This window comes from Stegostoma tigrinum, chromosome 2, assembly GCF_030684315.1.
Source record: "Stegostoma tigrinum isolate sSteTig4 chromosome 2, sSteTig4.hap1, whole genome shotgun sequence".
Taxonomy (NCBI): Eukaryota; Metazoa; Chordata; class Chondrichthyes; order Orectolobiformes; family Stegostomatidae; genus Stegostoma; species Stegostoma tigrinum.
Window position 1 is genome coordinate 157,595,908 of NC_081355.1, and position 69,542 is coordinate 157,665,449.

Genomic DNA, 69,542 nt, shown 5'->3' on the forward strand with positions numbered 1-69,542 from the left:
CAATCTCATTGAATGGCAGAGCTGAACAGCCTACTTCTGCTCAATGTTTCATGGCCTTATGAATTCATTTCCTGTAACGGCAGTTTCAGAATGAGCGATCCACTCATTGCGGGAAATATTCCCTGTTGCCCACTTCCTGTGGGTGTGCCAAATCTCCAGGAAATCAAGATTAATTTCCAGCAAGCAACTCAACGGAAAAAGTAATTGGACTCTTTAGTAATGAAGGGATTTGGAGATGGGAGGACTGAGAATGTGGTGAAAATTCAGCCCACAGCTGACTTATGTCGGAAACCCTGACGGCTGAAAACAAAATTCACTGTGGTAAAGTGGAGGTGTGAATCAAGATGGAAAGTTTCAAGAAAGACAGTGTTAGGATCTACAGGAGTGCAGACATTGAATGATTTATGACACCAAGTTTTCATGTTACAGTCTCAGGTCTGCAAGGGACAAGTAAATAGAGAGAAAACAACGAAAAACAGAAAGACTGGAGAAACTCAGCAGGTCTAGCAGTATCAATGGAGAGAGAAAATTAGACTGAATATTTCAAGTCCAGTGGCAGTGGAAATGCGTAACTATCAGCCCAAACAAAATAATGCAGTTATTATTTATACTCTTGGGCAGCTTGTGTTTGTGTGTGCTTTTGTTTTGTTCTTTCAGCAAGGATTTGTGTTCACAAGAATTTAAAATGAAAATTAGAATACAAAAATTGATATTTTACTAAATTTGACAATTTTGTTTTCACGCAGCAGTAGAGATGCAACAGCCTAGTCGTATTATTAGACTATTAATACAGAGACCCAGTCAACGTTCTGGGCACCTGGGTTCGACACTGTAGCAGATGGTGGAATTTCAGTAAAATAAAATCTAGAATTAAGTCAAATGACGATCATGAAACCGTTGTCGACTGTTGGAAAAACCCATCTGGTTCACGAATGTCCTTTAGGGAAGGAAACTGCCATTTTTACCTGGTCTGGCCTACATGTGACTCCAGACCCACAGCAATGTGGTTGACTCTTAACTGCCCTCTGGGTAATTAGGGATGGGCAATAACTGCTGCCTGGCCAGTGACGCCCTCATCCTGTGAATGAATAAAAAAGGTTGCATCATTGCAGAAATACTTGAATGTCGCAATGGAACTGAGGGGTTTTTTTTAAAAAATTGACGAAATGTGTCCCTTGTTTCCGAACCGAAAACTGTTTTCCCTTTTAACACTTTGTGTACCGGGACGAGTACACGTCGCCGTGACTCTGCCGCCCCTTGCATTCAGCAGCAGAGTGCAGTTTCCAAAACACAGAATGCTGAGTCATCGCCCGCTGCCTTCCTGGGAAGGGGAATTATTCATTCATTTTAAACGCTGCCTCTGCACACCATGCCGCTGGGATTGGCGCTCCGTGAGTGTTTTACCTTCCGTCTCAATGATATTGCCTTACAGTGAATATTTGTGGAGGCTGTACTGTCCCACGGTGGGTCGGGGACTCAGGGGGTGGGGTGGAAATGTGTTTAAAGAGCTGTCCCCATGGTTACAATGGCCTGGAGTGAAGCCGCTTCTGCAGCTCCTGAACTGTCCCAATGTCACCCTGAAACCGGGCTAAAACCCTCATCTCAACATCGTAATATCTAATTCCTGGTTTGAACTGAGCGGGAGACGATGTTATTAGAGTCTGGTTGTACCAGAGGGAGATTAGAGAGGGCGAGGTCTATTTATTATTTAAATTGGACTTTTTCCTCCAATTCAAGTTTGTAGAGATAGTGTGGTATCAGATTAATTTAATATATGTAATACTTTAAACCGAGTCAGTGTTACTTCTCCAAAATAAATTAGCTAGAAGTTTGTCAGAGTGTACACTTCCGATTGATAGGAAGTGAAGGAGAATGAACCTTCAATTTAATCGGATTTGGTGGGGGCTGGTCCCTCTATGCTGTGGCTACAGCCCCTTCGGAAGATGCAGTACACTACTCGCCACAAAATAACGACTTCGCATCTGTTCAGTTCATTTCTGAGGAAGGTGCTCTCTTGTTATTTCTGAGCAGGAGAGATGGGGGTGGGGCAGGGAGACAGGATAATGACTGGCGTCCCCACTGCCCAACCACCAACCTGGCAGGGAGAGGCGAGGAAATCAGCATCACCAGGTTATATCAGCCCTGACTCATGGATGTGATGACAAATGGGAGGGTTTGTGAATAACGTTGGAAATGCAGTCAAATGATAAACTAATATAAGTCAATCCCTGTTCCGTACCTACACCGGCCCTAAACCCCCACCTCTTCCTCCGTTACATTGATGACTGGATCAGCGCCGCCTCGTGCTCCCAAGAGGAGCTTGAACAATTCATCCACTTCAGCAACACCTTCCACCCTGACCTCAAGTTCACCTGGACCATCTCCAACACATGCCTCACCCTCCTGGACCTCTCTGTCTCCATCTCAGGCAACCACCTAGAAACTGATGTCCATTTCAAGCCCACCTCCTCCCACCCACTCTCCTGCAAAAATTCCATCCCCTAACCCCAATTCCTTCGCCTCCGCCGCATCTGCTCCCACGATGAGGCATTCCGCTCCCGTACATCTCAGACCATCAAGAACCGCAACTTCCCCCCTGCAGTGGTCGAGGACAACCTCGATGGTGTCTCCCGCACCTCATCCCTCACACCCCACCCCTGCAATAACCGCCAAAAGAGAATCCCCCTCGTCCTCACATACCACCCCATCAACCTCCGGATCCAACGCATCATCCTCCGACACTTCCGCCATCTGCAATCCAACCCCACCACCAAAGACGTTTTTCCATCCCCACCCCTGTCTGCTTTCTGGAGGGACCACTCTCTCCGGGACTCCCTTGTCCGCTCCACACTCCCCTCCAACCCCACCACACCCGGCACCTTCCCCTGCAACTGCGGGAAGTGTTACACTTGCCCTCATACCTCACCCCTCACCCCTATCCCAGGCCCCAAGATGACTTTCTATATTAAGCAGATGTTCACCTGCACGTCTGCCAATGTGGTATACTGCATCCACTGTACCCGGTGTGGCTTCCTCTACATTGGGGAAACCAAGCGGAGGCTTGGAGACCGCTTTGCAGAGCATCTATGCTCGGTTCGCAATAAACGACTGCACCTCCCAGTCGCGAACCATTTCAACTCCCCTTCGTATTCCTTAGACATGACCATCCTGGGCCTCCTGCAGTGCCACAACAATGCCACCCGAAGGCTGCATGAACAGCAACTCATATTCCGCTTGGGAACCCTGCAGCCCACTGGTATCAATGTGGATTTCACAAGCTTCAAAATCTCCCCTCCCCCCACTGCATCCCAAAACCAGCCCAGCACGTCCCCGCATCCCTAACCTGTTCTTCCTCTCACCTATCCCCTCCTCCCATCTCAAGTCACACCCCCATTTCCTACCTCCTAGCCTCATCCTGCCCCCTTGACCTGTCTGTCCTCCCCAGACTGATCTATCCCCTCTCTACCTCCCCACCTACATTCACATCTACTGGCTCCATCACCGCCTCTTTAACTTGTTTGCCTCCTCTCCACCTATCTTCTCCTCTATCCATCTTAGATCCGCCTCCCCCTCTCTCCCGATTTATTTCAGGACCCTCTCCCCCTCCCCCGTTTCTGATGAAGGCTCTAGGCCCGAAATGTCAGCTTTTGTGCTCCTAAGATGCTGCTTGGCCTGCTGTGTTCATCCAGCTCCACACCTTGCTGTCTCAGATTCTCCAGCATCTGCAGTTCCCATTACCTCTGATAAAGTTTTCTTAGTAGTTTTATTTTAAGAAACGCTGTGCTCCAATTCTAGTCAACATGCAGTGTAACAAATTGTCAGCTCAAACTTCCAGAATCATGTATCTTTGGAAATCGCTACCTCAGGACTGTAAAAGCTCAGTTTTTGAGCATGAGAGAGAGATTTCTAAATACAAGGAAGTCTGCTATAACCTGATAGTTGCGTTCCTGTGCAACAAAAATAAATCACTCAAAAACTTAACACAGAGGATAGCACAGTTTGAATAAAAGTTTGATTCACATCTAATAATTAGATAAAAATAAATTTAACTCCTTATCTTTGAAGAAATGTCAAGATGACTTGATGGGGACGGAGGTTTTGAGGTTACTCTGTTGGTAATGCAGGGGCTAAGGAACATCATCACCATCACTATCGCCTTCAAGTGCAGTTGTGTTTGCCGTGCTGGGGTGAAAAACAGTTAATCCAGAAGTGAGTGGCTGTGGCTCATTGTCTTCTGGCTGGTTCTTGGGGGTTGACTTAAAAAATATGTTCAGTTTTTGCTGCTTTTGCCTTTTTTCTTCTTTCATGAAGAAGCTATTCACAGGGGGCCAAATAAGACCTTATTCCATGAACTGCTACCTTGCAGCATTCTGCATGATAGAAGATAAAACAGAAGTGGAAATCTCTTATGGTGCTGCATCCCGGACTTTTTCGTCTTCATCTCCAGTTTCCACTTCTCCCTCAGCGACAATTTGTTGTAGATCATCCTCACTCTTCTTCAAATCCAACTTGCTTTGTAAGAACAACACAACGTTCTTTGATTCTTGGGAGCTCCTCTGATGAAGAAAATGTTTTAAAATCTTGAAAAAAATCTGGGAGAAGCTTCTGCCAAACTACATACAAACAGTCCTTATGCCTTCACGATAATGTCAATTGCATTCATGATGTTAAAGTTCTTCCAAAATTGAAGAACACTGTCTTTATCCCCCTCAGTGGCTGCAATCAGTCTCTCAAACGTGCGCCATAAATAATAAACTTTAAAAGCTGCTATTGCACCCTGGTCCACGGGCGATGGAGAGAGTTTGGGGTAGAAGTAGCACGTTGATGTTTTCAGAAAACTCACCAATGGTGGGAGCATAGCTTGGTACCGTATCCAGGATGAGCGGAATCCTGAAAAACATTTTTTTTCCTGCAATACTTCTAAAAACATCAACAATAGGGTCACCAATGGAATAGCATTACAGTTGACACAAGTTCACATTTTAGGAATAGTGTAGCCCTATTTGTCAGTTGCGTTATAGCCAATTTGCATTGCCAGAACATGAGTTATAGCAAAACACCCCTTTCCAGTCTCATTAAGGAATATGGACATAGTGTTGGATAAGAACCGTGAATTCAATTATTGTATTATTGTTATTTGTACTGTATTAATTATAGCATAACTGTTAGTGTATAGAATGATGGGGAAGGCTTGATGCATGGACTCCTGCTTATATATTCCTACATTCCTGATTGTTGCACTTGTAAGTGTTTGTTAAACATTAGATTAGTGTATTATAGATTCTTCAGAGGAAAGAGGTGGATTCATAGATGCCTGTATTGACTAATCAATTCCCCTGTGCTTCAAGAAAATGAGGGGGGTGAACAGTTTTGAAAAGCAATTTTTTTTTATTCATAGGATGAGGACATCGCTGGGTGGGCAGTATTTAATTTTCCATCCCTAATCGTCCAGAGGGCAGTTAAGAGTGAATCACATTGCTGTGGGTCTGGAGTCACACATAGGCCAAACCAGGTAAGGAGGGCAGTTTCCTTCACTAAAGGGCATTTGTGAACCAGAGGGATACTTTTTTTAACCCGACAATTGACAATGAATTCATGGTTCCAGATGTTTATTGAATTCAAATTCCACCATCTGCTGTGGCAAGGTTTGAACGCGGGTCCCCAGAGCATTTTCTGGGTCTCTGGATTAACAGTCCAGCAATAATACCACTAGGCTATTGCCTCCCCCTTTTTTGGGCGCGGCCTACTCCAGGTTCCATGGTAAATTGAGATAAGTAAGTGGTTAGGTCAGTTTAAAGTTGGTGTGAACTGGAGTCACTCATCGCCCAGATTTGAGTAAGGACTTTAATGAACCAAAACAGATCAGACAGCAGATTTGGAGAGAGAAGTAAAGTGAATAGCTTTCATCAGAGCTGAAAAAAGTTGGAGTTGTGATAGAGTTTAGATAGTAAGGAGATGGTAAGTTAAAGTCTAAAAATATTGGTGCCAGGTAGTTTAAATATCTGTTGCTTTCCAATGACAAAGGGTTGATGGTTGAGGCTGAGGGTTATGGGAACAGCAAAGGAGCAAGTTTGGAATTTAGAGCAAAGGTTTTCGAACTTTCGCAAGAAAGAAGAAGGATTCTAGGATGAAGCTGAGCCAACCATGATTAAAAAGGGAAGTTAAGAATCAGACTGAAAGAAATAAATGTACAATGTAGCAAAGTGTAGTAGTAAGCTGTTACAGAGACAGTAGGAACTGCCGATGCTGGAGAATCTGAGATAACACGGTGTGAAGCTGGATGAACACAGCAGATTTCTGAAGAAGAGTCTCGACACGAAACATCAAACTTTCCTGCTCCTCTGATGCTGTTTGGCCTGCTGTGTTCATCCAGCTTCACACCACGTTATCTGTAGTAGTAAGCTTAACGTTTGTCACTGGGAAAATGTGAATCTATTATAAAGGATGCAATAGCACAGCATTTAGAAAAATGATAGAATTAAGCAGAGTCAGCATGGCTTCATGAAGAGGAAGGCTGACAAATTTATTAGAATTCTTTGAGGATCTGTGATGCAAGATAGGTAACAGGAATCAGTAAATGTAATATTAGGATTTCTAGGAGGCATTTGATAAGGTACCGTACATTAGGCTACTTAATACAGTTAAGAGCTCATGGCCTTGGCAGTGTACTAGCATAGGTAGGGGATTAGTTAATTAATAGAAAACAGAGTTAGAATAAAGGTGTGTGTTCAGGGTGGTAACCTATGACTAATGCAGTGTTACAGGGATCAATGCTGCAGCCACAATTATTTACGATATAAATGACTTGAATGAGGGAAGTGGATGTACCATAGCCAAGTTTGTGGATGACAGAAATGTAGGTGAGTAGAGAAGTGGTGAAGACGACACAAATGCAGAAAGATATACACTGGTTAAGTGAGTGGGCAAAAACTTACTAGAATATAATATTGGAAAATGAGAGCTTATGCCCTTTGGCAGAGAAAACAAAGTTGAATACTATTTAAATGGAGAAAGACTGGAAAGCTGCAGCACAGTGGAATTCAGGAGTCCCTGTGCATAAGTTGCAAAAAGCCAGCATCCAAGTTCAACAGGTAATAGGGAAGGCAATTGAAGTGGAATATAAGAATGAAGAATGTTAAAATATAGGAAGGAGTAGGCCATTTGGTGCTCAAGTCTCCTCCTCCATTCAATATGATCGTGGGTGCTCATTCAACTCAGTTCCCTGCTTCATTTCCTGCTCCTAACCTTTGATCCCTTTAGCTCTAAAAGCTAAGACAACCATTCAATGTTTTGGCCTCAACCGCTTTCTATGGCAAAGAATACCCCAGACTCACCACTCTCTGCGTGAAGAAATTTCTCCTCATCTCAGTCCTAAAATGGGCAAAGAAACAGATGGCCTGTAAAAAATGGCTTTGGATTAGGGAATAAAGCAGGATCTGGCCACAGTAGACTGGGCACAGTTCCTTCGGGTAAGTCTAAAGGAAAGCAAATGGGGGGGCACTCAGAAAGGAGCTGGGGAGAATACAATCCAACATTGAGAGGGAAATGTAGAAGCAATAAATTCAGAGAACCCTGATGTCTAGGACGGTTCAGCTCTGCACAAAGAAGATTAGAGCTTTTAACAAGTCCAAAGCAAAGAATTCAGATGCGGTGCTGGAGAAATGCAGGAAGGAACTTAAGGTAGGAACTTAAGATAAGGAACTTAGCAATTAGAAGAGCAAAAAGAGGGCAGAAGAAAGGCCTTGTGAACAGAATTAGGGAGAGTGTTAACGTATTTTGTAAATACATTAAAGGGAAGAGGGTAACCAGAAGTAGGGTCTATTAGTGGTTCAAGGGACAACCAGCATGTGAAGCTGCAGGATATTGGAAGAATGTTGAATGAATACTTATATTCAGTTGTCACTCGGAAAAGGAGAATGTAAATGTGGAAATTAGGAAAAGGGGCTGTGTGGAAATTACACAGCCTGCAATAGGAAATGGGAAGGTACGAATCCTGTATTCTTAAACTGTGACCCCCTGGTTCTTCACCCCCTCGTCACTGGGAATGGCCCGCACCTTAGCCGGTTATATTTTCTTTATTCTTTATTCAGTAAGGGCGTCGCTGGCTAGGCGGCACTAATTGCCCATCCCGCAGTTAAGAGTTAACCACATTGCTGTGTGTCTGGAGTCACGTGTAGGCCAGACCAGGGAAGGAGGGCAGTTTCCTTCCCTAAAGGAAGGGAATTAGTAAACCGATGGGTTTTTCCCCAACAAGCAGCCAGGGATTCACAGTCCTCATTACATTCTTCTAACCAGATAATTATTGAATTCAAATTCCACCTTCTGCCATGGTGGGATTTGAACTCGGGTCCCCAGAACATTATCAGGTCTCTGAATTAATAGTCCAGCGATAATACTTCTGGGCCATTGCCTCCCCTGTACGTGCTATCACCCAGCTCAGCAAGTTCACTTTTCTTACTACTTTAGTTAAAGAAAGAAAGAATACCTTCAAATGGCCTGGCAGCTTCTGGTTCATGTGGGAAAGCTCCAACCAAAGATAAAGGAGAGAATTGAAAAGGAAGTTTCTGCTACTTCTTTGTATCCAAAGCCTGGCTCAAACAAAGATTTTCCTGTCCCAACTCTGGAATTTTAGCCCCCAGACACCCATGCGAGAAATAACAACTCCTGCATTTTTACTTAAGAGTTTTATACAATTGTGGATTTTGAACATAGAAGCAAATAGCGCTGGGTTTTAAAGAAAAAATCTTACCAAAATAAACACTGCTGTAAAAATTCAGCCTCACAAAGGGACTTTGTTTCACTGCTTACAAACAGAGTACAATAGTAAGAACCTGAATTGATTGTGTATACACAGTCTTTGTGAGACCACGTCTAGAATACTGCTTAATATTTTGCTCTCTTCTCACGTATGGAGGAATAAAAGAAGCATTCCTGAGGAGGTAATAAAATGTGAGGCTGGATGAACACAGCAGGCCAAGCAGCATCTCAGGAGCACAAAAGCTGACGTTTCGGGCCTAGACCCTTCATCAGAGAGGGGGATGGGGGGAGGGAACTGGAATAAATAGGGAGAGAGGGGGAGGCGGACCGAAGATGGAGAGTAAAGAAGATAGGTGGAGAGAGTGTAGGTGGGGAGGTAGGGAGGGGATAGGTCAGTCCAGGGAAGATGGACAGGTCAAGGAGGTGGGATGAGGTTAGTAGGTGGCTGGGGGTGCGGCTTGGGGTGGGAGGAAGGGATGGGTGAGAGGAAGAACAGGTTAGGGAGGCAGAGACAGGTTGGACTGGTTTTGGGATGCAGTGGGTGGGGGGGAAGAGCTGGGCTGGTTGTGTGGTGCAGTGGGGGGAGGGGACGAACTGGGCTGGTTTAGGGATGCAGTAGGAGAAGGGGAGATTTTGAAACTGGTGAAGTCCACATTGATACCATATAGCTGCAGGGTTCCCAGGCGGAATATGAGTTGCTGTTCCTCCAACCTTCGGGTGGCATCATTGTGGCAGTGCAGGAGGCCCATGATGGACATGTCATCTAGAGAATGGGAGGGGGAGTGGAAATGGTTTGCGACTGGGAGGTGCAGTTGTTTGTTGCGGACTGAGCGGAGGTGTTCTGCAAAGCGGTCCCCAAGCCTCCGCTTGGTTTCCCCAATGTAGAGGAAGCCGCACCGGGTACAGTGGATGCAGTATACCACATTGGCAGATGTGCAGGTGAACCTCTGCTTAATGTGGAATGTCATCTTGGGGCCTGGGATGGGGGTGAGGGAGGAGGTGTGGGGACAAATGTAGCATTTCCTGCGGTTGCAGGGGAAGGTGCCGGGTGTGGTGGGGTTGGAGGGTAGTGTGGAGCGAAGAAGGGAGTCACGGAGAGAGTGGTCTCTCCGGAAGGCTGACAGGGGAGGGGATGGAAAAATGTCTTGGGTGGTGGGGTCGGATTGTAAATGGCGGAAGTGTCGGAGGTGTCCTGAGGAGGTATGTGAGATTGATTCCTGAGTTGAACAGTTTCTGATGAGTAGTGGTTGAGCAGGTTGGACTGATACTCATTGGAATGTAGAAGAATGAGAGGTGACAGAAACATAGGTGGGACAGAAAGAGGCCTCTCAGCCCATTATTTCCTTGCCAGCTGAGAAATGAACCATCCATCCTGATCCCACTTTCCAATATTTGATCTGTTGTCTTGCATTTCTAGATGCATATCATTAGAAACCTTTTAAATGGTTTGAGGGGTTTTGCATCTATTTCGCGCAGTGAGTTCCAAATCCCTAATGCCTTCTGTATGAAAAATTGTTTTCTTGCTTCTGTTCGAAACATAGGAACAGGAGTAAGGCATCAGCCCTTCAAGTCTGCCTCACCATTTATTTCAATAATGGCTGAGTAAAGAGGGGGCAAGGGTTTGGTGGGGAGTGAGAAATGTTCTACCCACATTCACCCTGTCATGCCCTGTTTAAGAATTTTGAAAGTCTCATTGTGATCATCAATAACTCTTCAAAATTTGAGAAAATACAGGCTGATCTCTCATTCCTCACATCCACTTGTTCGCCCTTTCCTTTTAAGCCTTGATTCCCCTAACCTATAAATAGACACAAGGACTCTGTCCCATAGCTCTAGATGGTAAGGAGTTCCAAGGACTTTCAATCCTTTGACAGAAGAAACTCCCCCTCATCTCAGCCTTAAATGGGCACCCCTTTATTCTGAGACTATACCCTCTGGTCCTAGACTCTCCCATGAGGGGAAATATCCTCTCAGCATTTATCCTGTCAAGCCCCTCAAAAATCCTACATGTTTCAATGAGATCACATCTCATTCTTCTAAACTCTAGGAAATAGAATCCCGACTTGCTCAAAAGAGTTCTTTTATACCAGGGTTCATCTTTGTGTATTTTCTTTGAATTACCTCCAATAAAATTATACCTTTCCCGTCACTATACACTACCCCGTCATTATCCATATGCTTATCCTTAAATAAGGGAACCAAAACTGCTGTATACTCCAGATATGGTCTTACCAGCTCGATATACAGTTGCAGTAAGACTTCCTTACTCTTATGTCTGGAAAAGCACAGACAGCACCAGAGGAGCAGGAAAGCCAACAATTCATTCCACACACAACCATCCTCTCTGTGAACATTGTCCCTCAGGTCCCTTTTAAATCTTTCTCCTCTCACCTTAAAAATATACATCCTGGTTTTGAACTTTCCAACCCTAGGAAAAAGACCTTTACCATTCACCTTATCTACAACCCCCATGATTTTATAAACCTCTACAAGGTCAATTCAACCTCCTACATTCCAGTGGAGAAAGTCTCAGCCAATCCAGGCTGTTCTTATAACTCAGGGCCCAGCAACATTCTAGTAATTTTTTTCTGAATTCTCTCCAATTTAATAATATCCTTCTATAGAAGGGTGACCAGAGCTATACACAGTAATCTAGAAGATGCCCTACCAACATCCAGTACCAGGTCAACATGATTTCCCAACTCTTATGCTCAATGGTTTGAGCAATGAAAGCAAGTGTGCAAAACACCTTCTCAACCACATTGTCCATTTGTGATCCAAACTTCAAAGAATTATTTACCTAAGCAGGCCTCCTAAATTCTCATCCAAATTGTTTCTGTAAATTACAGTCAAAGGTGGGCCCAGCACTGGCCCTTGCAGAACATTGCCGGTCACAGGCCTCCAGTCTAATAAACAACACACCATCACCACCTCCTGTCTCCTACTGTCAAGCCAATTTTGTATCCAGTTGGCAAGCTCTCGCTGAATCCCATGTGATAACAAGTAAAACTCTTTGAAGATATTAGGGTTAAAAAGCAAGGCAGTATACAGAGTTAGTAAACACCAACTATGATACAATTGAACACCAGTTTTGAAAGACTGAGTGTCTACCTCTTGTTCCTATTAGCTTGGTGACAGAAAACATGTAATGCCTGACAGAAATAAACAATTAACAGAAAGATTAACTTCAGGTTCCCAAAGAACATAAATGAATTAAAGAAAATATTAACCCATATCTTTTGATGGTACAGAATTTGAATGTCACTGACGTACAACCCACGTTCACTCGTCAGACAATGCAGGGGTATTAATGTTGTGTTTGCTTTAGTTTGGCATTCTTTGCAAATTGAGAACAAGACGAACATCTTTCGTCAAAACTCTCTTTTGTAGCAATATTCAAACCCACATCTTAAAAATAAAACTGTACAGGGAATTCACCAGCTCCTGGAGGGAGTTCAGTGTGTACTTGACACTGAATGACCATGCAAGTAACAGACCTGGGACCTAGCTGAAGTAAACTTGCAGGAGGAAATGGATATGGGTGGTCACTCAACCATAATCTACAAAAATCTGTGATATGAGGGATAGCAGAACTAAATTGGGCTTACTGATAAATTAATGAGGATAAATTAGACATTCATTAAACCGTTGATTCAAATCAAATCTGAAAGAAACAGTGACCATTTTTGCCTCTGTGTCTGAAGTAGATGAATGATTATACATGAGCTCGCACTGAGACGTTTTCCTTACAGACAGGCAGTGAAAAAAATGTTCTTTTCACCCAGTCTCCTGAAACTGAACATGCTGCAGTTTTCAAGGATTTTTTTTGATCAGTATATTATGAAGTTTGTTACATTTGTATCAGTTTGTTATTAATATTACTGAAGATATGCATCCTTGGAATGATTGTGTAACCTTGTTGCCGGTACAGTAAGTGCATCTGGTTTGGCCTTGGTCATTGGAGGGCTAAGGGGAGGCACGCTTTCCCCTGGCACTTCAGTTGTTTCGGGGATAGGCTGCTGTGCACTGGCGATGCCTCTGTCCCTGAATCTTCCATTTATTTGATATCTGGCTCAAGAACTGTGGCTTGGAGAAAGGCTGTAGTCGTCAGGGATTTATTCGGGGTGAGGGCAATTCTTTTTCTTAAAGGCACAGATCTGTTTATTAATCTGGGAGCTATTAAACTGGCTGGGGTGGCAGGGTGGTGTGTTTGTGAGGTAAAACAACCTGTTCCTTTTATGATAATTTGCAAAGGTACCTGGGGCAAGGTGAGGAGAAGGTTTTATTTAAACAGTGAGTTGTCATAATCTGGATTACACTGCCTCAATAGACAATAGAACAAGATTTAAAGGGGAATTTCAAAAGGAAGCGTTTGGAGGGCTATGGGAGAAAAGAAACAATGCATTTCATTGATTACTCTTTCAAAGTACCAGCTTTAAGAACCAAACCTTGTGTTCTATAAAATTCTATGATTTGATCCTTAGAAGTACAAAGGAGGGGCAGATTATTAGAAATATAAAGCTTCAAAATTGAAGGGGAATGAGAATTGGAGAAGATTGTAAAAAAAAATTCAGGATTTAAAATTTAAATAGAGATGAATTAGGAGGATGGCAATGGCACAATAAGTAATTATTATTTTTATTTTCTTAAGATTATTGTATATTTATTCAAAGTGTAGAAACAGCAGTAATATTTATTGTTTTGTTGAAGTGACAGAGCTAAATCAGTTGACATTGTTCATGTAGGGAAGAAGAGTTGTTTTTCAAACGTGACCAAAGGTTAGTGCTATGAGGGGAAGGGGTAAATGTGGAGGGAATGAAAAAGTCAGCAGAATCCCTATAAATTCTATTAATTAATTGCAGCTTTGCCTGTGTCAGTTCCAGTGATCGTCCATGCATGTGCGTCAGTGCATGTCTATGTATGTGCGTAATTAACTCTTGTAATGCCCACATTTCATCATGTTCTAGTTTGTCATCTCAGTAGAGGTTTTGCTTGTTTCTGTGATGAAACATTTTGTTTCAGATAATGCATCTTGGAGAGGGAATAACAGAGCTCCTTAACTAAGGAAGGAGTGCGGCAAGGGTTCACTGTGTTAATTCTTAGCATGAGACATGTCCTTCAATGAGTGATTGAATTGAAATGAGCTTCTATTCTTTGGAGGTTTGTAGACTGCGGCTTGTTCTCATTGAACCCCAAAAAATTCATTGATTGTTTTTCGGGCTCTGTTTTCCCCAAGTGGAGAGTCAAGGACTCGGGATCACAGTCCCAGAGTAAGGAATCAGTCACTTAGGAGTAAGATGAAGAGAAATCTATTTTCTTGGAGGATTGTGAACCTTTGCAGTTACCTTCCCCCGAGGCTTGTGGATGCTTGGTTGTTTGGTGTGTTCAAGCTTGAGATCAAAAGATTTCTTTGACTATAAGGAAATTCAAGGATATGAGAATTGGATGGCATCAAAGTCAAACATCAGTCATAATGAATGTCAGTGTAGAGTGGAGGAGCTCAATGTCCTGTTGTGTATCTGTCTCAGTTGTTATAAGTATATGACTTCAATGCCTGGTCTCTGCAGAGGTGGGTGTGCTTTCATACATGATCCTGTTGTTGACCTCAGCATCTTAGAGGGGAAAAAGAACTCCTATTTTGATTATAATCAAGTGACACACCCCTACTGGAGGGAGGGAGGGTATCCATGATTGATCATGTTTTGTGATTTGGTCTGTGTGTGCTCAATTGGTCAAATGGTCACTGGAGTGGGAGTCCCACCATGTTTATTTTCTCTCTCTGATCTCGAAAGTTGAGTTTTGTTCCGGGGTCTATAAATCACTTCATCAGAGGGGATCTTGAGGGGACTTACCAGCCCTACAATGGTAATATTTTTCTTTTTGTTGAAGCTACCAGTGAGAATAGTTCAGCACATCTCCACTTAACAAATTATTATTTATTTTCGAGTAATATTGGCAATGTTGTGAACTCATCAATACCTATACAGCAATTTCTAAGCGATTGTTAAACTTGGGAAATCTCTGTAGCTGGTCAGGGTAAGGGAATAGAGTTAAAACATGTTTTTGGAACCAACAGAAAAAAACCTGGCTCGATATTTGTGTTCTGCCTGACCCAGGGAATGCTTGCTGGTTGCTGGACACCCAGGATAGAAAAGTGACTTATTCTTAGAGTTAATAATCATAAATAGTCCAATTTTCATTTGTTCACTCTTGGTACCCCTCATCAACTCAACACTTGACCTACTTTGTTTGTCTTCTCTTTTGTTTTTTGAAGGAGAGCTTTGGCAACGGGACAGACAACGTTAGAGGTCTTCTGAGTAATCAACGAACCCAACCCTTACCATGGCATTGATCATCCACATATTGGCTGCTGTTTTTGGAATGGGGTCCTGGATAGCGATCAACGGCCTCTGGGTGGAATTACCTCTCATTGTGCCAGAAATACCCGAGGGCTGGTACCTCCCTTCCTACCTCACCATCATCATCCAGTTTGCTAATGTGGGGCCTTTGTTTGTCACATTGATGCACAAGTTCTCACCCAGAAAGCTGAATGAGCCCAGTGTGATCTATGCTATTGTCAGCTTAGGCATTGTGGCTTCCTTCCTATTGCCTTTCTTCTGGAAAGTGACAAGTGTGTTTGCTGGTGCAGTGCGCAGCGTGGCACTCCTGGCCTTGGCATTTTTCCTCTCGCTGGTGGACTGTACATCTTCTGTGACCTTCCTGCCCTTCATGACCCGCCTGAAGCCCAAGTATCTGACCAGCTATTTCACCGGGGAGGGCCTCAGCGGACTGGTCCCAGGCCTTGTCGCATTAGGCCAGGGTGTCGGAGTCGTTAGCTGCGTCAACTCCACGAAAAGCACAACTAGCAATGTGTCATCAAATGTGACTGGTGACAGCAGCAACAATTACAGTGTTGTAGCTCACTACCAGCCAGCCAACTTCCCACCAGAGGTTTTCTTCTTTTTCCTCAGCGGCGTCATGGCGCTTTGCTTGGTGGCGTTTATTCTCCTCAACTACCTCCCACAGTCCCGTCACCAGCGAGCAACCAGCAAATACATTAAACAGACAGAGGCGGCCAATGGAGGGGCGGAGTTGAACAAAATGGAGGTAGCGGAGCAGAGGCCCATGATCAGCCCTTCAGACAGTCAGCATGAAGCCAAGGTGAAAGTCACTTTTGGGACTGGGAAGTACTCCTGCTGGGAGATGGTCCTGATCTTCCTAGCCCTGGGATGGGTGAACGCACTGACCAATGCTGTCCTGCCTTCTGTCCAGTCCTACTCATGTCTACCATATGGGAATTTGGCCTATCATTTGTCTGCTGCCCTTGGAGCCATGGCCAACCCCCTGGCCTGTTTTATTGCCATGTTCTACACAAACAGGTAAGCTGCTGTTCCTGTTAACATCTGTATTGCAATACACGCTACACCAGTTCCATCTTGAGATGGGAAGCATTAAGAGTCCTGCACTATCTATTGGTGCAGAATCATACCTTGCCCAGGCAGGCCCCCTCTGCTGAATTTTACAATATTGTTTTGTGGCTGTTCCTGTTGTTAGCTCACAAAAGACCAGATTTATTGATGAATTTCCAAAAATCCCATTTTAGTGCACGGGATCTGGGCTGCAAATGTTCAAAGCTAATGGGCAGGAAAGCCCTGCCTAGTCCATCGATAGAGTTTCACCACCACAACACCGGGAGCATCCTGCTGTAGGAAGGATATTATTAAACTGGAGAGGGTTCAGATGAAATTTACTAGGCTGTTGTCAGACATAGAAGGTTTGAGTTACGAAGAAAGCTTGGCTAGGTCGGAACTTTTTTTCACGGGAGCATTGGAGGTTGAGAAGTGACCTTCTAGAAGTTTACAAAATCATGAGGGACGCAGATAGGGTTAATGGTATGTGTCTTTTCCCTAGGATGGAGGATTTCAAGTCTCAGGGACATATTTTAAAAGTGAGAGGAGAGAGATTTAGAAAGGACTGGGGCATTATTTTTTACAGAGATTGGTTTATGTATGGAATGAACTTTCTGAGGAAGTCATGGAAGGGGCACAGTTACAACATTTAAAATACACTTAGATAAATACGTGAATTGGAAAGGTTTGGTGTAATATGGGCCAGGAACAGGGAAGTGGGACCAGTTTATTTTGGGATTATGTTTGGCATGGGCGGGTTGGGCCGAAGAGGCTGTTTCGGTGCTGTATGACACTGACTCTACAAGTGGACATTTGCTACCTGCTAACTGACAGTGTTTCCCCAACACTCACCCATCCTCCCCCACCCCCTTGGTATTGAAGCCATGAAATCCTTTGTTAGAGGCATAAAAATTTCAGATCCAAGGAATTTCAGACCCAAAGAAAGAAATGATCTGGAAAACCCATCTCTGGCCCTTTTCATTCGTCCAAGCATTAGCTCATATTGACCGGTCAGACATTAATTGTTAATTCAGTGTGTTTTAAGAACCACTTCCTAAGGTGACTGAAGAACAAGAATTGAGGAAAGGAATATTTGTTTTAAACTCATGTCATTCTCATCCAGCCTCTCCTGCTGGCCCATGAGGAGTGCAGCAAAAGGCACTTCACCTGTAGAGCCAGCTGTTTACTTGCCTTTCACCGCCATATTTCTTGAAGCTTAGCCAACAGAAATGGCAGTGATTTTGTCTAAATCAGACTTCTAATTGCACTGCGAGAGCCTGATTTTAAAAATGTCAATATGATGACCTGAGGAACATTCGCAGGCCATGAAACCCACCGAGAAAGTGAAATATTCACTGATTTTAAATTCTTAATCACACTGCCCTCCTATCCCTTCCCTAACCTCATCTTGGAGGGTTTATCTAAGCCGTTCTTTCACACAAATAACTGTATTAACATTGCTGTGCTAATAACAGGCTTGTTTCTGTGCTGCCCGCTGTGACAATGCTGTTCCTCCTCCATGAGAGGGCAGCAACCATGCGCTGCAAGGCATCAAAGCTCGTGATTGCCATCCTCTGGTAGTAACTGGAACTGCAGGTCATTTTGACGTCTCCTACGCCTTACTTCCATGGGGCTGGTGTGTGCAGATATGACAGTAGTCATTAGTCAAGGGTAAAGTCACCATAGTCCTGCCAGACCACAGGACTGGAAGTGCAGCCATTACAGAGGGAGATGATGGGGACAGTTTAAGCTTGGGTCACCACTCCTCTGATGAGGGCAGAGGTTCTACGCCACACTGACCAGCAGGACAATTGCGTATAGTTGGATATGACCTGTTTTTACTGTTACGTCCCTGTTTGAAGAAATGAATATATTATGAAGAGCATGGCTAAATGATTCGGTGTTTTGATTCTGTGCATGAGGTTGTTCTTGATCCGATTGTTTGATTTGATTTATTGTCTCTTGTGTATGTAAATACAGTGAAAAGCTTTGTTTCTGAGCAGTACAGGCAGATCGTTGTAAGCAAAGGTGTAGAGATCAAAAAGACTTAACAGGTTACATCGCACAGGGCTTGCGTCAGGCGAGATCAATGTGAGCAAGATTAGCATTATTTGAGGGTAGAGAGTCCATTCTTCAGTCTAGTAATGGCCAAGAAGAAGCTGTTCCTCAAACTGCGTGTGCATGTGCTCAGGCTTACGTATTTTCTGTCAGACTGAAAAGATTGTAGGAGAGCATTACCGGGGTGTGGTGGGTCTTTGATGATGTTGAGCACATTTCTGCGGCTGTGAACTGTGTAAGTGGAGCCCATGGATGGAAGGTTGGCCTCTCTGATGGTCTGGGCTGTGCACACCACCTTCTGTAGTTTCTTACAGTCCTGGGCAGAGCAGTTGCTGTACCAGGCGTTATGTACCCAGACAGCATGCTTTCAATGGGGCATCTGTAGAAGTTGGTGAGGGACCTTATGGACACGCCAAATTTCCTGAACCGCCTGACAGAGAAGAGGTGTTGTTGTGCCTTCTTCACTGTCACATTTTTGTGGCAAAACCAGGACAGGTTGTCCATTATTTCCACTCCGAGGAACTTGATGCTGTGCGCCCTCTCAATCTCAGCTCCATTGATGTAGACAGGGCCATGTTTTCCTCCTCTCTGAAGTCTGTAGGTTTGCCGATGTTGAGAGGAAGGTTGTTTTCACTGCACCAAGTCACCGAAACCTCTATTGCCCTTCTGTATTTTGACACATTGTTGTTAGGTATCAGTCCCGCTATGGAGGTGTCGTCAGCGGACCTGTAGATGGCGTTCATTCAGAGTTAGGTGGCACAGTTGTGGGTGTATAGTGAGTACAATAGGGGGCTAAAAACACATCCTCGGGGGGACTCCAGTTACTTTGGAGGAGATGCAGTTACCTATCCTCACTGATTGCAGTCTGTGGGTCAGAAAGCAGAGGGTGCATCCTCAAGACCTAGCTGTCAGAGTTTTGAGATCAGTCTGCAGGGGATAATGGTGTTGAAAATGGAATCAATGAACAGGAGTCTGATGTAGGTGTCTTTGTTATCCAGATATTCCAGCGATGAGCGCAGGGCTAGGGATATGGCATCCGCTGTGGACCTGTTACATTGGTAGGCAAACTGTGGGGGCTCAAGGCAGGCTGGAGTTGCTGTGGGCCATGACCAGCACTTCATTACTATAAATGGATGATAGCCATTTAGGTACATTGCGTGTGCTTTCTTAGGTAGAGGAAAGATGACGGTATTCTTAAAGCAGGTGGGGACTTTAACTTGTAGGAGAGAGAGGTTGAAGATTTTGGTGAATACCTCTGCCAGCTGGTCCGCACAGGATCTGTGTATTTGGCCAGGATCACCGTCCGGGCCCATCGCTTTCCTTGGGTTGACTCCCAGGAAAACCGGTCTGATGCATGCAGTGGTGACAGAGGGAACGGGTGTGTCCGGGGCTGTTGGGCGGACATCATCACACCCGCTGGCATTCTGCTCAAACCCAAGATAGGAAGCATTGAGCGTGCGAGGGAGACATGTGCCTTTGTCTGCCATCTTGCTCCACTTCATTTTGAATCTCCTAATGTTGTTTAGGCCTCGCTGTAGGCAGCGGGAGTCTATTTGGTAGGTTTGGGCCTCTAACTTGGTCCGGTACTGCCTCTTAGCCTCCCTGATGGCTTTGTGGGAGGGTCATACCTGGATTTCTTGCATTAGTCTGGGTCACCCGATCTGAGTGCTGCACCCCTGGATTTCAGTAAGGAGTGGATTTCCTGGTTCATCCAAGGTTTTCGGTTGGGGAACACCAGGATTGACTGCTTTGGTACACCATCCTCTGCGCATTTGCACATGAAATCCATGATGGTGGTAACCTACCTGTGGGGTTTTCTAATGAGTACCTCAACATGGTCCAGTCCATCGACGCAGTCATCGAGACGGTCATCCGCAGCCTCGGACCAGCATTGTACTTCCTTCTGTGCGGAATCGTCCTGTTTCAGCTCCTGCTGGTGAGCTGGGAGGAGGGACACAGTGCTGTGGTCTGAATTTCTGAAGTGTGAGTGCGGGGCATGGATCTGTAGGTGTCTTTAATGGTGTCTACTCCATGCTCTTGCCTTTATTTGAGATTCCCTGACCGGAAGAAATAATTTCTCTGTGTTGACGTTGAGTCCGAAACATTTTAACCTCTTCGATCAAATCACCCCTCAACCCCTTCTCATGATTTAGCCCTTGAATAATTCTTATCATCGTAATGTGCTACAATGATGGCACAGCCAGCGATACCCACATCCCATGACCAAATGTATCTTTTTTAAAAACAATTTTCCCTGCACCCACTCCAAAACTTTCTATGTTCCTGAGTTGTAGGGTCTAAGGTGGATGCAGTTAGTCCAGCTGGAGTCGGACCAACGCACTCTGTAATTGAGCACCCCTCTCCTTCTGCATTGCTTACTCTCTCCAGCCTAAAGATCAGGTGACTCCAGAGTCCTTGAATTCATTCAGTGAAAGTAGGATGTTTTTAGTCAAAACTGTTCTCTGCAAAAACACTTCCATCCTCCCTGGACTGATCTATCTCCCCTCTAACTCCCCACCTACACTCACCTTTACTGGCTCCATCCCTGCCTCTTTAACCAGTCTGTCTCCTCTCCACCTAACTTCTCCTCTATCCATCTTCTATCCGCCTCCCCCTCTCTCCCTATTTATTTCAGAACCCCCTTCCCCTCCCACATTTCTGAAGAAGGGTCTAGGCCCAAAACGTCAGCTTTTCTGCTCCTGTGATGCTGCCTGGCCTGCTGTGTCCATCCAGCTCCACACCTTGTTATCTCTGGAACCCCAAAATAATAGAATGTGATCACCTGATCTTCATGTGGGATGTCAAGACTCCTCCTGACAGGAAGGACAGATACTGCTTGGAGCTGAGTACCCCAGTGCAGATTGGCAGACAACAGACTGCCATCCACTTCTCCCAGTTTTTGAATTTTTTTACAGGATGTGGGTGATGCTGGCTGGCACGTATTGTCCATTCCTAATTGCTCAAGGACATTTGAGAATCAACCACACTGCCTTGGGTCTTGAGTCACATGTCGTCCAGAACAGCAGTTTCCTTCCCCAAAGGACATTAGTGAACCAGAGGGGTTTTTCAAACAATCCACAACAGTTTCATTGCCACCATTAGACTCCTAATTCCAGATTTTTGAAAATAAATTGATTTCAAATTCCATCATTTGCCTTGACAGGATTTGAACCTGGACTCCTGGACATCAGGAACGAAAACAGAAGTTGCCAGAAAAGCTCAGCAGGCCTGGCAGCATCTGTGAAGGAAAAAACAGAGTTAATGTTTCGGGTCCGGCAACCCTTCCTCAGAACCTAGACATCAGGCTAGATTTCTGGATGAACCGCCTACTAAAAATACCACGAGACTAATACCTCCCTGAGAATGCTGTGACTGTCTCACTGGGTTATGTTATTGATCTGTATTTTTCCCTTTCAGATCGCTGAGGTTTATGGGATTTCTGACATTAGCTGGTACTGGCATGGGATCCTACATCATGGTCATGGCAGTCCTGAGCCCATGCCCCTGGCTGGTTCAGACTCAGGCTGGCAGTGTCCTCATAGTGAGTTATGTTTTACAATAATTTTGAAGTTCTGAAACTCCTGAAATCAGAAGAGAAACATGTTGCATTTTTTACAGCTCCTTTTACCGCCACAAAACAGTGAACAACAAATGGTATTTCTTTTATAGAAGGGTCGTCACTTTGGAATGTAGAACATAGAACATAGAACAATACAGCGCAGAACAGGCCCTTCGGCCCTCGATGTTGTGCCGACCTGTGAACTAATCTAAGCCCCTCCCCCTACACTATCCCATCATCATCCATATGCTTATCCAAGGACTGTTTAAATGCCCCTAATGTGGCTGAGTTCACTACATTGGCAGGCAGGGCGTTCCACGCCCTTACCACTCTCTGAGTAAAGAACCTGCCTCTGAATCGGTCTTCAATCTATCACCCCTCAATTTGTAGCTGTGCCCCCTCGTACAAACTGAAGTCATCATCCTCGGAAAAAGACTCTCACTGTCCACCCTATCTAATCCTCTGATCATCTTGTATATCTCTATTAAATCCCCTCTTAGCCTCCTCCTCTCCAATAAGAGCAAACCCAAGTCCCTCAGCCTTTCTTCATAGGGCCTGCGCTCCAGACCAGGCAACATCCTGGTAAATCTCCTCTGCACCTTTTCCAATGCTTCCACATCCTTCCTGTAATGGGGCGACCAGAACTGCACGCAATATTCCAAGTGAGGCCTCACAAGACAGTTACTTTATCATTTTACTGCAAACATTTGCTTTCCTGAAGAAAGCATTTTTTGCAGTCTCTGAGGCTTAACGATATTCCTCAGCTGTCGGAGCTCCTTAGCTTGGGCCTTTGCATTTGGACTGAAAATAAATACTTGACCACTTCTTCGCTTTGCTCCAGTAAAACTCCATTATAGATTTCAGTTGCCATTTATGCAGATTAATAATCTCTGAACTGAACATTCAATATTGTCTTAATCCAATTATGTGACTGTTTGTTGTAATAAAACAAAAGATTGCAGTTGCTGGAAATCTGAAATAAAAACAGGAAGTGATGGAGAAGCTCAGCAGGTCTGGCAGCACTTGTGGAGAGAGAAACAGAGCAAATATTTTGAGTTCAGGACTCCTACTTGGTGGGCGTTTGTTATTGAGTTCATTTTGATGTTTGCTGCTTGATGGTGTAAGCTTGTGTTTTGATATGGCCTCTCTCCCTACGCTCCAGACCCTCTGACACTGGCTGAGGAAAACTTCCAAGGGTGGGGCACGTCAATGACAGTGACCATGCTGTGTTTCTTCCTGCATTTTCTGCTCAATGGTCAGACAAGTGGCCACTGCGGGAATGACTCTGACTGTGATTAGATACCTGAAGGACTGCAGAGTACAAGAATTCACTGAGCATAACAGCTTATTTGGTGTAGAGACTGAGGGAAGAAAATTGGGAAGATGCCTGAGTGAGAAAAAAATTTACAGTCAATGAGAAGAAGAAGAGTAGTGAAAAGAGCTAGAAGAGATTGGTGCAGATCCATAAGACCATAAGATACAGGAGCAGAATGAGGCCATTCAGCCTTTTTAAGTCTGCTCTACCATTTGATCATGGCTGATATATTTCTCAATGCCATTCTCCTGTTTTCTCTCCATATTCACAGGAAGCTGGTCTCAGCATGATTCAGCTGGAGTCCATCCCGTTGGGACAGCTCCCTCCTTTCCCAATAGTGATGCCATTGTCCTACAACTTTGAATCCATTTCTCCCACACCAATCTTTGAGCCATGCACTGACTGTTTGATTTGCTGAACCTCTGCCCGTTTGTTTGCAGAATACCTAGTGCGGTAACAGCCCCTTTGGCCCAACAAGTCCACAGTAACCCTCAGAGCATCCCAGTCAGACCTAAGCCCCTATAACCCACCAAACCTACACAACCTTGAACCCAATGGGAAATTTTAGCATGGCCAATAGCATGTCCACCTAGCCTGTACATCTTTGACCTGTGGGAGAAACCGGAGGAAACTCTCAGACACGGGGAGAATGTGCAAACTCCACACAGACAATCGCCTGAGGGTGGAATTGAACCTGGGTCCCTGACACTGTGAAGCAGCAGTGCTAACCACTGAGCCACCGTGCCACCCTCAGTTAGCTGAGAGATTATTACCTTTATGTTTCTGCTTTTCAATTTAGCCTCTAGCTGCTCATATTCCCTCAGCAGAACCTCCTTCCATCTATATTGCTGGTACGAACATGGGCCATGACAGCTGGATCTTTCCCCTCCCACTCCAAGTTCCTCTGCAGCCCAGATGAGATATCCTGAACCCAGGCACCAGGCAGGCAACACAGCCTTTGGGCTCTCAATCCTGATCACGGAGAACAGTGTCTATCTGCGATTACAGCTACATTTCTTTATACTCTCCCCTCTTGAATGGCTCACAGTACCAAGGTGCCATGATCAGTTTGCTCATCCTCCCAACAGCTCCTGTTCTCACCCATACAGGGAACAAGAATCCCAAACTTGTTAAACATACTCAAGTGCTAAGGCTCTGTCAGTATACTCCCTGACTGCCTCTACCTGCCTTGCTCATAGTCACACACCTTGCTGTCCCTGATCACTGAGCAAATTCAAAGTAGTTAATCTAACAGGTGTGACTGCCTCCTAAAACATTACGTCCAGGTAACTCTCCCGTTCCCTGTTGTGTCGCAGTGTTCAAAGTTCAGACTCCAGCTTATCGGCTCCGATCCGGAGTTCCTCAAGAAACCAAAACTTGCTCCAGATGTGATCATACTGAACCACAATGCGATCCGCCAGCTCTCACATCATGGCCTGACCCTGCATCTCCAATTTATATACTTAGCTCTTAATTTGTTTCTTTTTTAAATTTCCTACTGGTCTTTTTATTTTGTCTTTTAATCTGTTAATATTTCTCCTATTTGCCTCCAAACCGAAAGTACCTATAAAGCCAAATTAGGAGCTATTATCAACCGATGAAATTACAGTTTTCCTGTGATGTTACTCTTTCTTTCGTGTTGGGCCCCCAATCCTGGGTTTTAATTTATCCAAACCATCTCTTTCCCTCTGCACCAAATTCCCATGCTGCCTACAAAATCCCCAAACTACATAGTCACTTGGGCTGCGTCTCACTCCCAATATGATGTCCCAGTCCTGACCATGTGAAGCTTACCGACCTAAGTGGCATATGGTGATACTCGCTGGGCCGTTATTGTCACAGTCTGGCTGAAGGAACTTGTAGCCAGTTGGGAGGTTTCAGTTAAAAGCCGAAAGAACTGCAGAAGCTGTAAATCAGGAACAAAACCAGAAGTTGCTGGAAGAGCTCAGCAGGTCTGGCAGCATCTGTGAAGAAAAGAAATCAGAGTTAACCGTTTCGGGTCCAGTGACCCTTCCTCAGAGCTGATTGTTGAGGAACACTCACTGGATCTGGAATGTTATCTCTGATTTTGTGTTCCTTCAAACCTTGTGAACTTTTCCAGCAACCTCTGTTTTTTGACATACCGAGAAACTCTTCTATGCAGCAAATGTTTGGATTTGAAGGTACTGCCAGAAAAAGTGCTGGAGTCGGGGTGATTGAGGCTTTCAAGGGGAATTGGATTATTATCTGAGAAATGAAAACATGCAGTGGTTTGGAAAGATGGGGAGGGGATGGTGCTTCTTCAGAGAGCCAGTGCAGAGAGAATGGGCTGAATGGCTTCCTCCTGAGTTGTAACCATTCTATCTGATTCTGTGGATACCCTCCTTTGAAGTGTTTTGAAATGTTTTACCATCTTAAAGGTGCTGTAGAAATGCAAGATTTTGTCATCAATGAGAGGACTTAGGAACAAAAACAGAAGTTGCTGGACAAGCTCAGCAGGTCTGGCAGCATCTGCAGAGAGAAAATCAGAGTTAACCATTTCGAGTCCGGTGACCCTTCCCCAGAATAGCTCAGCAGGAATAGGAAGTGTCACTGGACCCAAAACTTGAACTCTGATTTTCTCTCCACAGATGTTGACAGACCTGCTGAGCTTTTCCAGCAATTTCTGATTTTGTTTCTGATTTACGGCATCTGCAGTTCTCTCGGTCTTATTTTTTACAGAGCACTTGGGAAGGCAATTTAACACCTGGTCTGACAAATGGCAATTTTGCCAGTGTAAAACACACACTGGGAGTTTTAGCCTGGATTACATGCTCGAGTCTCTAGAGTGGGGCTTGTATGTAGAGTCTCCTGCTTTGGGGTAGGGCACCAAGCCACAGCTGATAACATGCTATGCTGTAAGTCTAACTGGCATTACTCCTTGTCTTCCTGTCAGGTCTTGTCGTGGATCCTATTTGTTGGAACGCTCTCGTACGTGAAGGTGATAATTGGCATCATTCTGCGTGATGAAGGTCACAGTGCCCTCGTCTGGTGTGGAGCAGTGGTGCAGCTGGGCTCCATGTTGGGGGCACTCACCATGTTCCCTCTGGTCAGCATCTACAACCTGTTCCAATCTGGGGACCCATGCAACACCAAGTGCTTTCTGTGACTAGCACCTACAGACTAACGGCAAATTAAAACGAAAGGATAACAATAGGTCAGAGATTAAGGAGAACCTACAACCCGTTTTCTAGTACCATGGGAAGATTGCAGTTTAGAATTCAGCTAAGCTTTTGTCTCAAGTATTTGCCATCCCTAGGTAACAGTAGAATTTACCCAGGTTGGAAGGATTTCTCCCAGTATTATGTAATAATTTCAGAGGTGAGAGTGGAGATCAGCAGGAGCCTCAGAGATACAATAATTTGCTCCCTTCATGTCAGCATATCTGGAAAGGATGGCAACCGAAGTGATACATTATTCTTGGCGGGGTTTAATTATCAGAGAAGATTTGAATTCAAGTTGGTTGCTTTGTTCAACTCGTGGAATGCTAGTTCTTCTGTTTCTGTGGAGGGGAAGTGAAGTTAAATGGACAAGTGTGTGACGAGGGAAGGATGGAATCAGTGGAAGAATCTTTGTGGGACCATTCTCTTTGGGCAAAAATGGAACGTATTCTGCTCATATTATGATGCTGCACATTTTTAAAACATAAAATTAAATAAGATAAACTGTACCTTCTGCTGCCCTGGTCTCTGATTTATAGCTTTCTGTTGCCTTTATCCCAAATCTGTCATTTATATATCAAGAAATATTTAATGACTCATCCTCTGGTGCTAGCTTTTGGTTATTTTAATTAAATACTTGACAGATTTTATTTCAAACTGGCTTGGTGTACAAAATATTATACAATAAAGTATCTGTCAAGAGCATTTGGAATGTTTGCTGTGGTTCAATTTGAAGCGATGTTTTGTGTTTGATTCATAGAAAAATTTCCCCCTTCTCAGTGAGTACAAAGTGTTTTGCTCCTTTCCTTTGAGCCTTATAGATCCAGAACCTTTGAAAGACCACCCACAGAAGTATACAGATGTAGAAAAGCAGCAGTGAAAGGTGAAAGAGCACCACATTCCGAGACCGTGCAGTCACATGCAACAACCATCTACGACTTCACCTCAATCTGCCATGGGAAATTGATGCCAAAGGGAGGCAATTGCCCTTAATTTATTTTAAAAGAAAGGGTGACTTCTATCTGAGCATTTCTGGAAAGTAAAAAGAAATTGTAATTTTCTAGCACCTTTCGAGGAATAGGTTTCTCAAAAGAGTTTATAACCAGTTAAATACGTTTGAAGAAGGCCAGTGTGGGAATGTCGGAAATAAGGCAGTCGGCATGATAATGATGAGATTGTCTCTTTAAGTGATACTTGTTGAAGGATAACCTTGTAGAGGTCTACACAATCAACAGGGGCATGGATAGGGTGAATACCAAAGTTTTTTTCCTGGGGTTGGGCAAGCCCAAAGCTAGAGAGCATAACTTTAAGGTGAGTGGGGAAAAATTTAAAAAGGATCTGTGTGGTAACTTTTTCACAGAGGACAGTGCGTGTATGGAACGATCTGCCAGAGGAAGTGGTGCAGGCTGGTACAATGACAACATTTAAAAGGCATTGGGTTGGGTACGTGAATAGGAAGGATTTAGAGGGATATGGGCCAAATGCTGGTCAATGGGATTAGATCAGATTGGGATGCCAGCTCGGCATGGATGAGTTGGACTGAAGGGTCTATTTCCATGCTGTATGAATTTGTGACTGTGTTGGACAGGACACCAGAGAAAAATCACCTGCACTTCTCCAATTATCGTGTAATGGATTTGTTTATATCCCTCCAAGAGGTTAGAAACTGCCTTGGTTTAGCCGCATTTAGGAAGAAAAGACACTTTTAACATTGCAGCACTCCGTAAGTGCACAGTTACAGGTCTCTGTGTTTGAACCTGACCCCACAACCTCATAATTCAGAGGAGAAATACCCATAGCTAATACCTAAATGTTTAATTTTGATACTGGGAAATGAATATCAGTCTCCCTAGATTATTCTGTCTTAAGCAGTCAGCTTCTCATTTGTTAGAATGTGTTGCTACTCCAGCTTCATCCTGGAATACAGAGAAATCCCACAGCTTAGTTTCATACTACAAACCACCTTCTTAAACTCCTCTCCAGGCCTCCACCTTCATCTCCAACAATAAGTGTGAAAAGTTCATGGAGTTCTTTGCAACTGACATTAAGACCATCTGATAGCTGTCTCTGTCACATATCTTCCTTCCATTAGACCCAGTCCTCACCTTGAAAGAATACTTTTCTCTAGTTTCTATTCCATTCACCTTTGTTATTCTTGGGATTATTTTGTCTATCAGACCAACCTCCTGCTCTCTACCTTCTTTTCATTAAGATACTAACCAATTAATCTCCACGCTTGATTCCAATGTTGTCTAACATTCTTAGCAATTCTTCCTTCAAATAAGGTGACACCAATCCTTTTAGAAAATCCCTCCATCCTGTTTTCTCTGCGATGTCCCTTTCCTATCTAATGTCCTTGAACGTTTTACCTCCTATACCCTTCTGTGTTCCATTTCCTCTTGCTGCATAGCCATGCGTCCTCACAGTTTGGGAAGAAAGTTATTTTTATCAGATGTGTGAAATCTTCAGTGATGTTACTGTGGTGAACTATATTTTCTTCTCATTCCCAGCCTCTCTGCAGCCTTTAACATTGTTGGCTAAAGCACTGTCCTCCAATGACACGTCATTGTCATTTAACATGGGGGAAGGGGGCCTGCTCTCACCTGATTCCAATCCTATCTGTAGATAATTGCTCAGTAGTACTGACCTTAAACGTTGCTTAAATGGAAGAGATGTTGAAGCTATTCATACAAACAAGGAATGAGTAGGCCACTTGGATCTTCAAGCCTGCATGACCATCGAACAAGATGATGGCTAATCTGATTTTAATGTCAACTCTACACCCACATACACCCATGATAATTTTTTGTTGCCTTATTATCTACCTCTGCCTTAAAAACTTTTTAACCTTCTGCATTCACTGCCTTTTGAGGAAGGGCATTCCAAAGCCCCTCAACCCTCTGAGAAGAAAAATAATGCTTTTTTTTTCAATTCATTAACAGAATGAGGGTGTCACAGGCTAGGCCAGCATTTATTGCCCATCCCTAATTGCCCAGAGGGCAGTTAAGAGTCAACCACATCACTGTGGGTCTGGAGTCACATGTAGGCCAGACCAGGTAAGGATGGCAGTTTCCTTCCCTAAAGGACATTAGTGAACCAGGTGGGGTTTTCCTGACAACTGAATCATGATCACCAATAGACTCTTAATTCCAGATATTTATCAAATTCAAATTCCACCAGCTGCCAAGGCAGGATTTGGACACAGATTCCCCAGAACACTGCCTGGGTCTCTGGAGTAGCAATCCAGCAATAATACCACTGGGCCATTGCCTCCCCTTACGAAAACAAATGCTCATTTTGACCTTACATGGATTACCTCTTATTTTTAAAATGTGTTCCACCTGGTTCCATATTCTCCGTCAAAAGGCAACATTCTTTTCACATCGGCCTGGTCAAGTCCTCTCAGGAACTTGTATGTTTCAATTAAGTTACCTCTAACTCTTCTGAACTGCAGGGGATTCAGGCCGACCTTGCCCAGCCTTTCCCCATAAGGCAAATGACTCATTGTAGGAATAAGTCTAATTTGAAAAAAGCCTGTGGATGCTGGAAGTCAGAAAGAAAAACGCAGATGGCTGGTAAAATGTAGCAAATTTGGCAGCATCTGTGAAGAGAAAGCAGAACTACCATTTCAGGCCTAGTGAAGGGTCAGTTGACTGGGTCGTTGACTCGTGATGCAAAGTGATGCCAACAGCATATATGTAGTTCCTGTACTGGCTGAGGTTACCACGAAGATGCGACTTTCTCAACCTTTCCCCTTGCCTGAGGTACGGTCACCCTCAGGAAAACCTACTACTAGTTGCCTCAATCCAACGAGACAGCAGCCCTTGTCCCATAAGACTTTACTTATTTTTCCTTCTGGACTTGACAATTCCAACTACTACCGGCCGGCCTCCCACGTTCTCCTCAATAAATTGAAGTGAGTTAAAACTGCCCTTTTCCTTACTCATTTCAAACCTTGGTCACTAATCATCTGCACGCTTACTGACCCACAATAAAGCAACACCTCAATATTAAAATTATCATTTTTATTTTCAAACCCCTTGGCAGCATCACTTATATAACTGTGGCCTCTTGAGCATCCAGGATTTAAGCCCTGTCACCATTGTGGCTATGACACTAATTGCTGAGGTGCTAGCTCTAGAATTTCCTGCCTAAACCACTTTGTCTCTCTTTCCTACTTAAGACATTTTTTAAACCCGTGCCTTTGACCAAGCATTTGGCCATCTGCCCTAGTATCATCTTATATAGTTCAGAGTCAAATTTTATAACACTCCTCTGAAGTGCCTTGGGATATTTTATTACATTAATTAAAAATTAGAAGACTGAAGTCATTGTCTTTGGTCTCTGATTCAAACTCGATTCTGTAGCTACTGACACGAGCCCTCCCTTTCAATTGTCTGAAACTATATCACAGTGTTCACAATATTGGTGTCAGATTTGATCTCAAGTTTAGGTGACCACTTACTGAGCAATCTCTAAGATTGCCCATTTCCACTTTCAGAATAACACTTGGCTTAACCTGTGCTATAGTTCAATTGCAGCTGAAACCCTCATCTATGCCTTTGATATCTTGAGACCAAACTACTCAAATGCATGACAGGCTATCCACATTCTACCCTCTTAGACACAAGATCAGGTAGAACACTGCTACCAGAATACAAAGTTATTTTCTTTCATCACCCTGGTACTCGTTGATCTACACTGGCTCACAGACACGCAGCTCTTGATTTTATAATTCTCGCCTTTGGTTTGAAACCACTCTATAACACAGTACCATTCTATTGCTGTAATCTCACAGCTATCTGTGTTATCTCAGTCTGACTGGTTGAGCATCCAAGATTTCAAATGCTCTACCATTGGCAGCCATGCCTCAGCTGCCGAGCACCTGAGTCGTGAATATAGAACATAGAACAGTACAGCGCAGGAATAGGCCCTTCAGCCCACCATGTCTGTGCTAACCATAATGCCATTCTAAACTAACCCTATCTGCCTGCACATGGTCCATATCTCTCTATTCCCTGCCCGAAAGTATCTGTCTAAATGTCTCTTAAACATTACTATCATATCTGCTTCTCCAACATCCACTGTCAGCACATTTCAGGCACCTACCACTCTTTGTAAATAAACTTGCCTCACACATCTTTAAATTTTCTCTGTCTCACCTTAAACCCTATGCTCCCTATTTATTTGACATTTCCACCCTGGAAAAAAGACTCCGACTATCCACAATATTCATGCCTCTCATAATTTTTTATACTTTTATCAGGTCACTCCTCAGCCTCTGATGCTCGAGTGAAAACAATCCACGTTTGTCCGACCTCTCCTTATGGATAAGGCACTCAAGTGCAGGCCAAATCCTGATGAGCCTCTTTTGCTCCATTTCCAAAGACCCCATACACTTCCTGTTGTGTGACCACCAGAACTTCACGCAATATTCCAAATGTGACCAAAGTAAAGTTTTAGGCAGCTGCAAAATAACTTGCCAACTTTGACACTCAATGCTCTGATCAATGAAGGCCAGCATGCCATGTACCTTCTTTGCCACCTTATCCACTTGTATAGTGACTTTCAAGGGGCTACAGTCTCGTACCCCAAGATTCCACTACATATCAATGCTCCGAAACGTCCTGCATCATAAAGAGACAGGATGGTTATGAAGGTATTTGGCACTCTAGCCTTCATTGCTCAGTCCTTTGAGTATAGGAGTTGGGATGTTATATTGAGGTCCTACAGACATTGGTGAGGCCTCTTCTGGAATGCAGTGTCCTGTTCTAGTCACCCAGTATGAGAAGGATATTATCAAGCTGGAGAGGGCTCAGAAGAGATTTACCAGGATGTTGCCAGGTCTTTGAGGAGCCTCACGGGAGGCTGCTGAGCAAGGTGAGTGCCCATGGTGTTCGAGGTGAGCTACTGGCTTGGATTGAGGATTGGCTGTCTGACAGAAGGCAGAGAGTTGGGATAAAGGGCTCTTTTTCAGGATGGCAACCGGTGACGAGTGGTGTCCCGCAGGGTTCAATGTTGGGGCCACAGCTGTTCACCTTATACATCAATGATCTGGATGAAGGGACTGGGGGCATTCTGGCAAGGTTTGCCAATGATACGAAGATAGGTGGACAGGCAGGTAGCACTGAGGAGGTGGGGGAGCTGCAGAAAGATTTAGACAGTTTAGGAGAGTGGTCCAGGAAATGGCTGATGAAATTCAATGTGAGTAAATGTGAGGTTTTGCACTTTGGAAAAAAGAATACAGGCATGGACTATTTTCTAAATGGTGAGAAAATTCGCAAAGCAGAAGTACAAAGGGATCTGGGAGTGTTGGTCCAGGATTCTCTAAAGGCTAACTTGCAGGTAGAGTCTGTAATTAAGAAAGCGAATGTAATGTTGTCGTTTATCTCAAGAGGGTTGGAATAAAAAAGCAGCGAGGTGCTTCTGAGGCTTTATAAAGCTCTATTAGGCCCCATTTAGAATACTGTGTCCAATGTTGGGCCCCACACCTCAGGAAGGACATACTAGCCCAGGAGCGTGTCCAGCGGAGATTCACACGGATGATCCCTGGAATGGTAGGTTTGACGTACGATGAGCAGCTAAGGATTCTGGGATCGTACTCATTAGAGTTTAGAAGGTTGAGGAGAGATCTAATAGAAACTTACAAGATAATGTATGGTTTAGAAGGGGTGGATGCTAGGAAGTTGTTTCCATTAGGCGGGGAGACTAGGACCTGTGGGCACAGCCTTAGAATTAGAGGGGGTAAATTTAAAACGGAAACGAGATGACATTTCTTCAGCCAGAGAGTGGTGGGCTTGTGGAATTCATTGCCACGGAGTGCAGTGGAGGCCGGGACGTTGGATGCCTTCAAAGCAGAGATCGACAAATTTTTGATCTCAGAAGGAATCAAGGGCTATGGGGAGAGTGCAGGGAAGTGGTGTTGAAATGTCCATCAGCCATGATTTAAATGGCGGAGTGGACTCGATGGGCTGAATGACCTTACTTCCACTCCAATGTCTTAGGGTCTTATGGTCTTATGGAAGGCTTGAGTTATAAGGACAGGATAGGCTAGGACTCTTTTCCCCTGGAGAGTAGGATGTTGAGAGGTGGCCTGATAGAAGTTTATAAAATAACGAGAGGTATAGGTAGAGTTGTGGAATTTCCAGACTCGCGAGCCCATTGAGAGGAGAGATACTTACAAAAGACATGGGGCAAATTTTTTACACAGAGGGTGGTTCGCGTGTGGAATGGACGTCCTGATGAAGTGGTGGATGCAGGTACAATTATAATGTGAAAAAGACATTTGGATGGATATATAAAAAAGAAAGGTTTGAAGGGATAACGGACAGCAATAGTTTAGTTTGGGTTTATGTTTGGCATGGACTGTTTGGATCGAAGAGTCTGTTTTCATGCTGTTTGATTGTATGACTTACTTAAAGGCCTTGAGTGAAGCAGCTTGGGAGATATCATTACTTTAAAAGTGCCAGAGAAATGTAAGCTTTTATTCAGAGGACTTAAAGTCATGGAGTTATACAGCATGGAAACAGACCCTTCAGTCCAACTTGTCCATGCCAACCAGATATCCTAAATTAATCTAGTCCCATTTGCCAGCAAATGTCCCATATCCCTCTAAACCCTTCCTATACATGTAACCGTCCAGATACCTTTGAAATGTTGTAATTGACCCAGCCTCCACCACTTCCTCTGGCAGCTCATTCTGCACATGTACTACTTTCTGCGTGAAAAAGTTGCCCCTTTGGTCCCTTTTGAATCTTCCCCCATTCACCTTAAACATATGCCCTCTAGCTTTGGACTCCCTACCCCGGGGAAAAGACCTTGTTCATTCACCCTATCCATGCTCCCGGTGATTATATGACCTTCTCTCACCCCTCAGCCTCTGATGTTCCAGGGAAAATTCCAGTCTATTCAGCATCTCCCTATAGCTCAAACCCTCCAACCCTGACAACGCCCTTGTAAATCTTTTTCTGAACCCTTTCAAGATTCACAGCATCCTTCCTTTAGCAAGTAAACCAGGACCGAACACAATAATCCATAAGTGCCCTAACTAATGTCCTGTAGCACTGCAACATGACCTCCCAACTCCTACGCTCAATGCACTGGTTATTAAAAGCAAGCATACCAAATGCCTTCCACACTATCCTGTCTACCTGAGACTGCACTTTCAAGGAATTATGAATCTCCACTCCAACTTTGTTCAGCAACATTTCCATAACCTTATCATTAAGTGAATAAGTCTTGCCCTGATTTACCTTTCCAAAATGCAGCACTTCATGTTTATCTAAATTAAATTCCATCTGCCGTTCCTCAGCCCATTGGCCCATCTGATCAAGGTCCTGTTGCACTCTGAAGTAACTTGAACTTCTCGGATACTTATGATTAATTATTGGATAGAAACCATCATTAAAAAGGGAGAAGTCAGAAGAACTGGGATTAATGCCCTTGCAGGAGGCTCACTAATGTAATTGGGGGAGGTTTAAACTAAAGTCACAGAGGGATGGGCAACTGCATTTAGAAATAGAAAAGAGAAGTAAGATCAGAAGAGCTAACAATCTAGGCTAGAGAAAGATGCTGTTCAATATTTGATAGGGATGAAATGAGAAAATATTAAACTATTAGATGGGTTCAGAGTACCAGGGAAAGTAAATTGAGGTTATTGCGCATTGATACAAATACATAGAGTGTGGTCATTAGGATTGTATAGTTACAGGCACAAGTTGCCATGTGGAAATATGGGCTCACATAATCTAATGGCCAGTAAGTTGTTCCTGCAGTGTACTTTTGGCGCTGTATCGAGACTGTGTGGAAAGGCTAAAACAGCTGACTTTGACTGAACTTCCCAAAAAATTGAAAATTCTAATTGGCAATTCCCTTAGTCCTAGAACTCTGAAACTGTCCCTTCAAGTCAGGTAAATCAGAGAGTTCTGCCTCACCTGACAGTCCCACACAACAACACCCCCAGATACCTGACCCCCATGGACCTGCCGAACCAACCTGAATATAATAGCACTTATAATAGCAGGGAAGAAGCTGTTCTTGAATTTATTGGCACATACATTGGTTCAAACTTTTGTATCTTCTGCCCGATGGAAGAGGGTGAAAGACAATATGACTAGGGTGGGAGAGGTCTTTGAATATGTTGGCTGCCTTCCTGATGCAGTGGGAAGTATAGATGGGCTCAGTGGAAGGAAGACTACTTTGCATGGTGGACTGGGCTATGTGCACAATTCTCTGCCATTTCTTAGTGTGGAGCTGGAGGAACACAGCAGGCCAGGCAGCATCAGAGGAGCAGGAAAGTTGATGTTTCGTGTCAGGACCCTTCTTCAGATATGGGGGAGTGGGGAGGGAGCTCCAAAATAAATAGAGAGAGAAGGGGTGGGGCTGGGGAAGGTAGTTGGGGTGAGTGCAGGCAGGCAGTGGGTGGGGAGGAGCAGACAGGTGTGAGAGAAGACAGACAGGTCAAGAAGGCGGGGATGAGAGGGAGGGTCGGTCATGGGATGAGGCTGGGGGTGGGGAGATTTTGAAACTAGTAAAGTCCACGTTGAGACCATTGGGTTGTAGGCTCCTGAGGCAGAATATGAGGTGCTGCTCCTACAGTTTCCAGGTGGCATCATTACTACATTGGAGGAGGACCAGAATGGACATGTCACCCAGGGAGTGGGAGGGGCAATTGAAATGAATGAGATATGATAGAGGTATTCAAAGTGTCTCTGGACAGAACAGATAGGGAGAAACTGCTCCTATCAGTGGAAGGATTAAAAACTAAAAAGCACAGATTTAAGTAGCTGGAAAAAGAAGTGATGACATTGTAAGGAGAAACCTTTTCACGTACAGCTGGTTAGAACGGGAATGTGCTACTTGAGAATCTGGGGGAAGCTGGGTCAATTGAGGAATTCAAAAGGGAATTGGATCTTTATGTGAAAAAGAAATGCGCAGAATACCGGGAAAGAAAGCACAGGAGTGGCATTAAGATTTTATGTCCTTTTGACAGCCAACACTGACATAATGGGTTGAATGGCCACTTTCTGTGCTGTAGCCATTCAATGATTCCATTCATTACATAGAACATAGAACATAGAACATAGAACAGTACAGCACAGAACAGGCCCTTCAGCCCACAATGTTGTGCCGACCATTGATCCTCATGTATGCACCCTCAAATTTCTGTGACCATATACATGTCCAGCAGTCTCTTAAATGACCCCAATGACCTTGCTTCCACAACTGCTGCTGGCAACGCATTCCATGCTCTCACAACTCTCTGCGTAAAGAACCTGCCTCTGACATCCCCTCTATACTTTCCACCAACCAGCTTAAAACTATGACCCCTCGTGCTAGCCATTTCTGCCCTGGGAAATAGTCTCTGGCTATCAACTCTATCTATGCCTCTCATTATCTTGTATACCTCAATTAGGTCCCCTCTCCTCCTCCTTTTCTCCAATGAAAAGAGACCGAGCTCAGTCAACCTCTCTTCATAAGATAAGCCCTCCAGTCCAGGCAGCATCCTGGTAAACCTCCTCTGAACCCTCTCCAAAGCATCCACATCTTTCCTATAATAGGGCGACCAGAACTGGACGCAGTATTCCAAGTGCGGTCTAACCAAAGTTTTATAGAGCTGCAACAAGATCTCACGATTCTTAAACTCAATCCCCCTGTTAATGAAAGCCAAAACACCATATGCTTTCTTAACAACCCTGTCCACTTGGGTGGCCATTTTAAGGGATCTATGTATCTGCACACCAAGATCCCTCTGTTCCTCCACGCTGCCAAGAATCCTATCCTTAATCCTGTACTCAGCTTTCAAATTCGACCTTCCAAAATGCATCACCTCGCATTTATCCAGGTTGAACTCCATCTGCCACCTCTCAGCCCATCTCTGCATCCTGTCAATGTCCCGCTGCAGCCTACAACAGCCCTCTACACTGTCAACGACACCTCCGACCTTTGTGTCGTCTGCAAACTTGCTAACCCATCCTTCAATCCCCTCATCCAAGTCATTAATAAAAATTACAAACAGTAGAGGCCCAAGGACAGAGCCCTGTGGAACCCCACTCACCACTGACTTCCAGGCAGAATATTTTCCTTCTACAACCACTCGCTGTCTTCTGTTGGCCAGCCAATTCTGTATCCAAGCAGCTAAGTTCCCCTGTATCCCATTCCTCCTGACCTTCTGAATGAGCCTACCATGGGGAACCTTATCAAATGCCTTACTGAAGTCCATATACACCACATCCACAGATTGGCGATAATCGTTGACCATCTCATGGACAAATGAAAAGGAGTGGAGTAAGGCAACTTTTAAAATCTTTCTTCCAGCATTAACAGGTGAAGTGCTCAGATCCGGATCTGTTATGCATTGCCAGATTTAGTACTAACTTTAAAAAGGGAATGGTATTTTTAGTTTAAAAATTGCAGGGCCCTGGGTAAAGATCTGTGATTGGAACTAATTGGAAGAAACTACACAATTGTTATAGGTACAATGAGCCTTCTATATTGTAAGAGTCTACAATTCTATAATTTGTTTATTTATTGTCAGTTTATATGCAGAAGACAAGAATTATCTTCCTGCACTGTATTGACTATGCATCTTCATCCCAAACTCAGAAGCTTTCCTTTTAGGCTCTGTATATGTTCCTAATAATTTACAGCGAGTTGCATTGTTGTATTTGCTGGTTTGTGCTAGGCATCTCCATCATCTTATAATATTCTGAGGGAAGAAATGCCCTTTCAATGTATCTTAATAGGATTTGAACCCACCCTGTGTTCTGCAGCTTCACCCATCTCCTGGCACGGCTTTGGAGACCGATATATATAGAAAGCCATGTTGCCAATGACCGAAATCTGTAATTGTTCTATCAGATGTGGGAAAGATGATCTCAGCTCAGTCACAAGCCTAGGGGTGTTGGCCTTGTAGGTGAGGTTAGGCAATCTTTTGTGTAAAACAATGAATAGAGTATGCAGTTTAATACTTAGGATCTCTAAACATAATCACAAATGGATAATTAAAAAATAAATATGTCTTTGTGACCAAATGCCCAACTGTCTTTCTCTCTCTTTGGGCTCTAGCCTATTGTTTGCTCCCTACACCACCCACCTCCCTATTTTCTGCCTATAAACTGACAATTTGCCAACGACCATCAGTTCTGTGGAAGGTTCACCGGGCCTGAAATGTTAACTCATTTTCTCCTTCACAGATGCTGCTAGACCTGCTGAGCTTTTCCAGCAACTTTGTAATTGTTCATTCTTGCTTGGCACACATATAAAACAGGAAAGATGGTTTGACTGTTGCTAACAAGAGAAATTAGGGATAGTATTAGCTCTAAAAAACATGCTACAAATTGTATTTGAAAAAAAGCAACAGGCTTGAGGAACTAAAACAGAAGTTTCTGGAAAAGCTCAGAACTCTGAGGAAGAAAGAACTCTGAGAATATGGGACCCAAAAAGTTAACTCTGATTTTTTTTCACAGATGCTGCCAGGCCTGCTGAGCTTTTCCAGCAACTTCTGCTTTTGTTCCTGATTTACAGCATCTGCAGTTCTTTTGGTTTTTATTGGCAGGCATGATGAGTCAGGGCAGTTTACATTTCAGCAAAGAAGGACAAAAGAATTGAGGGAGAGGAGACAAGATAGAATAAAGGGTAAAGTTGCAGGGAGTGCCACAAGTTAAAGGTTTAAACTGGGGCAAGCCCAACTTTGCTGGTATTAGACAGGAATTTTCAGAAGTTGATTGAGGGAGGCTGTTCACAGGTAAAAGCATGTGGCAAGTCAGAGCATTTCAAAAGCAAGATAACAAGAGTTCAGGGCAAACATGTTCTTGTTTGTGTGAAGGGCAAAGCTGGCAGGAATAGGGATCACTGGGTGACTAGACATATTGAGACTCTGGTCCACAAAAGGAAGGAGGTATATGTCAGATATCGGGGGGATCAAGTGAATCCCTTGAGGAGTATAGAGGGTGTAGGAGTACACTTAAGAGGGAAATCAAGAAAGCAAAAAAGGGGACACGGGATAGCTTTGACAGATAGCATAAAGGAAAATCCAAAGAGATTCTACAAGTACATTATGGGCTGGAGAAAGAATAGGGTCCCTTAAAATTCAATAAGGCCACTTGTGTATGATACCACAGGAGATGGGTACGATCCTAATCGAATATTTCACATCAGTATTTACTGTGAAGAAAGACACAGATACTAGGGGACTCAGGTAAATGATTAGTGATGTCTTGAAAAGAATCTACATTACAGAAATGGGAGGTCAGAGGTCTTAAAACACAAAGGTAGATAAGTCCCTGGGACCTGATCAAGTGTAGTGTATCTCAGGGCATTGTGGGAGGCTAGGGAAGAAATTGCAGGGTCCCTAGCGGATATATTTGTACTATCGACAGCCCTGAGTGGAGTGCTGGAAGACTAGATGGTGGTTAATGTTGTTCCATTATTTAAGAAGGGTTGCAAGGAAAAGTCAGAGAATTATGGTGGGCGAGCCTAACATCAGTGGTGGACAAGTTGTTGGAGGCAATTCTTACAGACAGGGTCTACATGCATCTGAAAAGGCACGGATAATCAGCATGGTTTTGTGCATGGAAAATCGTCTCTCACAATTTGATTGAGTGTTTTGAAGGGGGACCAAGAAAATAGATGAAGGCAGAGAAGTAGACATTGTGAACTTTAGCAAGGCCTTCAATAAGGCTGTGCATGGTAGACTGGTTGGTAAGGTTAGATCACACGGGATCCAGGGACAGCTGGTCATTGGATGCAAAATTGGCTTGATGGTAGGAGATGGTGATGTTCGAGGTTGTTCCTACTGGAGGCCTGTGCACAGCAGTGTGCTGCAAGGATCGATGCTGAGTTCAATGTTGTTTATCATTCACATAAATGATTTGAATGAGAAAACAGGAGCCATGGTTAGTAAGTTTGTTGACGGCTCAATTATTGATGGTATAGTGGACAGTGAAGTTACAAGGAGAGGCTGGATAGGCTGGGACATTTTTCCCTGGAGCATAGAAGGCTAAGGAGAGGTCTTATAGAGCTTTATAGAATCATGGGGGGCTTAGATAAGGTGAATAACCAGGATCTTTTCCCCAGGAAAGGGGAATCCAAAACTAGACGACATAGGTTTAAGTTGAGAGGGGAAAGATTTAAAAGGGATCTGAAGGACAGCTTTTTCACACCGAGGGGGCTAGTGTACATGGAACGGGCTGTCAGAGGAAGTTTTAGAGGTGGATTCAATTACAACATTTAAAAGACATGGATAGAAAAAGTTTGGAGGGATCTCAACCAAACACAAATGGGGCTGGTTCAACTTCGGAAACCTGGTGGGTATGGATGAGAGATAACAAGGTGTGGAGTTGGATGAACACAGCTGACCAACCAGCATCTTAGGAGCAGGAAAGCTGACGTTTCGGGCCTAGAACCTTCATCATAAATGGGGGAGGGGAAAAGGGTTCTGAAATAAATCGGGAGAAAAGGGGAGATGGATCGAAGATGGATAGAGGAGAAGATAGGTGGACAGGCAAGGCCGAAGAGACTACGAGAGAGTTGCAGAGGGAGAGAGATCCCCTGAGGTTTATCCAAAGGGAGGAGGTTAACTTCTTCAGGTTAGGCATCCTCAGAAGCGGCTTCACAGTGAGGTTAAAATTGTATCAGAGATAATAGGAACTGCAGATGCTGGAGAATCCAAGATAACTAGATATGGAGCTGGATGAAGGCAGCAGGCCAAGCAGCATCTTAGGAGCAAGAAAGCTGACGTTTCGGGCCCAGACCCTTCATCAGAAATGGCGGACGGGAAAAGGGTTCTGAAATAAATAGGGAGAGAGGGGAAGGCTGATCAAAGATGGAGAGAGGAGAAGATAGGTGGAGATGCAAGGTCAAAGAGATTACGAGAGAGTTGCAACGGGAGAGAGATCCCCTGAGGTTTATCCAGAGGGAGGAGGGTAACTTCTTCAGGTTGAGTTATGCTAAGGAGTTTGCATTTGTGCTGTATGACTCTTTATGACTCTAAATTCCTCAAAAGATATGTGAAGAGAAAAAGACTGGTAAAGACAAACACATCAGAACTATCAGAAGCAGGAGAATTTATAATGGGGATAAACAGATGCCATTTTTGTTCTGTCTTCACAAATGACATCCCAAAAACGTTGAGGAACACACGGTCTAATAAAAGGGAGGAAGCAAAGGAAAGCAGTGTAAATAGAGAGAAGATGTTGGGGAAATTGATGGGGTTAAAGACCGAAATGTCTCCATGACCCTGAATTCCTGAATTCTTAAGTTGGTGGCACTAGAACTATTGGATGAATTGGTCGTCATCTTTCGAGGTTCTATGTACTCTGGAATAGTTCCTATCGATTGGAGGGTAGCTAATGGAACCCCACTATTTACAAAAAGGAACTGGAAGACAGGAAATTACAGACTGGTTAGTCTGACATTAGTAGTGGGGAAAATACTAGCCTTGTTATGAAAGATTTAATAGCTGAACATTTCATAAACAGTAACAGTATTGGACAGAGGCAGCATGGATTTATGAAAGGAAATCATGTCTTATGAAGCTCCTGGAATTTAAAGAAGTTGCAACCAGCGGATAAAGGGGAGAGAGTGGATCAAAAATAAAGTTGCTGGAAAAGCTGAGCAGGTCTCTGTGTAGGAAAAAAACAGAGTTAACATTTCTCTGTTTGTTCCTTCACGGATGCTGCCGGACATGCTGAGCCTTTCCAGCAACTTTGTTTTTGTTCCTGATTTACAGCATCTGCAACTCTTTAGGTTTTTATTTGGGAGTGAGTGTAGTCTACATGGACTTTCAGAAGGCTTTTGATAAGGTCTCATGTGAGAGATTAGCATGTAAAATTAAAGCGCATGGGATGGTTAGTTTCCTGACATGGATAGAGAATTTGCTGGTAAATCATGGAGAGGCAATGGCCTAGTGGTATTGTCGTTGGACTGTTAATCCAGAGATCCAGGATCGTGCTTTGGGGACCTGGGTTCGAATCCCACCACGGCAGATGGTGAAATTTGAATTCAATAAAAATATCTGGAATTAAAAATCTAATGATGATGAGGAATCCATTGTCGATTGTTGGGAAAAACCCATCTGGTTCACTAATGTCATTTAGGGAAGGAAACTGCCATCCTTACCTGGTCTGGCCTACATGTGACTCCAGGCCCACAGCAATGTGGTTGACTCTTAACTGCCCTCTGGGCAATTGGGGATGTGCAATATGTGCTGACTGGCCAGCAACGCCATCATCCCGTGAATGAATAAAGAAAATTTTTCAAGCAGCAACCAGTGAATGGTGAGGCACCCTAGAGATCAGTGGCTTGGACCCCAGCTATTCATGTTAAAAGTTAATGATTTAGATCAGGAAATTTAATGCAATATCTCCAAGCTACCAAGCAACACAAAGCTGGGTGAGAGATTGATGCAGAGATTGTTCAGTGTGATTTGGGCATGGGGCAAATGTACAGCAGATGAAGTAAAACATGGATAAATGTGACGCTATCCTCTCCAGGTAGAAAAATCAGGAATCATATTATTATCTGAATGACGATAGATTGGGAAAGGGGAGGTGCAACAAAGCCTGGGTATCCTTGTACGCCAGTCGTGAAATTAAGAATGGAGGCACAACAGGCAGGCATTTAGTCTTCACTACGATCGAAATTGAATATAGAAGCACGGATGTGTTTTGCTGCAATTGTACGGGATCCCGGTGTGACCACACCTGGGGTATTGAATGTTATTTTGGTCTACTTACCTGAGGAAGGATATTTTGACTATGGAGAAGTGCAACAAACATTTACCACATGGATTCCTGGGAAGGCAGACATGGTGTATATGAAGATACTGGAATATAGGACTATATCCACTGGAGATTAGAAGAATGAGGAGATATCTCACAGAAATGTATAAAATTCTAACAGGACTGGGCAGGTTAGATACAGGAAGGATGTTCCTGATTGTGGGGCAGTCCAGAGCCAGGGGTCATAGTTTAAGGATGAGGGTTAGTTAACCTTTAGGACTCAGATGAGGGGAAATTTCTGCACACAAGAGAGCGGTGAGTCTGTGGCATTCACTACTCCAGAAAGCGATTGAAGCCAAAATCTGAAAAGTAGTTATAGCTCTCGTGGCTAAAGCGATGAAGGATATGGAGGTAGGCAGGATTAGGGTATTGAGCTTGATGATCAGCCATGATCACATTGAATGGTGAAGTGGGCTTTGAGGGGCCTACTTCTGCTCCTATCTTCTATGTTTCTAGATTGAAGCTAAAAAGAATGAAAGGTGATTTTATTGATCTTCCTAATATCCATATGAAAAGAGAATTTGTCTAATGGGAACTTGGATCAATCACGTGATCTGCTATTTGCTGAACAGATGCAATCTTTAAGAAACCAAAGATTATTTGAGCACTTATTTGATACTGCCCTAAAGGAATTTTCTTGAAAAGTATTTTTAGAGCAATTGTTTGTGAAAAAGACTGATTGATAGATTCACAAAGTCGAATCCTTTGCCAGCAACTCTTTCATTCCTACACTGACTCCACTAAATAGCAAACAATTGTTTTTCTGTTCATCATTTTACACAGCAGTTATCTGTCGCACACATAGGCATTGTATTGTACAATGCTGCACTGACTAGCAGTGCTGCTGGATATGCTGATGCGAGGCCAGTACTGTAATTTGAACGTCCCTCCCAATCCTACAGGCATTCTAAAGACCTGCAACACCCTGAAATGTGCAAGTACACCTGCCAAATTAATTGTATTACAGTGATGTGCAACATCCTTGACAATGTCCCAACAAAATCGCTCAGAATAGATACATCAAAATTTAGGCACTGAGTAAATCTCTTTTACACCATCCCATTAAAAACCACTTGAGCAAATAACATATGGCGGTTGTATTAAAGCTCTTTCTGTGCTGCTCTAACAAACAATCCCAGGATAAGTACAACAAAGGTTGGGTATGGTAGCATTGTGTTCATGTTACTGAACTAGTAATTCGAAGGCCTGGACTAGCATCAGGAAGACATGAATCCAAATAACAGAAGAAACTAATAACTACTGTAAAAGTAACTCCGAAAGACTATTTCAGGTATATGAATTGAGAACAAGTAGTAAACTTTTCCACAAAGAAAATGGATGCGACAGCCAACTTCTGAGTCCCTGGCACGTCAAGGAGCATACAGGGTAAGGTAAGGAGGGAAAGAAAAAGCTATGGCTGACACCTTTAGGTCAGAAAGCTGACAAAAGCATAAAAAAAGACAGGGGTGAAATCAAAAGAAAATTTGGAAAGCAGAATCAGCATTAAAGAATATAGGCAAGCAAAATTAAGAGGAACCTAAAAACATTGTATCAAAACATTAAGAGTTAGGGAATAAGTTTAAAGAGAACAGGGCCAATAAAGATTAAAATGATGGCAAGGTATAGAGCTGGATGAACACAACAGGCCAGGCAGCATCAGAGGAGCAGGAACACTGATGTTTCAGGTCTGGACCCTTCTTCAGAAGTTCCTACTATCTCTAAGACTAAAATGATAACCTGTTGGTACAGTTCTTAATGCAGTCTTGCACCAGTCTTCATAAAAGATGAGGACAATGCAGATATTGTAATTAAGGAGGACTGTGAAGTATTGGATTATAATAAGCATAGGAAAAGAGGAAGCATTAATAGGATTAGTATCCTTGAAGGTGAATAAATCACCAAGGCTGAATTCCCAGGCTATTAAAACAAAAAAGAAACTAACAGTAAGTGTAACAATCATTTCCAAACTTCACTGAATGGGAACCTGGTGTTGAAAGGCCGTGGACTGCTGACATTGTTCTTTAGTTTAAAATAAGAGCAAGGGGTAAGCCAAATAATGACAAGTCAGACCAAGTCCAGTAGTGGGCTGATTTTTGGAAACAGTTCTGAGGGACAGGATAAAGTCACTTAGAAAAGTATGAATTAATAAGAGTTAGTCAGTATGGATTTGATAAAGGATTAACTTGATTGAGTTTTTTGAGGAAATAATAAGGAACATTGATGACAGCAGAGCAATTGATGTGTTCTACATAGATTTTAGTGAGGCTTTTGACAATGTCCCGCATGGCAGACTGGTACCTGGGATCCAGAAGAATGAAGCAAGCTGCTGACAAAACTGACTGTGGCAGGAAACAAAGGGTTGTGCTCCTGAGATGCTGCTTGGCCTGCTGTGTTCATCCAGCTTCACACTTTATTACAAAGGGTTACTGTTGATTGCTAATTTTGTGACTGAAGGCTGTTACCTGTGGGCTGCCAAAGGGCTCAGTACGAGATATTTTCCGCGTTATGCAGTGTATACCGACCAGTTCGACGTAAATGTAAACAGCATGACCAAGGTGTTTGCATATAACTCAAAAATAACTGCAGGAATGCATCAGTGGATGGGTCAGGTAGACAGAAAAGTGGCAAATTAAATTCAACTTGGAGTAATGCGAGGTGATGCATTTTGAGAAGTAAAGTGAGTAAATGGAATAGGCATAGAGAGATGATTTGTAGGACTACAGATCAAATGACAGCAAAGGGAATCTGGCTTTGTAACTTGTTTTTCAGGTGACACAGACACAATGGGCCAAGTGACCTGTCTCTCTCTGTGCTGAAAACATTTTATGATTCTAATTACGAGTGAATCGACATCTAGATTTCCTGTGAAAATAGCCAATCTCATAATTGTACTAATTCAATCTTTCATTCACAACGGCATTCCACATCCTCTTCCTCTAAGCCTCTTCCAAGGTCTTTCCCTTCACTTTTACAGTAAGCTCTGCTGTAGGTGCCTCCTTGGGGATGAAGGCAGGATGTGTCCCCAGCCTGGATGATGACTTCAAGCTGCACTTTAGCAGACTGTCAGGCAAGTGTGTGGTGGCACTTTAGTGCAGAAACAAGTTGACAGCTTGTGGTTGAGAGTATGATTTTTAGAGACCCTGTGACTATAGAAAGAGTGCTGCACATGTACGAAGGGCATGATGAAGTGAAAGAAAAGCAGGAGGGCAGCTTAGAGGGGTAAAGATATAATCTAGTCAATCAGGAGGTGCTGCCACAAGCAGTCAAGCTTCTGGGCCTTCTTACTCTCGGTGAGTGGTTGTAGGGGTAGTGGTTTTGGTGTGTTGGCCAGTCAGGTGTTGATCAAATGGAAGCAATGTCAGAAATTGGGCTTTGGTCCTACAAGTCAAACAAAAGTAGTCTATGTTTGCTTTTTGATTGGTCCTGCAAATACAATCTGCAGGTGGGTCACAGAAAGTTGAGGTTGCCCAAAATCTGCCCGCTGGATGAGACGAGGCCAGTTGTGTGGGTGCAGGGGAAACCATACATGATTCAGGGCCTTTTAGAGTCTGTCCGCGGTGTTGTTGAGGCCGCATGCAGCTCAGGTCAGTAGATTGATGTGATTGTATTTGCTAGCTGAGGGATCAGTTCTTATAATGTTGGTTGTCTGCCTACCAACATAGTTTGAGTAGCATCTTGCTCACATGCGCACTTGTCTATCCTCAGCATGCTGCAGTGCTCCAGTGAATCACAGCACAAACTGAAGGAAAAACATTTACTTACACACCCGTACTTCCCACACAGGGGACTTCTACTGCCTTCCAAAGATACACAAAACCAACACACCGAATCAGGCAATGGTATGTTGAGGGCATCCTGAAACTCATTGTACAGGGAACCCCCAGCCTCTGTCTCAACACTACAGATTTCTTCCAGAAACACAACACCCACAGGCCAGTTGAACCAGGAAGATTCCTCATCACAGAGGGCACTTTACATCAGCATCCCACACAACGAGGGCATCGCTGCAAAAGCCCCAGCACACAATACCACCAACTACCCAATTTCCAGACGCCATCCTACAACTCATTCGCTTCATCCTTGACCACAACATCTTTACCTTCAACAACCAGTTCTTCATCCAGACACACGGAACAGCTACAGGGACCAGATTTGTTCCCTAATATGCCAACATTTTCATGCACAAGTTCGAGCAAGACCTCTTTGCTACCCAGAGCCTCCAACCAACGCTGTACACCAGATACATTGATGACACTTTCTTCCTTTGGACTCATGATGAGGAATCAATGAAACAACTATATAGTGATATCAACAAGTTTCATCCCACCATCAGACTTGCCATGGACTACTCTTTAAAATCAGTCGCATTCTTGGGCACACGCATCTTCATCAGGGACGAACACCGCTGTATATCATTCTATGGCAATCCCAAGGATACCCCCACAAAGCTGCACTTCTCAGCTTCCAGCCTAACCATATTAAAACAGCCATCCCCTACGACAAGCCCTGTGCATACACAGAAACTGTTTGGATGAGGAGGAATGACCCAGACATCTGCAGGTGCTGACGGACGCCCTCATAAGAACAGGATACGATGCTCAACTCATCAATTGCCAGTTTCAACGTGCCACAGTGTAAAACCATAATAACGTCCCCAGAGGATGGGCACTGGACACGTCTGATAGGGTGCCCTTCATTGCCCAGTGCTTCTTGGGACCGGAGAAACTACGCCATGTTCTTCGCAGACTTCAACACATTATCGATGATGACGAACACCTCGCCAAGATCTTCCCCACGTCTCCACTTCTCGCCTTCAAACAACCGCCAAGCCTTAAACAGACCATCTTTCGCAGCAAACTACCCAGCCTTCAGGACAACATCGACTACAGCACAATACAGCCCCACCATGGTAATCTCTGCAAGACATGTCAGGTCTTCGACATGGACAATACCATCACACATGGGATCACCACCCACCACACACACGGCAGGTACTCATATGGCTTGGCCTTTAATTCCCTGTGAGATCAAGGAATTATCAATTTCTGCCTTGAAGACATTTAACATCCCGGCCTCTACTGCGTTCTGTGGCAATGAATTCCACAGGCCCACCACTCTCTGGCTGAAGAAATGTCTCCTCATTTCAGTTTTAAATTTACCCCCTCTAATTCTAAGGCTGTGCCCACGGGTCCTAGTCTCCCTGCCTAACGGAAACAACTTCCCAGCGTCTACCCTTTCTAAGCCATACATTATTTTGTAAGTTTCTATTAGATCTCCCCTCAACATTCTAAACTCTAATGAATTTTTCTTTTATCTCAACAACAGTTTAAGGAAGCTGATTCACATTACTACTATCAACGGCTATACTTGGTATTATCTATCAACAGGATGCTGTCATCAGAAGCGTCTAGGCCCAAAAAGTCAGCTTTCCTGGTCCTATGATGCTGCTTGGCCCGCTGTGTTCATCCAGCTCTGCGCCTTGTTATCTCCAACCCGTTCTCCAAGTTGTCCCTAACATCAAGGGCTCTGATCTTATTTAGCAGGCTCCTGTGCGGCACCTTGTTAAAGGGCTCCTGGAAATCCAAATAGATCACGTTCACTTGCTGACCTTTGTCTAACCTGCTCATTACCTCCTCAAAGAATTCTAACAGATTTGTCAGGCTTGACCTCCCTATAATAAGCCATGCTGACTTATTCCTATTTTACCTTGAACTTGCAAGTACTCACAATCTCATCCTTAATAATGGACTCTAAAATGTTACCAATGACTAAGATCAGGCTAACTGGCCTATAATTTCCAGATGTTTGCTTCTTTCCCTCTTAAACAGAGTTGTTACTTTAGCCATTTTCCATTCCTCTGGGGCCGTCCCTGACTCTAGTGATTCCTGAAAGATCACTATCAATGCCTCCACAATCTCCTCAGTCATCTCCTTTGGAATTCTCCCACTGTTGGTATCAATCAAGTAACTGTTATACACACTTTCTGGTGACTCTGGGTTAACAGACCTTGGATATTTCTCCCTTCACTGACAGTGATTTACTGACCAGATTGTGCCCTAAATCTAATCCTGCATGTGTAAATCACTGAGGCAAATATCTGTGTAGGTGGAAGATGCAGGTCAACATCTTGTTGGTGTATCCTCTGAGGGTTCATAGGCTTCCTTCTCTGAGTTGGTGCTGGTACAGATGAGCTCAGGCAGCAGCCTCTTGGTGAAGTAGCAGAATAGATATGTAGACCAATGTGTTAGCCTTTGTACTCATCTAAGTGTGGCTATAGGGAGTTAGGCCAAAGGTTGAGTGACATGACCTCAAAAGTAGTAATCTCTGGATGCCATGTACTAGTGACAGTACGAATAGGAAGATAGGACAGATGATTGCATGGTTAAGGAGCTGGTGCAAAGGGCAGAGTTTTGGATCATTGGGATCTCTCCGATGCAGAAGAGACCTGTACCATAGGGATATGTTGCACCCGAAGTAGAGGCGGGTTAATATCCTGGCAGGGAGATATGCTGGAGCTACTGGGACGGTTTGAATTAGCCTGGCAGGGGATGGAACCCTAAGCAGCCGCAAGATAAGAGAGAAGGTTGAGACTGGTACAGAAGTCAAAGACAGCTAGTTAAATAGACAAGGCAGACAACAGCATGGCAGAGAGCGAGGTAAAATCAATGTCTAAAATGCATTCATTTCAATGTAAAAGGCCTGACAGGTTGGGCGGATGATGTCAGTGCATTGATGGGAGCATAGTTATTACAGGAATGTGGCTGAAGGAGGGAGAGGACTGGCAACTCAATGTTCTAGGATACAGATGCTGTAGGAAAGATAAAAGGGGGGGCAAGAGAGGAAGGGAAAACGTCACAGCAGTCCTTAGAGAGGATATTCCTAGGGGTTTTCCAGTGAATCTATATAGGCGGAACTGAGAAATAAGAAAGGAGTGATCACTTTGATGGGATAATACTGTAAACAGCCCAATAGTCAGCGGGAAATTGAAGAGCAAATATCTAGGGAGGTCACAGGTAGCAGTAAGAAATATAGGGCTGTAGAATTGAGAAGCTGCAAAGGTAAATAAAGCATAGTTGGATTTATGTACAGGCCTCCAAACAGATGGGATGCAAGATACACCAGGAGAGAGAACAGGTGTGTAAGAAACGGAAAGTCACAGTGATCATGGGGGATTTCAATATGCAGGCGGACTGGGAAAGTCATGTTGCCAGTGGATTGGAAGAAAGGAAGTTTGTGGAATGTCTACGAGATGGCTTTTTGCAGCAGCTTGTGGTGGAGCCAACAAGGGAACAGGCAATACAGGATTTAGTGTTGTGCAATGAGGCAGACTTGATAAGGGAGCTTAAGGTAAAGGAGCCCTTAGGAGGCAGTGATCATAACACAATTGAATTTGCTCTGCCATTTGAGAGGGAGGAGATAGAATCACAGGTAACAGTATTACAGCTGAATAAAGGCAACGACAGAGGGATGAGGGAGGAGCTGGGCAGAATTGACTGGAAGACCAGCCTAGCAGGAACGGCAGTAGAACAGCAATGGCAGGAGTTTCTGGGAATAATTCAGGAGACACAGGAAAAATTCATCCCTAGGAAAAAGAGGCATGGTACAGGGAGGATGAGGTGACCGTGGCTGGCTAAGGAAGTCAGGGATAGCATAAAAGCAAAAGAGATAGCATGTAATGTGGTGAAGAGCAGTGAGAAACCAGAGCACTGGGAAGCTTACAAAGGCCAACAGAGGGAACAAAAAAAGAAATAAGGAGGGAGAAGATTAAATATGAGGATAAGTTAGCAGGTAATATAAATGAAGACTGTAAGAGTTTCTTTAGGCATACAAAGGGCAAAAGTGGACATTGGACCACTGGAAAATGATGGTGGAGAGATAGTAGTGGAGAACAAGGAAATGGCTGATGAACTGCATAATTACTTCGTATCAGTCTTCACAGTGGAAGACACGAGTAATATCCCAAAAATTCAAGACAGTCAGGATGCAGAGCTGAGTACGATGGCCATCACCAAGGAAAAGGTGCTAGTAAAACTGATTGGCCTGAAGGTGGACAAATTTCCTGGACCAGGTGGACTATACCCCAGAGTTCTAAAGGAGATGGCTGAAGAGATAGTGGAAGTGTTAGAGGCGATCTTTCAGGAATTGCTAGAGTCAGGGAGGGTCACAGAGGACTGGAAAATCACTAACATGACACCGCTGTTTATAAAGGGAGTAAGGCAAAAGATGGAAAATTACAGGCCGATTAGCCTAACCTCGGTCGTGGGTAAGATTTTGGAGTCCATTGTAAAGGATGAGATTTCTGAATATTTGGAAGTGTATAGTAAAACAGGGCAAAGTCAGCATGGTTTCATCAAGGGGAAGTCATGCCTGACAAATCTGCTGGAATTCTGAGGAAGTAACGAGCAGGGTAGACCAAGGAGAGCCAATCGATGTTATCCACCTGGACTTCAGGAAGGCCTTTGATAATGTGCCGCACACGAGGCTGCTGAGTAAGATAAGGGCCTATGGTGTTAGAGGCAGGGTGCTAGCATAGATAGAAGATTGGCTGCCTGGCAGAAAGCAGAAAGTGGGGATAAAGGTGTCTTTCTCAGGACAGCAGTGGTGACAAGTAGAGTTCCACAAGAGTCAGTGTTGGGACCACAACTTTTCACTTTGTACATTAATGATCTGGATGAAGGAACTGTGGGCATTCTGGCTAAGTTTGCAGATGATACAAAGACAGGTGGAGGGACAGATAGTGTTGAGGAGGGGGGGAGGCTGCAGAAGGATTTGGACAGGTTAGGAGAGTGGGCAAAGAAATGGCAGATGGAGTACAATGTGGGAAAGTGTGAGGTCATGCACTTTGGTAAGAAGAATAGAGGCATGGAGTATTTTCTAAATGAGGAGAAAATTCAGAAGTCTGAATTGCAAAGAGACTTGGGAGTTCTAGTCCAGGATTCTCTCAAGGTAAACTTGCAGGTTGAGTCAGTGGTCAGGAAGGCAAATGCAGTGTTGGCATTTATTTTGAGAGGAATTGAATATAAAAGCAGGGATATACTACTGAAGCTTTATAAGGCTCTGGTCAGGCCACATTTGGAGTACTGTGTGCAGTTTTGGGCCCCATATCTCAGGAAGGATGTACTAGCCCTGGAGTGGGTTCAGGGGAGGTTCACAAGAGTGGTCCCAGGAATGGAAAGCTTAACATATGAGGAACGTTTGAGGACTCTGGGACTGTATTCATTGGAGTTTAGAAGGATGAGGGGGCCTAATTGAAACTTACAGAATACTGAAAGGCCTGGACAGAGTGGATGTTGGGAAGATGTTTTCATTAGTAGGAGAGACTAGGACCCGGGGGCACAGCCTTAGAGTAAAGGGAAGACCTTTTAGAATGGAGATAAGGAGAAACTTCTTCAGCCAGACAGCAGTGAATCTATGAAATTCACTGCCACAGAAGGCTGTGGGGGCAGGTCACTGAGTACATTTAAGACTGAGGTAGATAGGTTCTTAGTTATCAAGGGGATCAAGGGTTACGGGAGAAAGCAGGAGAATGGGGTTAAGGAACTTATCAGCCATGATTGAATGGCGGAGCAGACTAGATGGGCCGAATGGCCTAATTTCTGCTCCTATGTCTTATGGCCTTGTGGTCTTGTGGTGCACCTCCCTTCATGGTTCAGTACATTATGTGCAGAGTGTTGGGACATCATGTACCCGTGCACAATACATTGGTAAGCCCACGCTTAGATATTGTGTACAATTCTGGTTGCCCTGCTATAGGAATCGTGTTATTAACTGGAAAGGTGGCAAAAAGAGATTATAATGATGTTGCCAAGTCTGGAGCATTTGAGTTATAAGGAGAGACTATATAGGCTGGGACTTTTATCCCTGAAGCACAGGAGGCTGATGGGTGACCTTACAGATGTTTATGAAATCATGAGGTGCATGTATATGGCGAATAGCCAAGGACTTTTACCCCTAAGGTAGGGGAGTTCAAAAGTAGAAGGCACAGGTTTAAGATGAGAGGGAAAAGATTTAAAAGGGGCTTGAGGGGCAGCTTTTTCTCACAAAGGGTGTAGCATGTATGGAACAAGCTTGCAGAAGAAATGATGGAGGTGGGCATAATTACTAGATTTAAAAGACATTTGAACAGATCCATGGATCGAAAAGGTTTAGAGATAAGTGGGTGAAATGCAGGCGAATGGGAATAGTTAAGTTTATGAAACCTGGTCAGAATGGATGAATTGGGCCAAAGAGTCTGTTTTGGTGCTGTTTGACTCAATGAGAAGAATAGAGCTAAACGTTGTTTGCAGCAGGGGAGGTGGGTCCTGTCCAGTCTTCTCATTACCATTGGGATCATCCTAGTCTTCCTTAGCCAGCTCAATTGCTCTTTCCTTATGGTGGAAGAATCTTTACATGTTGTATTCCACAGTCTGGGCACGATTGACACAGTTGCAAGTCAGCAGCTCTTTCAATGAGATAAAGGAAACAATTGAGTGTGATGGGATTGGGTGCAGGAGCAAATTGTGAACATGCATAATGCGGCCAGGTGGTGAGTGGTCCCTAGTGAATAATTTGTGCAGTGCAGTGAGCAGGAAAGGTTTGCAGTTTGTGAGGGTGAGGCAAGTGTGTGCCTTTAAATGCCCACCATGCAGATGATGCTGAGGCTTGCAAGCTATGACTTCGTCAGGTGCTTTTGCAGGGGTAGAGTGAAAGCGATTGGTGCCTCCCCCTATATAAAATGAAGATGACACTACTTGTTCTTCTGTGGCATCCCTTACCATCCCTTTTCAGTGGGCCATTGAGGCTGACCTATGCTGCACTTGGTTCCCAAGCTGGATGGGTCTGATACGATGACCTCCACGTGTCATGATCCAGGAATAGGATCAAAGCTAATTTATGAAATACCTCACTGCATATATAATGAACTGAGAAGCACAGGATAGCGTGAGATATCGCACGCTGGGCATTGTCAAATGTAAGGGCATCTGAGACACTTGCTCTTTTTTCATTCATTCACCGGATATGGGCATCATTAGCCAGTATTTATTACCCATTCCCAAGTGCCCAGAGGGTAGTTGAGAGTCAACCACATTCTAAAGGACATCAGCAATGCCCTAAATGATATTTTTGTCATTTGTCACTGTAGTTTTTCTGACAATCAGCAATAGTTTCATCATCATCATTAGATTGTTAATCCCAGATTTTTGTTGAACATAAAACATAGAACAGTACAGCATAGTACAGGCCCTTCAGCCCACAATGTTGTGCTGACCTATTATCCTACTAAGATCAAATACTATTATCTGCCATTGCATGATTTGAAGCTGGATCCCTAGAACATTATCTAGGTCCTGGAAAAATAGCCTAGTGATAAAACCACTGGGCCATTGCCTCCCTTGCTGCTATATTTTTAACTTCAGCACGGGAAATATTGGTCAGAACATGATAATCCACCTTTGCCTCTCGTAAGGAATGGCAGATACGAATAACTGAGTAATGATGCTGATGCCAAGCTGTTTGGCCCGTTCTTGATTCCTAATGACTACTTTTTTCCATCCTAACCATTGATTTCTACCTCTGGGCGAAGGAGCTTCCACAGAAATCTAAGCTTGTAATTTGAGTGACTGTGCATTTCTATTTGACTCCTTGTAAACTAATACCTTCTTTGCATATTAAAAAAATGTAGGAAATTGAACTCTTCAATATATACCCAAAGGACATCCAGATAAAGCAGAAACCAGCGCTGAGGACTCACTGAAGATGGGAGCTCTGCATTTTTGTTCAGGTAAGGCATTTCTCAATCTTTTTGTCCCAATTAAATTCAGGGAAACTATATGAAAGAAATTAGGTAAAGAAAAGGGAAGAAATTGGTAAAGATAGAGGATAGATATGTTCATTGCCTCAGTAACACATACAAGTATGTGCTGGAAATAAAACAAAAAAATGTAGTGTTATATGCGAAAAAAAAAGTTCTTTAATTGGATATCATACAATTTAAGAACTATAGAAGAAACTTGAGTTGAAATTTATAGATCGTTCTGAAGAGATGGAGTGAGAATAAATTGCAAAGGGGATGGCAAAGCATGTTGAAAGTAACCAAGCTGCGACTCGAGGACAGATTAATATTATAAAATCTTTTGAATTAACACCTCTTGCATGCTGACACTAATTCTCATCATTATTTATTTCAGTGGCTCTCGTCCTGATGCTACTGGGACAACTGGGTGAGTTGTGAGCTTCACCTGCAAGCGTTCAGCAAACCACAAATAGAGTCCAATTCTGCCCACTCCATTAAAGCACCTGTGAGATCTGAGTGCTAGCTTCAGAGTCAGACAGTAAGAGTGAAAAGAACTCACATTTATATAGCATCATAAATGACACAATGTGTTTTACAGCCGGTTAAGCGTTTTTTTCCAATTTTAGCCACTATCGTGATGTCAGAAACATGCAAGCAATTTGCACACAGGTAGCTTTGTCAAATATTAATGTTACAATGATAACAAATTTTAGTAATGTTACTTGAAGACAGAAATCCAGTAAATGTATATCCCAGGTTTTTTTGAAATATTAAAGACATCAACTATGAGATCTCGTACAGTTCTTCGTCTTTATTCATTCAAGTGATGTAAGCGTCATTGACAACATCAGCACTTATTGCCCATCATTGGCTGACATTTGGGGCTGCTTCATGTGGCAGATAAGATATACACTCAACTGGATAAGGATGAGATTGTTCTACCCCTAAAAAATGTAGTGAGTTGGAGATGAAAAACAAAAATCCAGGGAAATTAGGATATTTTTACTTACGAGATGTTCTGATCTGTATCACTAGAAAGGTTGATGGAAGTAAGTTCAATTATAATTTCCCAAGCATATACTTCAAAAAGAAAATAAATTGCCAGGCTACGGGGAGACAGAAGAGGAATGGAGCATATCAAATAACCCTTCCAAAGACACAGCACAGATATGATGGCCTCCAATTTGTGCTGCATGATTCAATGATTTTTATTGCATTAGAATGCTAACATAAAACCTGGTCCACAAGCACCCATTATTTCATGGTTGCAGTTGAGTATTTTATATCAGAAGTATCCCAAGTGCTCGAGAGCGTTGGAGTGCTATGGCAAGGAACTCAAATAGTGTAGGATGTGACAAACAGAGCAAAATCAGTGGAGGCTTTAGGTAATGGAGTTTTATGTAGTAATAGTATGGTATTAGTAATAGTATATGATGTAATAGTATAGTATAATACTATAGTATAGTAATAGATAATTGCTTTAGGTAACCTTGCTTTACCTTGTCAATCTGTGAATAACAAGTGGCCTGACAAAAGGTATGGAGTGGGGAATGATTATAGATATTTTCCAATTAACCAGTTCAGATATGTTATAGCACATCTCTAGAGCAGATCGGACTTGAACCCACACTTCCTGGCTTAGAGGTAGGGATACTATCACTACACCACATGATTATAAGGTTGTTTGAGATTTTCTATATTACTAATTGAAATTCTCCTGTAGGATCCTGTGTGCCAATTGTATCATTTTGTGATGACAAAGAAATTGGGGTATATGTGGATCCAAATGACATTTCCAGTTTCTATCAATGCATGGGGAACATAACTATCTACAGCACCTGCCAAAACAATCTGATCTTCGACAAAGAGAGAATGTGGTGTGTTAGCCCAGCAACTGCTTTACCAACAAAGAGCACAACAGAAGAACTACGGACTCTAAAAGCTACTTTGCAGCCCACAGTGACCATTTCAGAAGCTCCAACAACCATAACTGAGGCTCCAGTAGGCACCACAAAAGCTCCAGTAGTCACCACAAAGGCTCCAGTAGCCACCTCACAAACAACAGTATTTGTCTCAGGTAAGAAATGTAGTGATAAGCAACTGTACTGTATTTATAATCAGTCTCTGTCTTTTAACAATTTTATTTTAAAAATGCATCTCCTCGTGTTTTATGAACGGTAGAATAACTGTTGGTGCATCTAAGTATTGTATTAACAGGTTTTAAAAATTCTTTCATGAGATCCAGATTCCATTGGCAAAGCCTCTTGTCCATCCATATTTGATGGGGTAGTACAACCCTAGGGAGACTTCCTTAATACAAAAAATATAGCTAAATAGTAAAGGCTCATTCTGCATTAGTTGAAAAGTATATGCTCAGAATGAGAGAGTACATTTTACCTCAATAGCTCTTCATTGAAAGAGATAGGAAATAGTATAAGCAGATAATAAGTCATCAAAAAAGTGTAAGGGATGGCAATAACATAAGTTGCCTTTGTACAGGATACAAAAAGGCAATAACTCTTGGAATATGACAGAGGCCAGTAAGTATAATGAACTACCTAAGTCATTAATGAATATGAACAATTGGTTGTAGCTAACTGTATCATCAAATCACATGTCAAAGCACAGCCAAGAACATAATGACATATTGTGCTCACATTTGTATTTGCACAATTGCCATGATGAAAGTTGGATATCCTTTGAAGATTTTGACCTACCAACTGTCCTTGAACTTGACAATATTGCAAAACAATTCCACCTTTTGGCAAAGGAATATGCAATAATACCTTACATAAACTCAGAAGTGCACACTTTTGGATATCCACAGCCAGAACAGTCCCACAAACTCCAACCAGATGAACGATTTTCATGTTGAATTGGGATTCCAAGGGGATTTTTGTTAAATGTCTCACATAAATGTCAACATTTCTAATGATAGTCTACTCTCTCAGATTCTGAGCTTAAATAGAACTGCATTTTGGCAAGTTTCTGATCTAGACGCAGTAAACATATCATCAGCTTAACACAGCTAACACAGCTTTTTGTGACACAGCTGGAAGATTTTGGTTCCTTATCTAAGAAAAAATGCCGTGGCATTGAAGGCAGTCCAGAAAAGATTCATGAGGCTGATACCAAGTATGGAGGGATTGCCTTATGAGGAGATTTGGAGCAGATTGGGCCTGTGCTCATTGAAATATTGAAAAGAGAAAGGTGACCCTATTGAAACATACAAGGTTCTTAGGGGATTTGATCAGGTAGGTGCAGAAAGGTTGTTTCTTTGTGAGAGAGTTGAGGAGTAAAGCACTTAATCTCAGAATAAGGGGTCACACATTTAAGTAAGAAATAAGGAAGAATTTCTTTTCTGAAAGGGTTGTGAATCTGTGGAAATCTTTACCACAGAAATCTGGGTCATTAAGTATAATCAAGGCTGAGCTAGATCTTTAATCAGTATGGGGATTAAGAGTTATGGAGAAAATGCAGAAAAATTGAGTTAGTGAAGGATTATCAGATCAGCCATGATCTCACTGAATGGTCGAGCAGAACCAATGAACTAACCTACTTTTACTCATATGGTCTTCTGGTAAGTAATTTATTTGAAAGCACGTTACATGTGAATTTTATTTTAAAGCAACCTTTTTGAATGATATGAGAATTTGCAGTACACTATTTCTTTAATAGCAAGTGATTACATTTCAAATTTTGATCAAAGACTTACATGTGAGCTGTTATGGTCCAAGGATCTGTATTGGATACTCAAGATTTCACTATATGTGATATTGATTTGCATGAAGAAATACAGAGTTGAATACAGAGTTATTCACAATTAACTAGATGGATAAAAGTAAGCAGTTTTGGACACTAATCAAAGGAAAGAAATCAGTTCATTGGAGGCCATTCAGAAAAGTTCACTAGGATGACCCCCATTAAGGAGGGATTGTCTTATGGGCAAAGGTTAAACCAGTTGGGACTCATTGGAATTTAGAAGAATGAGAGGTGATCTCATTAAAACATATAGGATTCTTATGGGTCTTGACAGGTTAGATGCTGACAGGATATTTTCAGTCACAGGAGAGTTGAGGACCAGAAGACACTGTTTCAGAATAAAGGGTGCAATTTAAACTGAGATAGGGAGGCATTTCTTTGCTCTGAGGTTTGTGAGTCTTTGGTACTCCTTAGCACAGAGAGCTGTGGGAGCAGAGTCCTTGCATATATTTAAGGCCGCAACAGATAGATCCTTGGTCAGCCTGGGAAACTAGGGTTCTGGGGAAAGGGTAGGAAATTGGGCATGAGGAATGTCAGATCAGCCATTACTCTATTGAATGGTGGAGCAGGCTCAAGGTGACAAATGGCCTACTCATGTTCCCATTTCTGATGGTCTCAGCACTCAGCCAAAGGTGGGAGGAGGGTTTTCAATGTAGAGGAAGTCACACCGGGTACAATGGATGCAGTATACCACATTGGCAGATATGCAGGTGAACCTTTGCTTAATGTGGAATGTCATCTTGGGGCCTGGGATAGGGGTGAGGGAGGAGGTGTGGGGGCAAGTGTAGCATTTCCATTCAGGGTTTATTTACAGAGGTATTTTTTCAGGGTCTTCTTACAGGGTGCTCAGTGTTTCAGGGGCTATTTACTGGATGGTTTTAGAATTTATTTGGAGAGAGGTCTGTGCTTCAGGGTTTAGTAACAGGAGGCTCTGTATTTCAGGGTTTATTTACCAGGGTTTTTTTTCAGGGTTTATGTACAGGGGGGTCTGTGCTTTAGGGTTTATGTACAGGGGGCGCTGTGTTTCAGGGTTTATGTATAGAGCGCACTTTGCTTTAGGGTTTATGTCCAGGGGTCTCTGTATTTTAGGGTTCACTTACAGGAGGCTCTGTGTTTCAGGGTTTATTTGGGGCGGCACAGTGGCTCAATGGTTAGAACTGCTGCCTCACAGTGCCAGGGACTCAGTGTCGATTACATCCTCTGGTGACTGTCTGTGTGGAGTTTGCATATTCTCCCCATGTCTGTGTGGATTTCCTTTAGGTGCTCCGGTTTCCTCCCACAGTCCAAAGATGTACAGGTTAGGTGGATTGGTCATGCTAAATTGCCCGTAGCGTTCAGGGATTTGTACATAAGGTGTGTTATGGGGGATGGGTTAAGGTGAGCGCCCTGAGGGTGGGTGTGGACTTGTTGGGCTGAAGAGCCTGCTTCCACACTGTTGGGATTCTATGAATCTATGATTTCTCTCACAGTTGCTCGCAACATCTTCCCTAGTCACCTTCACCCATTTCAACTCCAGACACCACTAATCCTGCATGGCACAGTGTCTCCTATTCATTCACCTGAGATTCCTCCCACCTGCACCAAGCAATGTCTGTGCTACTGACTTTCAACATCCTTAATTTCTGCCCCACTCTCATTCCAGGAGGAGAACAGCCCATAATAGGATCAGGACAGGTGATGCGTTGCCTGTCATCCAGCTTCTCACAAATTTTGAGGAACAGATCCTGGCTCAGACTGCCACAAGCAAGCTATCAGAGTCTGACCTTGATGTACTATGCCCTAATTCATGCATGAGGAGCCCCACATCCCTCTGTGCTTCAGCTTTCTGCAATCTTTCTTCATTTAAATAATGTTCAGCTCTCCTATTTTTTCTGCCAAAGTGCATAACCTCACTTTTTGCCAGCATACCAGGGCTTCAAGAGAATCAGGCACAGGTGAGTGTAGTGGATATCACTAAGGAGAAGGTGCTGGGGAAGCTGAAAGGTCTGAAGGTGGTTAAATCACTACATCCCAGACCTCTGATAGAAATAATTGAGTAGATGGTAAAGACACTGGTGGTGATCTTTCAAATCAGTGGAGTCAGGGAGGGTGCCAGAGGACTGGAAAATAATTACAGTAACAACCCTGTCTAAGGGGTGACGGAGGCAGAAGAGGGGAAACCTGGTCAAGTCTGGCTTCAGTCATTGATAAAATTTTTGGAGTGCATTACTAAGGATGAGATTGTGGAGTATTCAGAAGTGCAAGGTAAAATAGGACTGAATCAGCATGCTTTGCCAAGATAAGGTCATGCCTGACAACTCTGTTAGATTTTTTTAAAGAGATAATGAGCAAGTTAAATAAAGGACAGCCACTGGACGTGATCTATTTGGATTTCCAGAGGCCTTTGACAAGGTGCCGCACTGGTGGGGTAGCTAAATAAACTAAAAACCCACATTGTTAGGGACAAACTACTGATGTGGATAGAGGATTGGCTGACTGACAGAAGGCAGAGAGGGGTATAAAGGGGTTCTTTCTGGATGGCAGTCAGTGATTAGTGATGGCACAGGGGTCAGTGCTGGGACCACACCTATTCACAATATACATTAACAATTTGGACAAAGGAACGGCACCTTTGTTAAGTTTGCAGATGACAGAAAGATAGGTCAAAGGACAGGAAATGTTGAGGAAGTGAGAAGTCCCAGTTTTGTAATACTGCATTCAATTATGGTATCCCTGCAATAGTAAAGATGTTGTAAAACTGAAAGGGTTCAGAAAAGATTTACAAGGACGTTGCAGGGTTGGAGAGTTTGAGCAATAAGGAAACACTGCATAGGCTGGGGCTGTTTTCCCTGGAGCATCGGATGCTGAGGGGTGGCCTTCCAGAGGTTTATAAAATCATGGGGGGCATGGATAAGGTGAGTATCGAAAGTCTTTGTCCCAGGGTACGGGAGTCCAAAACTGGAGGCGCATAGGTTTTTTTCCTAAATCCTATCTGAATCTCCTGCCCCATACCCTAAAACAATGCCCTCTCATGATAATTAGTAGGGGATTAAGGCTTATGGGGAGAAGATGGGAGAATAAAGTTGGGAAACATATCAGCCATGATCTGACGATGGAGCAGACCTGATCAGACAAATGGCCTAATTCTGCTCCTTTATCTTATGGTCTTAAGGTCACCCACATCGATCTTTGGGCCACATATTTAATTTCCGTGGTTTTATTTACACTATCTCAATTTATCCATGGCTTGGGTGGTAAACTTGACATAATTACCATGAAGGTTCTGCTTTTCAATTTGTCTCCTAACTGTTCAACTTCTTTCAGCTAAACCTCCCTTCTAATCCCATCAAAGTCATCAGTACCAACATAGATGAGGTCAACTGGATTCCTGCCTTCCCGATCTGACATCTTTTCAGCCCTGAGGAGATGTCCTTAACCTTGACGGTCAACATGGCCTTCAGAACCCAACTCATGGCTGCAGAGAATAGTATCTATCCCATAATTATGCTGCCCCCTACCACCACGATTTTCCTATTGCCTCCCCCACTTGAATGGCTCCCTGCACCACAGCGTGCTGATCAGTTTTCTCATCTTCCTTCCAGTCCACACTCTCATGCACAAAACTTACAGGACCTTGTAAATTTCAGGGGGTGTGGTTCCTCAAACACGAGCACTTGGGTCTGATACCTTCCGAACCTCTAGTCACATCCTCCTGTCATTGATCACAGATGAAATTTGAATTATTCAATCTGAAGGGTATGACTGCCCTCTGGAGCAGTATCCCAGAAACATATCCCTTCTTTGATGTGGCACAATGTCTACAGCTTGGATTTAGCTTATCAACTTGGATCCAAAGTTCCTCGAGTTACAAGCACTTATTACAGACATGTTCTACTTGGATCACCCCACATTTTACACTTCATTGTAATTAATTTTTTGCTACGCTAGTAGTATTCTTTAACGAAGAGAAAGGAAATGAAATGCTAGAGATTGATACAAGAATGAAAGACCTTATTTCTACTTGAAAGACTAGAAATACTCATCAATCCAGCTGATCAAATGGCTTCTTTCCCTGTACTCATGTCACAGTACGGTTCGTGGCATCACTCTGCTACAGTCTCACTGCAATTCATACAGTCATAGAGTAATGCAGTATGGAAACGGGCTCTTCGGCCCAAACTGGTCCATGCTGACCATATTGCACATTCAGCTAGTTCCAATTGCCTGCATTTTGTGTGTATCCATCTAAACCCTTCCCATCCATGTACCCATCCAAATGTTTTTCAGATGTGCTATTGTACCTGCCTCAACCACTTTCCCTGGCAGCCCATTCCATACACGCCCCACTCTCTGAGTGAAGACATTGCCCCTCAGGTCCTTCTTAAATCTTTCCCCTCTCACCTTAAACCTACACCCTCTAATTTTCAATTTCCCATCCGTGGGAAAAAGGCAATATATTTTCATTCTTTCTACACCCTTCAGGATTTTATACACCTCGATAACGTCACCCTCATTCTCCTACGTCCCAAAGAATAAAGTCCTATCCTGGCCAACATCTCCCTATAACTCGGGCCTACTAATCCTGGCAACATCCTCGTAAGTCTTTCTTGCACACTTTCCAGTTTAACTCTGTCTTTTCTATAACAGGGTGACCAAAACTGTACAAAGTACTCCAACTGCAGCCTCACTGGTGACTTATATAACTGCAACATAAAGTCCTAACTCCCAGATTCAACTGATGAAGGCCAGCATGCTAAATGCCTTCTTCACCACCCTGTCCACCTGTGACACCGCTTTCAACAAACTATGTACTTGTACACCTAGGCCCCTGGGTTCCACAACACACCTCAGGACCTTACTATTTAAGTGCTGCCTTGGTTTGACTTCCCAAAATGTGACACCTCACACTTACCTGTACTGAATTGATTTGCCAGTCTTCAGCCCACTTCTTCATCTGATCTAGATCCCTCTGTAATTCTTGATAACCATCTTCGCTATCAACCATACCTCCTTATTTTGTATCATCCGTAAACTTACTAATCATGCCTTGTACATTCACATCCAGACCGTTTATGTAAGTAACAAATAATAAAGGTTGCAGAACTGGCCCCTGAGGCACACCACTAGTCAAAGGCCTCCAGGCTGAGAAACAACCTTCACCCATCACCCTCTGCTTCCTACGATTGAGTCAATTTTGAATCCAATTAGCCGGCTCTCCCTGGATCCCATGTGACCTAACCTTCATGACTAGCCTGTTGCACAGGACCTTGTCAAAGGCCTTACTGGAGTACATATAGACAACATCCACTGCCCTACCCATATCTATCCTCTTGGTTACCTCTGAAAAGCTCCAAAAGATTTGTCAGACATAATTTCCCACATGCAAATCCATGCTGACTATCCCTAATCAGACCTTGACTATCCAAATGTTGGTTGGTCCTGTCTCTCCTCTCCAGTAACAGTTCTGAAGGGTCACTGGATCTGAAACATTAACTCTGTTTTCTCCTTCACAGATGTTGCCAGACCTGCTGAGCTTTTCCAGCAACTTTGTTTTTATTCCTGATTTACAGCATCCGCAGTTCTTTTGGTTTTTATCCTCTCCAATAACTTTCCTCCCACTGATATCAGGCTCATTGAACTGAAATTCCCTGGCTTGTCTTTGATACCTTTCTTAAACAACGGAACAAAATTAGCCGTCTTCCAGTCTTCTGGAACTTCACCAGTGTCTAAAGGTGAGGCAAAAATCTCTGCACGGGCCTCTGCAATTCCTTCCCTAGCCTCCCATAACATCCGAGGGTAGATTTGATCAGGCCCGGGGATTTATCCCCCTTAATGCGCTTTAAGGTTATAAACACCTCCTCTGTGGTAATGTGTATGCAGTCCAAACACCCCCACTTGTTTCCCTATTTTCTTAGCAACTATAATTCTCTCCTCAGTAAACACTGAAGAGAAATAACCATTAAAAACCTCCCCCATCTTCTGTGGTAGCACACACAGACGGCATTGCTGATCTTTAAGATCTTTAAAATTCTCTTCCTTGTCACCCCTTTATTCTTAATATAGCTATAGAACCTCTTGAGATTATCTTTAACCTTATCTTCCAGATCCATCTCACACCCTCTTTTTGCTCTTCTAATTTCCCTCTTAAGTGTGCTCCCACACTTTTTATTGTCACCTAGGGATTCACTTAGACCTGATAGCTTAAGCCTATTTTCTGACCAGAGCCTCAATATCGCTCGACAGCCAGGAATCCCTAAACCTGCCAGCTCTTCCCTTCACCCTCACAGGGACATATTGTCCCTGGATTCTTGATTGCACCTCTTAAAAGCCTCCCATTTTCCATTTATTCTTTTTCCTTCAAACAGAGTCAGTCTTGCTAGATCCTGCCTAATGGCCTCGAAATTGGCTCTGCTCCAATTTAGCACCTTAGCTCATGGACCTGTCCTGTCTTTTTCTATAAACAATGTTGAAACTAAGAGAGCTGTGGTCACTTGGCCCAAAGTGCTGTCTGACTGACACTTCAGTCACTTGCCCGACCTCATTTCCTGAGATAACAAGGTGGAGAGCTGGATGAACACAGCAGGCCCAGCAGCATCATAGGAGCAGGAAGGCTGACATTTTGGGCCTAGACCTTTCCTGATGAAGGATCTAGGCCTGAAACGTCGGCTTTCCTGCTGCTATGCTGCTGCTTGGTCTGCTGTGTTCATCCAGTTCTACACCTTGTTATCTTGGATTCTCCAGCATCTGCAGTTCCTATTATCTCATTTCTTGAGAGGAGGTCCAGTGTTACACCATCCCAAATAGGGGCCTCTACATATTGATTTAGGAAACTTTCTTGGACAAAATTGACAAATTCCACCCCGTCTGGGCCTTTTACACTCTGTGTGGCCCAGTCAACACAGAGGAAATTAAAATCTCCAACCAATTCTACTCAGTTATTCCAGCAGGTATTTGCAATCTCTCCATTTATTTGCTGTTCTCGTACCAGCTGTCTATTTGGGGGTCTGTAATCCAGTCCCAACAGAGTGGCAATCCTCCTCTTGTTTCTAAGTTCTAGCCATATGGCTTCATTTGATCACCCCTTAAGGATATCCTCTCTAAGCACTGTTGTTATGTCCTCCCTTATCAAAAGGGCAACTCCTCCTCCTCACTTACATGTACTTCTGCCACGGCTCTTCTTATGTATACTTGAACATTGAGCTGCCAGTCCCATCCTTCTCTCAGCCATGCTTCTACTATGGCTATGATATCCCCGTCCCCAGAGCCAATCCATGCTCTGAGCTCATCTGCCTTACCAGTCATGCCTTGTGCGTTGAAATAAATGCACTTTAAATCTGAAGTCTCCCCCCGCCCCCGCCACCTTTACTGTGCCCCTGGCTATAATAGCAAACCTGCTCATGACCTCTCGAACTTTGAAGTGTCACCTTAACAATGCCTTCTTGAAATCTAAATACAATACATGCATTGTTTCCCCTTAACAGGACAAATAACTTTTCCAAATAATTCCAGTAAATTAGTTAAACATGACTTCCCTTTTACAAGTGATAATGGGAACTGCAGATGCTGGAGAATCCAAGATAATGAAATGTGAGGCTGGATGAACACAGCAGGCCCAGCAGCATCTCAGGAGCACAAAAGCTGACGTTTCGGGCCTAGACCCTTGAAGGGTCTAGGCCCGAAACGTCAGCTTTTGTGCTCCTGAGATGCTGCTGGGCCTGCTGTGTTCATCCAGCCTCACATTTCATTATCCCTTTACAAGACCATGTTAGCTCTGCCCTGTTATCTTGACCTTATCCAACATCTTCAATAATAGCTTCTAACATTTTCCCTGTGACAGATCTTAAGCTAACTGGCCAAGAGCTTACAAGGTGCAGAGCTGGATGAACACAGCAGGCCAAGCAGCATCAGAGGAGCAGGAAAGCTGACGTTTCGGGTCTAGACTCTTAAGAGATTCCTGCTTTTTGCCTTCCTCTTTTTTTGAATTAAGGAGTTAAATTAGCTACTTAAAGTTTTGGCAAAGATCTGTAGCTCCGGTTGTAGGCGAGGTTGTTGACTTGCTCGCTGAGCTGGCTTGTTCTCGTTCAGACGTTTTATCACCATGCTAGGTGACATCATCAGTACAGGCTCCTGATGTTATTTTACTTCAGACTGTACAAATTTCAAGCAGAGTAGAATAACATTGCTTCAGCGCAGTTTCCACTGATACTGTCACCTAGCATGGTGATGAAATGAGTGAATGAGGATAAGCCAGCTCGGCGAGCAAGTCAACAACGTTAAATTAGCCATTTTCCAATCCAGAGGAAGCTTCCCTGCGTCTAATGAGATTTGGAAAAGTAAAACCAATGCATCAACTTTCTCACTACCTTTCTCACTACCTTTCTCACTACCTTTCTCACTACCTACCTCACTACCTACCTCACTACCTTTCTCACTACCTTTCTCACTACCTTTCTCACTACCTACCTCACTACCTACCTCACTACCTTTCTCACTACCTACCTCACTACCTTTCTCACTACCTACCTCACTACCTACCTCACTACCTTTCTCACTACCTACCTCACTACCTTTCTCACTACCTTTCTCACTACCTTTCTCACTACCTACCTCACTACCTTTCTCACTACCTACCTCACTACCTTTCTCACTACCTTTCTCACTACCTCCTTATTTAAGTCCTTTGGGTGAAATCCATCGGTACTTGGTGAGTTGACAATTCATAGCTCCAACAATTTACTCAGTACACTTTCAGTGGTAATTGTAATTTTCTTCAGTGCCCTCAGCTCCCTTATTTTCTATATGCCATAAAGCAATGTAGATAGTTGGAGAGGAGAGTATAGGTGGGGAGGGGATAGGGTTACATGGTATGAAGGGAGATAATGGGAACTGCAGATGCTGGAGAATCCAAGATAACAAAGTGTGGGGCTGGATGAACGAAGGGTCTAGGCCTGAAACGTCAGCTTTTGTGCTCCTAAGATGCTGCTTGGCCTGCTGTGTTCATTCAGCTCCACACTTTGTTAACATGGTGTGAAACTGGATGAACACAGCAGGCCAAGCAGCATCACAGAAGCAGGAAAGCTTGACAATCTCGGTAACAATTTCAACTCTGCTGCGACACCACGTCAAGCCTTCCCGCTCCTGAGATGCTGCTTGGCCTGCTGTGTTCATTCAGCTCCACACCGTGTTCTCTCAGATTCTCCAGCATCGGCAGTTCCTACCATCTCTCAAAACATTAACTGTTCTTTCTCTCTCCACAGATGCTGCCAGACCTGCTGAGTTTCTCCAACATTTTATGTTTTCATTTTATGTATGAGATTAACAGTCACTTTCGATATTAATTACCAGTTTCAGATAAGCTTTAAATATTTTTGGAGTCAAAATGATCGTTGGCAATCACACAAAATGGGTGAGATGGCACTCATAGTTCAATTCATACTGAGCCGTTTGCATTATTTTTCATTATCTTCAACGGTACTATCTCCTATCACAATAGCATTACCTCCTCTTCAATGGTTTAACGAAGATCTGTGTCTTGGTTTGTGGTTGTTGTTGGGTCAACAAACTGACTGGTTTTCATGCAAATGTTTTATCTCCCTTCAAGGTGACATCATCAGTGCTGTGTAGCCTTGTCGAAGCGCTATTGTTCTGTCCCGTTCTGAATGTATATGTTGTGGTCTCTCATGGTGGGCAGTCTTGTTTCCAGTTTTGTGCCATAGGGGCATGTAGATGGGGTCTATTTCAACATGTTTGTTAACTGCATCAGTGATCAAAAACCACCCCTCCAGGAATTCTCACGCTGTCTTTGTTTTGCTTGTCCTAGTACTGTAACTTTGTCTCAGTCAAACTGATGCCCTTCTATGTCGGAGTATATTGAAATGAGGGAGAGTGGGTTGGGCTGTTTTGATGCTAGTTGGTGTTCATGTATCCCGGTAGCAAATTTCCTGCCCACCTATCCTGTGTAATATTTCTTGAAGTTGCTGCATAGTATTTTATATATAGATTAGATTCGATTCCCTACAGTGTGGAAACCGGCCCTTCAGCCCACCAAGTCCACACCGCAGCATCCCACCCAGAACCATCCCTCTATAGCCCACACACCCCTGAACACCATGGGTAATTTAGCATGGCCAATCCACCTAGCCTGCACATCTTTGGACTGTGGGAGGAAACCGGAGCACCCAGAAGAAACCCAAGCAGACACGAGGAGAATGTGCAAACTCCACAGACAGTTACCTGAGGCTGGAATCGAACCCGGGTCCCTGGCACTGTGAGGCTGCAGTGCTAACCACTGAGCCACCTTGCCGTCTATCATATTTGTCCTGCTCATTGTGGATAACCAACTCTCCCTTGTATCAGTACATTCTGACATACGAGGACATCAGTTTGACTGGGACAAAGTTACAGTTTTAGGGCAAGCGAGACAAAGAGATATATGACAATTCCTGGAAGCCTGGTTTTCAACCCCCCAATGCAATTAACAAGTATGTTGAAATCAACCCCATCTACATGCCACTACAGTATAAAACAGGAAACAAAACTGCCCACCGTGAGAGACCGGACCATATAAATTCAGATCGGGACAGGACAACAGTGATACAACAGAGGCTACACAGCACTAATGATGTCACCTAGAAGGGAGGCAAAATGTTTGCATGAGAACCAGCCAGCTTGGCAGACCAACCAACAACTTCATTATCCCCTATCTCCAATTTTACTAGCATAATGTCTAATCTGTGGATTGACAGAACAAGAACAAAAGCAGCCTGCCTGGCCTGGACTTCTGCTGGTAGAAAGGAGGATCAGGCAGAGGTTTGTTCATTTATCAACCATTGCCAGCTAACTATTGACCAGGAAAAAAAGCAGAAAATTGTGCTGCTCTCCTTTAGTTTGTGACATGGTGTACTCATCTACCTTAGAGGCAGATTGGTACTTGACTTAATATGTTACCCTAAAGAAACCAACTAAGATAG

General features: G+C 43.6%; 1 protein-coding gene across 4 annotated transcripts; it reads left to right on the forward strand.

The window, feature by feature from the left end:
• The first annotated feature begins 1,264 nt into the window (after positions 1–1,264).
• Positions 1,265–26,982, forward strand: si:ch73-196l6.5 (riboflavin transporter 2). 4 transcript variants are annotated; one of them, XM_048558907.2, is made up of 5 exons: positions 1,267–1,391; positions 5,399–5,512; positions 15,032–16,136; positions 21,642–21,765; positions 26,013–26,982. In XM_048558907.2, the coding sequence occupies exons 3-5, from the start codon at positions 15,100–15,102 to the stop codon at positions 26,223–26,225; spliced, it is 1,374 nt and encodes a 457-aa protein (XP_048414864.1). In that variant the 5' UTR covers positions 1,267–1,391; positions 5,399–5,512; positions 15,032–15,099; the 3' UTR covers positions 26,226–26,982. The 4 variants fall into 4 exon arrangements, with proteins under 4 accessions (XP_048414874.1, XP_048414864.1, XP_048414884.1 ...); XM_048558917.2 differs by lacking the exon at positions 5,399–5,512 and having other exon boundaries at positions 1,265–1,391; XM_048558927.2 differs by lacking the exons at positions 1,267–1,391; positions 5,399–5,512 and adding an exon at positions 12,766–12,881.
• The last annotated feature ends 42,560 nt before the right edge of the window (positions 26,983–69,542 follow it).

Excerpts from the sequence above, each read along its gene's own strand:
- si:ch73-196l6.5 (XM_048558917.2), top strand. The coding sequence starts at position 15,100 with ATGGCATTGATCATCCACATATTGGCTGCTGTTTTTGGAATGGGGTCC. Across the intron at positions 16,137-21,641 it reads GCCATGTTCTACACAAACAG|ATCGCTGAGGTTTATGGGAT; the intron begins GTAAGCTGCTGT and ends TTTCCCTTTCAG. Across the intron at positions 21,766-26,012 it reads AGGCTGGCAGTGTCCTCATA|GTCTTGTCGTGGATCCTATT; the intron begins GTGAGTTATGTT and ends TCTTCCTGTCAG.